The following is a 72,089-nucleotide window of genomic DNA, read 5'->3' as shown; positions in this document are numbered from 1 at the left end:
ATATCATAAGTACCCAAAGAACCGATCATACCCATTACTGTGCTAAGCTAACCTACTACCAAGCTGTCCTATTTCTCCAAGTTCTTTCTAAATTGCCTTCAAATTGCTACTTTTTCCTTGTTAGAACACTACTATCCTTAACTAAAACTTACCCCATGAACTCTAGCATAGAATCACGCTGCCCTAAGGCTTATAAGCCGCCGAATTCCCTTTTTATGTATCCCAAAGGTTCCACAACCAAAAATGCTTACTCCGAAGAGACTTTATGTGAACCGAACCTAAAACTGTTTCCTTCACCTTCTTGATACTGAAATGCATAATTCACAATGAAATAATATGCCATGAGTCTCAACACCGTTCAATGCAACTCCCAGTTTTCTAGCCATATTTATAAATCTTGAATCCATTGGAACCATTTTCGAGAGTCATCCACTCTACTCAAATCTCGAATTAACAGACCAAACGGACCGAAACGACCTGTGCCCCGTTAGTACACCAACACCCAAGGGAATAAAGAGTAACCTACACTCCTACGCAACCGAGCAAATTCCTGCTCCATGTACACTACATTCTCTGTAAATAACCACTCAATTATTTTATGGTCCTCCTATAACCATAGAGTGTAATACAACTTGTGTCCAGAAATTCCTTTACCCGATTCATCCTCGATCTCGACCTCTGTAAGTCATAACTAATTTACCGGTATACCCCGAACCAAAACTAATACGACCCATAACCGTGCAATCAACTCGTCGATAGCAGACTTCCCCACTTAGCCTTAAGTTGCAAATATATAAAATTAGAACCCGTAAGGATTTCTCCTTCTCAATTACCAAGGTCTCGCACCGTTAACTTGCCAGACTTCTCGAAGTCTTCTATTAAGCCTTTCATGAACATTCTGAATCTCCAGCCAAAATCATACACGCGACCTCCTACCGGGTAGCAAGTAATATTCCTCGCAAAAGCTTCATCAACATCACGCCACCGCTAGCTGCACACAGGAGATAACCCACATGTGGAGTTCCTTACCGGCCTCTTCCAATGACACTGCACTGAGTGCAACGACCACTAAATCCATAAATTCTCCTGAGTTCATGCTCGCCCACCATTTGTATAAGTCTGCACTTTCCCTATTGACATCAACTGTACATCAATAATACCTTCCGAACTCAAGTCATATTGCACCTGACACGATAATCAGATCTTCACGCCTCTATTAATTTCAAACACACTCCTTTCTGCCATATTCAATTTTCCTTTGTACACTAACCATCACTCCAAATAGAGTCTGCAGGCCGATTCACATACTAACATGATTCCAAACCATTCTACACTTTCTCAAGGCGCACGACTACCTTACTAGTGAATTCATATGCTAATCTGCCACTCTTACTTCGGTTAAATCATCTCCTTTAAGAAACTTCTCAACCTCTACTTCTTCTACTTGACCTGCTAGTACTTCAACTACCACGAAACACTTCCCGTCATGTATTCCCTCATACTTTGCTACCCAAATGCTGCATCAAATCGAAATGTATCTCTGTCGCACCTGAACCAATAAAATGTTATCGACTCTAAGTCTCATTGAAGATCATCTTTCTCGAGCCATCAACATCAAAAATACCTATTCGCAACCACAATTACTACACAATCACTTACTCTTCTTGAGTCCAAACTCATTGACAAGACATGAGAATTTAATTTTCCCCAAAATTTAACAACGTGAAAGATCCTTCAAAACCTTCACACTCGAGACCATACGTCACATCAAAACGAAAATTTAAGCGCCCAATGGCCTTCCTTTACATTTCAAGGGAACACTTCTCGTCACATTCAAATCGTCTAAACACATCCCGCAGTTATATCATACTCATCACAAAGCCATTCCACCGCTCATTGAGCCACGAATTCCACTCGTAGGGGCATTACCGGACATATGAGTCCAAATGTACAGGTTACAACTGAAGCTACCGAGCTAAAACTATGGTTTAAACCTGGCCTCAAGTCCTCCATACTAGCCCATCACCAAAACACATAATACACATCTCGAACCTCGTTCATAGAATCATAAGTCGGCGATGCACAACTGATACTAAGCGCTCATGTGCGCATACGAATGCGTGGAAGAAATTCAAAGAGTTATGTTTCAAGCTGAATCAATTTCGCACGATAGAATACAAGAAAGTGAAATTTTCCTAAGGGTTCTGCAGCCTCTCGAAGATAAGTACAGATGTCTCCGTACCGATCCGCAAGACTCTACTAAACTCGCTCATGACTCGTGAGACCTATGTGACCTAAGCTCTGATACCAATCTATCACGACCCAAACTAACCCCTATCGTGATGGCGCCTATCGTGGAACTAGGCAAGCCGACACATTTCCAAAACAACTGATATTTTCATTTCAAAGATAATTTCAATGTTATGTAACACAAAAACCTTCGTAAGGGAGTTCCAATCAAAATAAAAGTGCGGAAGGAAAATTTCGACATCGGGGTGTCACTAGTCATGAGCATCTACTATAATCTGTCTAACAATATCAAGGCTAACTCAGCCTGGAAGATAGCTAAATACAACTAGAGGAAGATAAGAGGGAGAAGAGCAGGGCTGCGATCGCCAGACAGCTACCTTGCTATCCCCGGAAAAATCTGCAATCAGAACAATCAACAACCGCTACCGTGTCTAACTACACCTGGATCTGCACACAAGGTGCAGGAAGTAACGTGAGGACGCCAACTCAGTAAGTAACAATAATAAATAAAGAATGGGCAGTAGTGATGAGCAATAAAGCATATAATGTTCATATCAGGAAATCCCAGTAAAATACCACATGCTTTCAAAATCAGGATTTTAATCAAAACATCTCGTTTAAACCTAGTTCCAGAAAAAAAATCATTTAAAGATATTTTTCAACAGTTTTCAAACAGAGGAAAAATGCAAACGTGAGCAAAAATGATGAAATCATAAACAGCCCCTCAGGCAAAACATCACTCATATACAGCCCATCGGGCAAACCTCATAGTCACTCGTGCCACTCGGGCATACCTCACAATCACTCTTTCCACTCGGGCATACCTCACAATCACTCATGCCTCCCAGTCACTCAACACTCGGCACTCGACACTCGTACTCAGTAGATACCTACGCTCATTAGGGATGTGTACAGACTCCGGAGGGGCTCCTTTAGCCCAAACGCTATATCAAGCCAAATCATGGAATAAATCACTCAGGCCCTCGGCCGATATCAAACATGCTGCGGCGTGCAGCCCGATCCCATAAATATCCTCACAAATCAGGCCCTCGGCCTCACTCAGTCATAAACCTCTCAAGCCACTCGGGCATTTCAGTAAAAATAGGGCATTCGGCACAAAACAACATTTATATGCATAAAAATAGAGTCATAAAACTGAGTTATGTAGTAAACAAGTATAACCATGACTGAGTATAGATTTTCAATCGAAAACAGTGAGAGGATAGTAAGAAAAGGACCCTAAGGGTCCAAACAACACTGGCACAAAGCCCAAACATGGCATTCAGCCCAATTTACAGAAACTCTTTCTAAAACATATAAGTATCATATAGTTTCAACAAAGTATGCAAATTTACAGTTGCTACGGGACGAACCAAGTCACAATCCCCAACAGTGCACGCCCGTCACCTAGCATGTGCGTCACTAAAAATAGTAGAATGATACAAAATCCGGGGTTTCGTACCCTTAGGACTAGATTTACAATCGTTACTTACCTCAAACCGGTCAAATCTCTACCCCGCAATGCTCTTGTCTCTGGACTCGGCCTCCAAATTCTCCAAATCTATTTATAATCAGTACAATACCATCAATATATGCTAATGGAATGAATTCCTCAAGAAAAACTATCAAATTAGACCAAAACCCCAAATTGACTCAAACCCGGCCCACATCTCAAAATCTGACAAAATTTACAAAACTAGAAAGCTCATTTACTCACGAGTCTAACCATACCAAATTCATCAAAATCCGACATCGTTTGGTCCTTCAAATCCTTAAATTAAACTCTTAAAAATTTCAAGCCCTAACCCCTCATTTTCACTAATTACAATGATTAAACAACGAAAAATCACCATGTATACAAGTATTAGGGCTCAAGCAACTTAGCTCACTGATAGCCCTTATATCACCTTTCGAAAATCACTCCAAAAGCTCCAAAAAATGACTTGAAAATGGTGGAAATGAACCAAAATTCGCGAAGTGCTATCTATACATTCTGCCCAGTTTTTCACACCTGCGTCCTATTCCACGCGCCTGCGTGACCGCACCTGCGGTAAAAAATCCTTGCACCTGCGAGAATCACTTAAACTCTCAGCCTCCGCACCTGCGCCCAGGTCTCGCAGGTGCGTTCAAATCCTTCGCGCCTGCGCTCCAGCCTTGGCCTCCCATTTTCCGCATCTGCGCTTCAAATTTCTCGTGCCTGCGGTAGCGCACCTACGCATTTACTTCTGCTTCTGCGAAGCCTGCCCAATGCCCTCTTTGCCGTATCTGCGAACTCCCCTTGCGCACCAGCGACCTCGCACCTACGACTCCTCCTTCCGCAGGTACGAAAATAGTAGTAGCAGCAGCTTCAGCTGCATTTTCCAACTTCGACAAATCCATTAACCACCCGGAATCACCCTGAGGCCCTCGAGACCTCAACCAAAAATACCAACAAGTTATATATCAACATACAAACTTAGTTGAACCTTCGAATCACTCAAAACAATATCAAACCACCAAATTACCCCCGGATTCAAGCCTAAGAACTTCTAAATTTCCAAATTTGTCAACCGATGCCGAAACCAACAAAACCATGTCCGAATGACCTCATATTTTGCACACACATCACAAATGACACTATGAACCCATTCCGACCCCGATATCAAATTTTCCAATGCCGACCAAAAATCGCCAAATTTCCAATTTCGCCAATTCAAGCCTAATTCTACCACAGACCTCTAAATCACATTTCGGATGCACTCCTAAGTCCAAAATCACCTAACGAAGCTAACAGAACCATCAGAATTTAAATCAGAGATTGTTTACACATAGGTCAACATGTAGTTGACTTTTCCAACTTAAGGTTCTAAATAAGAGACTAAGTGTCTCATTCCACTCCGAAATCACTACGGGCCCGAACCAACTAACCTGGTATATCATAATATAGATTAAGATCATAAAGGAAATAGAAATAGGGAAAACGGGGCTATAACTCCCGAAACGATCGGCTGGGTCGTTATATTTATACTTTATGGGTATATGAAAATCATGGAGATAATTGAGTTGTTATGTGTGAAGGATGTAGTGTGCCTGGAGTATGAATTTGATCGGTTATGTTAAGGCAATGTTACTTCTTTGAGTGTTATTGTACTAATGGAACATATGTCTTTTGGCCCGTTCGGGAGGTGCAAATTGGATTTGAGCGAGTGGGTGACTCTCGAGAAAGCTCTAGAGGGTTCGAGATTTATATATAGCAATTGAGAATTTCTCCGGACATGTGTATGGATAAAATCTGAGATTTTCATTTCATGGTGCCTGGACTTGCGGTAATTCTGTATGACTATGGATTATACATTCCATTATAAGAAAGGTAAAAGAATAATTTTAAATTCATATAAGGTATTTTCAGAGTGGGCATTTTGGTTGTGGTACTTATGGGGGTGCTTAAGAAGAATACAATGTCTTATGGGTCTTAAGGCGGTGCCATTTTATGTTGGGATGTCTTGTAGTGAGCTTTGGGTAAGGATCGTAGTGTTCTGACAAGGAGAAGTGTCAACTTGAGGGTAATTCAAAAGAAACTCGGAGAAAATAGGACAACTGGGTAGTAGGCTAGACCAGTATGGTAATGGTATGCTTGGTTCTTTTGGGTAATTATGATGCGGTGAGGCTCTACAGATGTTTTGGTGGCAATACTCTCGGATTTGTCAATTTGCATAGCTTGGTAGAGTTAGAGAGATTCAGCTCTAATAGCTCAATTATGTACAAATGGGTTTTGAAGATTTCTTGATGGTTTCTATCACGGTTCGAGGTGGATATTTCATACTGGCATAAGGAACATGTGGTGTATTGGGATTTTCTCCTAGATGAGATCAAATGGAGGGTTTCCGGATGACCGAGTATGTATTCTGCTTGTGACTCAGAGTTGATTATGAGGTTCTCATACTTTTCATATGATGTCATGATAACGGTGGTGTGTTGTGTGGGATTGAGGTTTGCATGTGCAAGGTCACGGTTAGTGTTGAAGGGAAGATCATAAATTCTTAGACGACATGAATGATTTCTGATGTTAAGATGGATGTTATAACTGCTTGGTAATTCCTAAGAAGGGTGGGCATTTCATAAGGCGCACTGCATGTTGACTTACAAATGCTTCATTGGTATTGCGGTACTCGCCTGGTTGATCGACTGCTGATACTCAGATTTTGTTATATGTCACGGAAGAATTATAGAAGTACTCCTCGTGGGAGGATCGTGTATGAAAGGTGTGTTAGACATTTGGGCGGTGGAGTTGGGAGCATATATGGTGATTCGTGTGTTCTATGAATTTGGAGATTGGGAGTTCTTAAAAGTAGATTATTTCGTGGTTGTGGACTGTGAATATGTGGCCAAAGCTAGCCAGGTGATAGTATATGTTACGGTTAGGTCAGTATGGACTTTCAGAGGAGTATGTATCTATTTGTGGGTGGCCAGAGTTGATTTGGGGTCCATTGGTAGGCCCAATGAGGATGTGTATTCTACATCGGGTCAGATTGGTTGACTCCGTGCTGCTATCATTGAGGGATGTGCCATTCTGTTAGAGTTGAGCTTATTCGTATTCTGATATGTTCTATGAGTTACTTCTCTATGCCACGTGGGGTTGTGATTCGTTGGTTGTATGCACACATATTGCGGTTCTATTTGGGCCCTACAGCGGAATTTGAGCGACCTGGATATTAGGGTATTGAATGAGTGATTGCGCATTGGTTATGTTCTTTCCGGACTGTGGTATTGTGTCATTGGTTCCTCTATGGTTATGGTCATGCACCTTGGGTACTTTATGTCGAATTGCGGTGGCTTGGGGTATTTCATTTTGGATTGGGTCAGGGGTTGCAACGGCGTTATGTTAAGATATGATCCTTAGTGTTAGATTCATGTATTATGGTTCTACGGTGTGTGATGGGTCCTTAGCATTTCGTTGTGGCAGTACTTGTTGAGCTTGTGGGACGATTCTCTCATTCAAGTCATTTTCTATGTTTGAGTACACTTGAATTGTTGCGTATTGATGCACATATTGCACATTTTGTGGACCTAGATAGTGTTGGTGTGGCATGTCAGTAGAGTAGCTTATATTTGATAATATGAGGTCGTCGAATCTAGGATGGGTGCTTACAGCATGTATGGAGGATAATATTGGGAGTCAGCTTAAAAATTGGCTATAGTTCTTGTCAAAGGAGGGAGAGTTCCTTGACTTGTTGATCTGATAAGTGATTATTAGTTTCCGTGTGTTTCTTTCATCATTGGCAGTGTATGAAGGTTTTAGAACGAGGTTTTGTTTGATATGAGGTTCATTTACGGTATTGGGTGTGTTTTGAGCAGTTGTTGTAGTCAAAAGTTTTGTTGTGAGCATCAGAGTTATGTGGTACATCATGTGATTACATCTTGGGTTATGATTATGGATCGATACAACTTATTCACACTTATACAGTGTGTAGGTGCGAGATTCAGATCTTATAAGAAAATTCGGATATTGGAAAGTGGATTCTGTGGTTTAAGGGCTAAGGTTGAAGTAATGATCTTCAGTATGTTGTGTTGTCAGGCCTATATTAAATAGGGTGACGTGGGATTACCCCTGATTATGTGTATGGTAAGGTTACACGATGGTTTGATGTCCTGGGAACAACTCTTGGCACGTTCGAGGACGAACGTATGTTTAAGTGGGGGCGGATGTAACAACCCACCGGTCGTTTTGAGTATTTGCCCTTTGCTCGGTAGTTTGAGGGCATGAGTAGCTCCGAATGATGTATTATGACTTATGTGAATCGTCAGTTTTGGTTTTCAAGTTATTCGGAATCTATTTGGAAGAATGAATTTCATGGTTTAAACTTTAAGTTGGAAGAGTTGACCAAGTTTGACTTTTATGAATTTAACCTCGGAATGGAGCTTTGATGGTTCCGTTAGGTCCGGATGGTTATTTTGGACTTGGGTGTATGCTCGGATTTTTATTTGGATATGTCTAGAAGGATACGACGCTAATCGGTGAAAGTTGAAAATTTAAAGGTTTGGAAAGTTTATAAGCTTGATCGGGAGTTGACATTGAGGATATCAGATTCAGATTATGGTTCTGGGAATTGGAATAGCTTCGTTATGTCATTTGGGACTTGTGTGCAAAATTTGGGTTCATTCCGGGTTGATTTGATATGTTTCGGTGCGAGTTTTGGAAGTTGAAAGTTCAAAGTACATTCTAGTTCGATTTGAGGTGCGATTCGTCCTTTTGATGTTGTTATGCGTGATTTGAGGCCTCCAGTAGGTCCGTATTATGTTATGGGACTTGTTGGTATGTTCGTACGTGGTCCCGAGAGGCTCAGGTGAATTTCGGATGAGGTTTAGATTTGTTTGGATCATTTTTGGCTAAAGTTGCTGGTGGCAGATCTGGTGTGATCGCATCTGCGGCTGAGTTGCACATGTGCGATGGTCACAGAAGTGAGGTGCGAGCTGGTGAGGAAGACCGTAGAAGCGGAAGTAAGGGCGCATCTGCGTGTCCGCAAATGCGTAATTTTGAGTCGCATAAGCGGCGTGTGGCGCAGAAGTGGGGAAAGCTCCACAGGTGCAGAAGTCTGGTCTTCAGAGCGCTTCGCAGAAGCGATAAATGTCCGCAGAAGCGGAGGTCGCAGATGCGATAATGTGACCGCATATGCGAAAATGCTGGGCAGAAGCTATATATCGAGGGTTTGGTCGTTTTGTTCATATTTTGAGATGCGGGACTCAGATTTGAGACGATTTTGGAGGAAAATTCCATCACAAGGATTGTGGTAAGTGTTCTACACTCGATTTTTATTATATTTCGTGATTTCATCTTCATTTTGGTAATTGGATTATGGGCTTTAAAGAGAAAATTGGGGATTTTAGCCTAAAGTTTTATAGAGTGAGTTTTTGAGTTTTGAACACCGATTCGGAGTCGGATTTGAGTGAAACTAGTATATTTGGACTCGTAATTGAATGGATTGTTAGATTTTGTGAGTTTCATCGGGTTCCGAGGCACAGGCCCGGGTTGGGATTTTGGGTCGATTTTTGGTGTTGATTAAGATTCGACCTTTATCATTTGGAATTATTTCCTTTGGCTTTATTTGATGTATCTAAACTTCTTTTAGCTAGTTTCGAGCCGTTCGGAGGTCGGTACGCACGGAATGTCATTGCGGAGCATCGTTTGGCTTGCTCGGTATTGGATTTGGCTTGTTCGAGGTAAGTAACACTTCTAAACTTGGTGTTGAGGGTATGAAACCCAGAGTTTGTATTATGTGTTTGCTATTAAGGTGACACACATGCTAGGTGACAGGCGTGTGGGTGTGCACCGTGTGAATCGTAACTCCGTTATTTCTGTGGTACTGTGTAGTTACCTAAGCTTATCTGTAGCCATGAAATCTCTACGTACTAGAGCTATTGAGTTGTGATCCATGTTAGAAATCATGTCTAGGCTACATGCTTATTCTGTTGGGACCCACTAAGGTCATTACTGCTGTTGAGTTATTTTCTTACATTATAATTTCATACTCAGTCAGGTTCATTCATTGCATATCATATCTCAATTTCTGTTATTTATTCATACATCATATCATCATTTTGGGCTAGTTTCATGACATTGTGAGCCCGAGAGACTGGAGAGATTGATGACTTAGTGAGGCCGAGGGCCTGATTTTGAGATATTGATACTATAGCACGTGAGATGTCCGTGCGGATCCAGATATTGATACTATAACACGTCAGTTGTCCGTGCAACACGTGTGTTGTCCGTGCAGATCCAAATATTGATACTATAGCACGTGAGTTATCCGTACAGCACGTGAGTAGTTCGTGCGGATTATAGCGCTTGGGCTGAAGGAGCCCCTCTGGAGTCTGTACACCCCCCCAGTGAGTTCATATACCTATTGAGTGCGAGTACAAGTGCCGAGTGATTGGGAGGACTGAGTGGATTGATACTCTGAGAGTACGCATATAGTTGTTCACTATGTTGTACTGCATTGACATGCACACTTGATATACAAGCATAAAGACGCATTATTTTCCTCATGATGTATGGTATCACGTCATTCATGACTTCTCATATACATTGACATGTAGGTATAAAGATGTATTTTTCCTCGTGCCATTTGATAATGAAACCTTTACCTATTGAAAAGTTTTAGAAGGAAAATCACGATTTTACAAACTTACTCATATTTTGGTATTTTCGGTAAAAGATTTGGGTTTTTCACTGTTATACTTGAAAAACATGTCTATATTTTGGAACTGTGAATGAGTTGAACATTTTATTTCTGAATTATTTCCTGTACCACTTTTACTATATTGTTATGGGACGTTATTGGCTATTGGTGTTGGACTTTGACATGTGTTCCAGCTCGTCACTACTTTCAACCTAAGGTTAAGTTTGTTACTTATTAGATACATGGGGTCAGTTGTACTCATACTACACTTCGGCACCTTGCGTGCAGATATTGGATGCTGATGTTGTTGTGATCGACGGGAGCGGGATTTAAAGACGTACCTGCATTCCGGTTGTAGTTGCCTCTTGTTCATGGTAGCCTTAGATTTATAAAAAAAATATGTATATTTCGAACAAATGATGTATTTATTTCATACCAGCTTTGTAAATTATAAATCTTAGAAGCTCATGATTTGTACTATCAGTCATTGGAAAATATATACGATGCAGATATTTTATTTTATTTATTTGTCTCATTAAAACTCATTTAAATTGGATAGTTGTTAATTGGCTTACCTGACAGGTTGTGTTAGATGTTATCACGACTAGGTAGATTTTGGGTCGTGACATCTCGAAATCGGTGTTTGACTAAAAATTTAAGCATAAATTATCAACATTTAAACGATTTTTACTATAATGGATCATTAACCTTCTATTTTTTTAACGACAAACAAAAAATTTAAGCTTTAAATATTGATGAGCTATGGTGTTCAAATAAAAAAGGATGACATTTGATTAAGACCGCAAACAATAGGGATATTTCGCCAAGACCAGTCCTTTTGGGGGACATGTCGTGTAATTTTTTGACTAGTTTGGGTACCTATGGATGATTTACACAAATAGGATATTTTTGTGAAAGTATTTAAATTTTTTCCCGCTTTTGACATTTGAGCAAAAATAATTGTTTTAAGTATAATGAAATAAATTTAGACTAAAATACCCTTAAGCTGAGTTATCTTCTTACACGCAGGTACGGTGCCTTTTTCTTCGGAATCTTCTCTCTCCTTCAAGCGCAGAACCCCTCTTCGATGAAGCACCAATATCAATCAATAGAGAAACTGCATTTACTAGTTGAACTCTCGTAATTTATGAAGTTACTGAAGAAAGTATTTTCTCTTCTTCATTTTTCCAACTAATTTCCTCGTTTTCTGAAATTATTTTGTTTAGAAGTATTTTTTTTTGAATTCATAATTAATAGTATTAGCATTTTATTTTAAGTGGGTATTGAAACTTTTGAAATAAAAGGCAAAAATGCATTCATATATGGTACTCTTAAAAGGTTTTTTTGGAGAAACAAAGGAAGAAAATGAAGATGATGAATCAAGTAGTAAAGACTACTCCTGTTTATAAAATACTTGCATGTGGATACTTATTTGTTAAATTATTCACAAATTCGATTTGATTCGCATGATTTTATGATTATTCAATTCTTTCATTCAACCTACTTGTTGAGTTATTCACAAATTCAACCTCATGATTTTGTGATTGTTCAATTGTCCCATTCGACCTATTTGTTAAATTGTTCACAAACTCTACCCGATTGGTATGACGTAATGATTATTTAATAATTCACCAAACTACACCATATTGTCATGTCTTTACGTTATTTATATTCGATTAATTTGTTAAATTATTCACAATAAAATTCTATCGGATTAGCATGACTTTGTGATTGATCAATTTTTTACCAAACTCTACCATATTGTCATGAATTTATGTTATTTGCATTCTCTTATTTATTAAATTATTCACAAATTCTACCTGATTGGTATAACTTTGTGATTATTCAAATGTTCACCAAACTATACATATTGACATGATTTTGTGTTATCTGCATTTGACTTATTTGTTAAATTATTCACAAATTTTATCCGATTGGTATGACTTTGTGAGAATTCAATTGTCACCAAAATTTACCATATTGGTATGATTTTGTATTTTCCACATTTGAAATATTTGTTAAATTATTTACAAATTTCACCGTTGGCATAATTTACTTATGTTGCTCAAAAATATTCTTAGAATTTCCATTTCTAATTTGATCAAATCATCTTAAATCTGCTCCAAAATAATTTTTATTTTGAAACAAATTACATTAAATATAGCGTATCAATTACACGCAATCCCCCTACATTTAAGATTCTCTTCCATTTCCAAAGGATTACAAAAATATTTTCTCTCTTTCTTTAAGAATTATCCAAAATTATTCTTACCCACCGTAGGCATTTTTCCTTACCCATTGTTACCCAAAATCTTGCTTACCCAAAATCTCGCTTAAGAATTCTCCCTTACCCACTGTTACCCAAAATCTTGCTTACCCAAAAACTCGCTTACTTACTGTTATCCCCCCCAACATTGCAGATTCTTTCCTCTTCCAAAACTTTTGATATCCGATTTGTCTCTTTCATTTATCTAAAATCTCTTTCTTATTATACAATGCAAATGAAATTCAAAATTTTGCTCTAGAATCAAGTTGTGGGTAAGTTTTGAATCTTGTTTTCTTTCTTTATTTTGTCTAATTTTTAAGCTTCACTCTGCATTAACAATGGCTCTTTTCTAATTTCTCTGTATTTTGTTCTTCTTCATGTTTTTTTATCCATTTAAAAAATATCTCTTTAATATTCTTTTTTATTCCACCTTTTTAAGAACTAACAAACAACAACAACAACAACCCAGTATAATTCTACTAGTGGGGTCTGGGGAGGGTAGTGTGTACACAGACCTTACCCCTACTCTGGGGTAGAGAGGATGTTTCCGATAGACCCTCGACTCCCTCCCTCCAAGAACTCCCCACCTTGCTCTTGGGGTGACTCGAACTCACAACCTCTTAGTTGGAAGTGGAGGTTGCTTACTACTAGAGCAACCCCTCTTGTCTTTTTCAGAACTAGCAATGGGTAAGAAATCTTTGCATGAATCTTTGAGAAAACATTCTGGAAAATCTGTTGTTGATACACCGACAGGTAACACAGCAGTTCGAAGATCACCCCGGAAATATTGTGAAAAAGTTATGGGTGAAACACCTATTTTTGACTTAGGTATATTTTCACAAGAAGATAAAATCAAAAACTCGAATTATAGGCATGCAATACCTGTAGTGATTGATGAAGGTACGGTTTCAAAGAGGAATGGTAGGGCACTTCGAGATGATGATTTTGAAGAGGAAGTGTTGGTATTAAAAGCAAGAAAGAGGAGTAAAGTTAATGACGATGCTAAATCAAAAAAATAATAATAAGGATGATCCGGATTTCGGCTCTCATAAAGATGAATCTAATCACAAGGTACTATACGACTTTAAAAATATTTCATTTATGTTGTCTTATGTGGGTTTCTTAGGTAATTTAGTTCCTTTGTATGCTTTTTGTATACTGATTGTATGAGTTTTCTAGAGAAATTATATTTATATATTTTTTAATTATTATTGTTGTACATATTTTGTATGTTTAGTGTATTACAAATGAAGTTGATTGTGTATGATAGTGATTATTTGACAAAAATGACTTTTTCTTTTTTTGTATTTTCCTGTATGTTTTTTGTATGTACGCTATTTTTTGAATGTATCCGTCTTTGTAGTGTAGTGCTATTGTTTGTTTGATAATAATATATTTATATATTATTTGTATGTTAGATTATATGTTTTGTATTGTGTTTTATATGTTTATATCAGATTATTTATTTATTTTTGTATGTTTTTTGTATACTGATTGCATGAGTTCACCAGAAAAATTAATTTTATATTATTTTTTTATTATTGGTGTAGTACATATTTTGTATGTTTAGTGTATTACAAATGAATTTAGTTTTATTAATTTCATATGTTTATGCAATTTTAGAAATAATACTATCGATTAAAAAATACTTTTTTGTATATACTTGTGTCATGTTTTTCTTTGTTGATATGTGGATCGATGTATTTTTTTTTCAAAGATTTATCCTTAATTACTATTTTGTTTGTTAATTCAGAGACAAAAGTTCTTTGTCAAGGAGGGTGCGAAATTTGGTGTGACTCATTGGCAATCATACACAGATCTTGAAGTATTGGAACACATCAAGGAAAATTTGCAAAGTGAACAATTAAACTTGTTTAGGGAGTCATGTTTTGAATGCTTTCTCGATTTGCCCCCTAATATATACGTACACAACATCAAATGATTAATGTATTGATGAAAAGGGAGTTGAATGACTACTGTACTGACATTTTCTCTGTAGAGATTAACGGTTCAGAAGTTGAATTTTGGTTTGCGTGAATTTGGTATAGTTAATGGTCTAACATGTGTTGCGTTTGAGGGAGATTTTGGGTTTGATCCATAGGTAAGACCAAACTTAATGGACAGTTACTTCCCAAACAAGGACAAAGTAGAGAAGAAGCTTCTTCGAAATTGCTTCTTGACCAAGTCCTGGAAATGTGATGAATATGCATTCAAGCTTGCGATCTTGTACTTTATAGAGTTCTTATTTTTTTCCAATGAGAAGGACGATACTGCCGTTGACTTCTTCAGGTTTCATATAGTAGACAGTGGGCAGTTCAACTATTACCATTAGGGATAGATGTTTATAAGGCATTGCTTCATTCGGTACGTCATGTGCTTAGTACAAATGTGAATTACTATAGACTTGGTGGACTGCCTCTTGCGCTTCAAATTTGGATATACGAGTGTTGTTCTATGGTTGAAAAACAAATTGCCGTTCGTCTTCCCGACAATAAAATACTTCGTATTCTCGGATGGACAAAGGTCAAATCCCAACTTTGGCAGAAAACCATAGAGAATCTTATGTTCACTCCAAGTTGGATCAAGGTAAAAAAACTGATTGATTTTTTTGGTATGTAATAGTTAAATTCTTAATATATACAATACATATACATCTGTCAAGTCAAAATTGTATAATACAATATTATGGCATACAAAAATAACGTAATTATCATACAATTATAATACATATTGAGTACACTATATGTATATATGTAAAATTGAATTTTTGATAGCACACTACTATGACATATAAAACTTATACGATTGTCATACAGTTATTATACAAAGTGGATTATGTTATTGTACCTTTTTTTGCAGTTTTCAAATATTGCTGCAACAACTAAAGAGTTGGAACTCATAAATTTACAGGAAAAAAGGGATTATGAAATGGAAGAACGAGGAGACAGTGCACTGCATCATTGCAATCTCCCGTTTATACCTGAAAATTCTGGAGTTGTAAAGAATAAGCCCAACCAAGCTATATTGTGGGAAGTACAACGGTTGAGAACTGCAATTGCAAAGGTTCACAGTGATTTAGATGCATTCAACACAAAGGTAGTAATTGTTTAGAAATGTATTACAATAACTTTTATCGATGTTTAATAATTTGTGATATTATGCTTGTTTCTCAGGTTGCAGGCGACTTTGTATCGATGAAGGAATTTTTCACGCAATCAATTAACAAACTCTTGGATGAGATTAGGACATCTTCATCACGTCCAATCCGAAAAAGTTGATGTTGCTATTTCACCAATGTATACAGTTATCAGACCATCCAGTAATGATCGTCACCACCACAGCAGATACGACAATGCTTGTTTCCCAGACCACAAAGAAGATGAGGTTGAGTACGCAACAGTCAATGGCAATATAAAACAACAAGGTTATTATACAATTTCATTAACTAAGTACCCTCTTTCAGTTCAATAAATATACAATATCATACATGTATCATACAATTCCTTAACTATGATACACTTTTTAGTTTTATAACTTTTATTTGTACATATAAAGATGCTGACGCCAATGTTGCACAAGTCGATGAGCCAAGCGGTGACATTATTTCTACAATTCAATATGCTCCACCCCTAAAGTCGGCTGGAAATGTAAAAAATACAGGTAATAGTACCATGATTATTGATTACACTAATTCATATGTTTAATATATTATAAATACAAATGTCATACAAGAATTTGTATTATTCATATACTGCCATGGTATATTAATTTATATTTTTATTTATTTTGTTTTAGCTTTTACTCTATCCGTTTTTCCAATATCCAGATGCTGGGCACTCTATTGTGGATGTGGACAATTCGGGATTTGATGCCTAAGTTGAAAAAATAGCAGTTACTCTTGATGATTTTGAGTTGCCTGCGACCCTTTCTCAAATTGTTCTAGTCGAAAAACAATTTGAAGAGCATTTAATCCATGCGAAAAAAGGAAGATTGAAGATTCCTGGAAAGCATGCAAAGTCCCCATATACACAGGATTTCGACTCCGGTTGTAGCAGCTCCGTATTTTCCCAATCAACCATCCATTCACATTTAGAGAATGGTTGTACGATGGGACACATAAGAGATCATCTAGGTTTCAATTCATATATGATTGCTTATTCATACCCAACTGTATCTCAAGTTTTACAAGCTTATTTTATAACTTGTATAGGCAAAAATTTCCTTATCCGGTGGACGTGAAAAAGCTTAAGAGGCCATTTGATTTGAGAGTTAAATGAGTAGACAAGAAAGAATGGTTTTACAATTTGGCACACGCAGGGCAAGTTGAATGACACGGTGCGTTGATGTTTCTTGATCACTATTAGCTTTTGTATAATAAATGTATACAACTATTATTTCAGTTGTGTTGCATAGTAAATAACTAAACCATTCTTACTTGTTTTTTGAAATTTTATCTTATGTTCTGCGCATCGATGTTATTCTATACTATCTAAGGAAGAGATATAAGTATGGCCCATCCAATCAAGTTCACAACTACTGATTGTTGTTTCAAGACAAGGGTCGATCTTGGCTATCGGTTACTTGCCAATGTTGCTTGGTCAGAAGTTGATTATGTGATAATACCCATTAATGTCAAGGATAAATTCCATTAGGTGTTGGGTGTATTCGACATATGCAAAAGGACCCTAATATACCAAAAACTTGTTGGTTTCCAAGTACATGCAAGTATACGTGACCGTCAAATAATAAAGTGACTCGATAGTCGGATGTCGAACCCACAGAGATTTAGATTAATCGTTAACTAAGCAAACTAAAATCAATTAACTGTCCAAAATAATTAAAAATATTATTTATCTACTAAACTACTCTTGCAAATATTGAACAAGTAATTAGCTAATTTATCAGGGACTTAAACGTGTGTTTTGGATTTTACTCAAATGAGATGAAGATTCCAGGGTTATGGTCGGTTTATCAATCCTATTAAGTTCAATAACCGCATTTGTTAATCCAGATTATCAATGGTTGCTAATTGACCGTATCATTTATATGAGTAGCATGTTCCCACAATACTACTCGTCTATCCATAACATATCAATCCTATATTCCTATGGTATTGAGTCTATCATGAACGAATATAATATGATTTTTAACTAAGCAAGACTGTAAGGTATATTCCTATCCTAACCGCAAAATCGTTCCTCGAGCCACGGGTTCAGAAACAAGCTCTCTCTAATTCTACTCTAATCTAAACATAACTTTCCTAAGCATAGCATAGATATTAAATAGAACTCAACTGCTGGCCAAACAATTAAGCAATTATGCACAGAATTAGAGAAACAACCAAATATGATAACTCAAATTAACGGTGATGTAATTAACAATCTTCAATATTCATGACAACCACAACCCTAGAAACTAAGTTTAGCTCCACATAAACATGGTAGCAAAACATGAAATCATCCAAAGAAACGTAAAGATTACTAAATTTGATGGAAGAAAGATAGAATCTAATAAATTCCGGCCTCCACGAAGGCTCTGTACTCTCCCTTGGTCCAAAATATGTCCCTCCCCCTCCCTCCCCTCAAAAATAGGTTTATAACCCCTTTTATACATGTTGGGGACGTGTAAGGTTGAAATCCCCAAGTCCCAGCCGAATGAGGACAAAATTCGCCCTTTGGCATTTCGCTTGGCGCCTGGAGCCAACTTGGACAACAATATTTTTCCACTTCTGTAAATGGCATTTTGGTTGTGCCTAGCACCAAACTTATACTTCCTCCAAATTCTTTTATTTTGATGTTGATTTGCATGCAAACTTTCCAAATCACTTTCAATTGACTCATACACTTATAAATAACATTATTAAGTTATAAATATTCACACAAAAATTAATAAGATCGAGGTATAATGCAAGACAAATTACATGCAAAAACATGAATTTTTAGCCAAACATCAGTGTATGACTCATTTATTGTAGCTGGGAATAATAATGCAGTTCATCAGCTTATTAACAAGTTTTCGGTTGTTATACCTGTATAGATCAAAATATGGCCTAAAATATTTAGGGCAATATAGCACTAAGGTATGGATCAGTCGAGGTCGACCAGGAAGCAACGAGGTTTGTGGTCGAGATGTCAACAACGGGCGAGATCGAACACCATTAGTAGAGTTGTAACGTCTAGTTTTTAAAATGGGATATTAAAGAGAATATTCTAGTGAATATTCTCTGCACTTGTAATATTAGGGTGTGTTAGGGGTATGTCTCATATATATAGAAAAAGAGACAGTGAAGTAGGGCATGCAATATTCATTTGATAAGAACAGACTTTTGATAAAAGATTCTCTCTCTCTCTCTCTCTCTCTCTCTCTCTCTCTCTCTCTCATAAAGATACAAACACTACATTTTTATCAAGACTCTTGTAGATATTATTTGATACTTTTCCATCAGATCCGAGAATAATTCGAATATTCTAGAATTTTTCTGTCACTCATCATTGTCAAGAGGAAAAATCATCTAGTTCATCCTTTATTGGGTGAGCCACTTCTCCTATTTATTTAAATGCCATTTAGTGTTATTTATTGCTTGTTCTTCATCCATTATTGCTCGTACCCTTTGGAATAGATAATGCATGTTATTGTCAACCTACCTCCATATCTGTCCATCAGTCACATTTTTGGAATTCACATCTAGAGAAATTATTATTAACTAAGTTTAACACATTATTATATAAACTCAACTGCTTTAGCCGAAAGTTATACTTTTTAGTTTAATAATTTGGCGCCGTCTGTGGGGATTTCCTAGTTAAATTTTTAGTTTCTTCTAGATCTGCAACTAACACAGATCGCTAACGTAAAAAAGAAGAAGCAAGAACAAGATCTCCTTTCTTTGTATGCACAAACCCACTAAGGTAGGTAACAGAGAAGAAATGACGAGAATAATAAGTGACCTCCCAACCAACCTCATGAACATCATTAATTAGAGGTGAAAAAAAGCGAACGAAGATGCAACGCCCATTGCCTCCCCTAGGCTAGATAGGTCACCCCCTCCTCACTACAGCATCACAAAATCTCTTGGTAAGGGAGACTCCACATATGTGGTGGAAGAGACGCCCCAGCTATAAAAAAGCTCCTCGAAGCATGGCTAGCCGACGCGCTAACTGGCATCCTCAACAAGTCTGCTTGAGACGCGACTGTGGAAATTGCAAGGATTTGCACTGTGCAACGGGCGAATGAACAGTGTGACCAACTCCCTCCACCTCCAACAACATGTATTACTCACAACGTCATTGATAATGTAGGTGATAACGCTCTTGAAACCATTTTTAAAATGATGGAAGAAATGGAGAACGAGAATAAGGTACTCCGAGATCAAATAAAAGAACACTAGGAAATGGTCGATAAAATACTGGGCGCCCCCAAACTGTTACCAAAGAGAGACACCGGTCGATTTGTTGAGCAGCCATACAGTGACGATGCAGCCCCATATGCCATACTGAAGACCTTCAAAATGACACCCTGCATAAAAATATATGATGGCACGATTGACCCTGAAGATCATGTGACTCACTACGTCACCGCCGTGTAAGGAAATGATCTCTCCAAAGAAAAAGTATTCTCCATTTTGTTGAAGATATTTGACGAAACCCTCACAGGAGGAGCGTTGACATAGTATTCACAACTACCTGCGTGCTCCATTTAAAATTTCGAAGAGATGGCCGACAAGTTCGTAACAGCCCATGTTGGGGCCAAGAAAGCCGAGGCAAGAGTGAACGACATATTTTCTATTAAGCAATCTCTAGGAGAGGGACTGATGGATTTCATCGCCCGTTTCAACCGAGTAAGGATAACCCTATTGAATGTGTCAGAAAGGATAGCAGTCGCAGCCTTCCAGAATGGGATGAGTAGGGATGGTTCGAGGGCGACTAGAAAGCTATTGAGTCAACTGATGATGTATCCCCCAACCAGGGACCATCCACATGATCATCGGCGATGGCGGAAAAGATGCTTCCATCAACAGCATAAAGTTCATCACTACCCATAAGCTCAAACAGTCGATCACTCGTGAGCGGTATGACGAACTCGAAGAAAGTATCATCTTCGATAAGTAAGATACCAATGGTTTGGTTTTCCCTCACTATGATGGCCTTGTTATTACTTTATGAATTTTAGATATTGATGTGAGACACATTATGGTAGACAATGCGAGTGGAGTGTGCATTATCCATCCTCGAGTACTTACACAAATGAAACTCAAAGATAAGATAGCACCGCGTTGCATCACGCTAACTGGTTTTAACAATGCAACTGAGTGAACATCAGGTGAAATCATGCTCCCCATTCTGGCTGGTGGAGTCACTTTGGAGACCACGTTCCACATCATGGACCAAGAAACAACATACAACGCCATAGTAGGGCGACTATGGATATACACCATGAGTGCCATCCCCTCCAGCTTATACCAGGTCCTCAAATTCCCGACTCCCTAGGGGATATTCAGCATACGAGGGGAATAACGCACATCCCAAGAATGCTACCGCATAGCCCTAGACTACACGACTACTCAACAAGCAAAGGACCAAGAAAAAGAGGCATAACAATCAACAGGGTCGAGGTCGTTATGTAATGATAGCGAAGACGTCATCAGAGACACCGATATGGTCGAAGCTACGGATCGACCATAGAAGACCTTAACCCTGTTCAATTAGACACTAACGATCACAACAAGAAAGCTTACATCGGCTGCATACTTTAGGAACCAGGTAATTTCCATCAATTCTTAACTACTAACGCAGATTTGATTGCTTTCAGCCATGTAGATATGCCGGGTATCCCAAAGGAAATTGCCACGCATTAACTAAACGTTGACCCATTCTACCCCTCGATGAGGCAGGTCATGCGTAAGTTCAACTCTGCGATTTATGATGCGAAACGAGAAGAAGTGGAAAAACTATTGGAAAATGGCTCCATCAGGGAGTTGAAGTATCTCCAATGGGCCGCCAACATGGTGATGGTGAAAAAGAAGAATAGGAAATGGTGGATGTGTTTGGATTTCACTGCTTTGAACAAAGCATGCCCCAAGGATTTGTTTCCATTACCCCATATCGACCAACTCATCGACTCAATGGATGTGCATGAATTACTGAGCTTCTTGGACACCTATTCAGGCTACAATCAAATCCTCATGGAAGAAGAAGATCAGGAGAAAACTACATTCATCACCCACCAGGGGAAGTACTGCTACAGGGTTATGCCCTTCGAGCTGAAAAATACAGGGGCAATTTACCAAAGGTTGGTGGCGAGGATGTTCAAAGACCAGCTCGGAAAAATAATGGAAGTCTACATAGACGACATATTAGTCAAGTCCAAAAGGAAGGAAGATCACATTGACTATCTAAGAGAGACCTTTGACATACTCAGACGATACATAATGAAACTAAACCTCAAAAATATGCGTTCGGTGTGGCCTCGAGAAAATTTATGGGTTTCGTGGTATCATAGAAAGGAATCGAGGTCAATCCTGATCAAACCAAAGCTATCGAGGGGATACCAGAACACTTGACCACCAAACAATTGGTTCAGAGGTAGACAGGCTGAATCACTGCCCTTCCAAGATTTATCTCATGATCACCAAATAGGTGTCACAGATTCTTTGGCGTACTCAAAAAGGATAACGGCTTCCAATGGACTTCTGAGTGCGTCCAAGCCCTAAAGGAGTTGAAAGAGTACCTATCATCACCACCACTGCTTTCAAAGCCGGAGCCAGGGGAACGTCTCCTCGTTTACCTCGCTGTATATGAAGTAGCTGTAAGCGCAGTCCTGGTTCGAGAAAATAAAGTTACTTAGTCGCTTATCTATTACATTAGTAAAATATTAGTCGATGCCGATATGAGGTACCCCCACCTCAAAAAATTAGCCCTGGCCTTAGTCATAGCTTTGCAAAAGCTTAGACCATATTTCCAGTGCTACCCCATCTCGATCGTCACGACTTTCCCCCAAAGGAGCATTTTGTATAAACCCGAGCTATCAGGAAGGTTGGCCAAATGAGTCATCGAACTAAGCGAGCACGATATAACATATCAACCGCTAACATCGATAAAGTCTCAAGTACTCGATGACTTTGTCACTGACTTCAACGCAAAAGTAATTCTTGAAGTTGAAAGAAAAGCCGCTTACGCTTTTCCCCAAACACAGGACCTCTGGGTCCTGTACATAGATGGTGCGTCTAATGCATCAGGGTCTGGACTGGGACTCGTACTCAAAGTCCCAACCGGTGAAGTGATTCACCAGTCCATAAGGTGCCCAAATATGACTAACAGCGAGGCTGAGTATGAGACCATAATTGCAAGTTTAAGCCTTTCATTCAAGTATGAGGAGAAACGCTTAAGACTATGCTGCGATTTCCAACTCGTAGTCAACCAAGTCACATGGACTTTCCAAATCAAGGAACAAAGGTTACAGAAATATCAGTCCAAAATCTTCAAGTTGCTGCCCGAGTTCGATGAATGTCAACTCAACCAGATCCCACGAGCACAGAACGCTGAGGCGGACAACCTCACCAAACTAGCCGCAACCACCAAAAACATTGGAACCGGAGACAGAAGTGTAGTCCAACTTCTCAACTCGTCTATAGACCAAATTGAGGTAAGAACCATAAACCTGACTTGGGAATGGAGCAACCGTATTGTTACATACTTGCAGGACGGCATACTCCCAGGTGATAATAACGAGGCCAAGAAACTAAGAATGCAAGCAGCCAGGTACAAAATCATCCACAACGACTTGTATAAGAGAACATACGACAACCCTCTAGCAAAATGCTTAGGCCCAAATCAGATGTGTCGCGTCCTTGAAGAGGTCCAGAAAGGCCATTGTAGAGCTCATTCTGGCAATCGGGCTTTGGTTAGATGCCTCATACGAGCAGGGCATTACTCGCCCACCATGAAAGGTTAGGCCACTGACTTCGTGAAGCAATGCGAGAAATGCCAAAAGTATGCCTAATGATTCACCAAGAGGCGAACACCTCCACTCGATCACCTTACCTTGACCGTTCACAAATGGGGGATGGATATCATGGCCCCCCTCCCAGCAGGGCGAGGTAACGTACGATTCCTTCTGGTTTTAACTGACTATTTCTCTAAGTGGTTGGAAGCAGGAGCGTTTGCCCAAATACGTGAATAAGATATGATCACCTTTTAATGGAAAAATATCATATGCCAGTTCGGCCTCCCCAAAGAGATTAGCTGCGATAACGGACCTCAATTCATGGGGAAGAAGGTCGTTGAAGTTTTTGAGAAGTGGCGTATCAAAAGAATACTTTCGACGCCATACCACCCCTCGGGAAATGGGCTAGCGGATTCCTCCAACAAGTAGATACTAGACATCATGAAGAAGAAACTCGAAGATGCCAATGGACTATGGCCGAAAATATTACCAGACGTATTATGGTGCTATAGAACAACGCCAAAGACAAGCACAAGAGAGACACCCTACTATTTAGTCTATGGGACTGATGTAGTAATACCAGTCGAGGTCGGAGAACCCAGTCTAAGATAATCCCACGAGAGCGGACCAAGGAACGATGATAGCAGAAGGTAGGAACTCGACGAAGTCGAAGAACAAAGAGACATGGCCTACATAAGAATGATTGCCCAAAAACAACAAGCAGAACACTATTACAGCAAAAAGGCAAAGGTCATGCCGCTCAAAGTCAAGGACTACGTTCTTAAAGCTAAAACACAAGAAAGCAAAGACCCACGGGAAGGCAAACTAGGAACAAATTGGAACGGCTCGTACAAAATCACAGCAACAACGAACAAAGGATCATTCAAACTAGAAACAATGGAAGGAAAGCTACTACTAAACAACTAGAATATTACCCACCTCAAGTACTTCAATTTCTAAGAGATAAAGCATCCCCCAAGTTGTACTCTTTTTTCCCTCACTTGAGTTTTGTCCAAATTGGGTTTTCTCAAGGAGGTTTTTAACGAGGCGATGAAGGGGACACTTCAAGTCGAAGTACGCAAAGATGGAGGCATATAACGGTCAATTCATTGCTCGACTTTTCATGCCTTCTCTAGGTCAACCAATGAAGGGACTAGATGGACCGGGATTGGCATTGAAACACCAACAAATGACCGAAAATTTGTAAATTTCTCCAATTGTATGAACAAAGAAACAATGCATGAAGTTTATTTTCTATTTCTCCAAATGTACATCCAAGGCAACAATGCTTAAAGTTTACGATGTCGACAAACTCCGCACCTAGAAGCATATCATTCTAAACGTAGGTTATGTTCGACCTTGTTTGAATTAACACCTACCGGCCCTCGGCCATAATTAAAATGTAGGTTATGTTCGAACACGTTCGAACTAACACCTACCGGCCTTCGGCCATAATTAAACGTAGGTTATGTTCAACCTTGTTCGAACTAACACCTTCTGGCCCTCGTCAATAATTAATCGTAGGTTATGTTCGACCTCGTTCGAACTAACACCTACCAGCCCTCAGCTACAATTAAATGTAGGTTATGTTCAACCTTGTTTGAACTAAAACCTTCTAGCCCTCAGCCATAATTAAACATAGATTCGACCTTGTTCGAACTAAATCCTACCGGCCCTCGGCCATAATTAAATGTAGGTTATGTTAAACCTTGTTCGAAGTAACACCTACTGGCCCTCATTCATAATTAAACATAGGTTATGTTCGAGATTGTTTGACCTAACACATACCGGCCCTCGGCCACACATAAATGTAGGTTACGTTCACCTTGTTTGAACTAACACCTACCGGCCCTCGGCCATAATTAAACGTAAGTTATGTTCGACCTTGTTCGAACTAACACCTATTGTCCCTCGTCAATAGTTAAACATGCATTATGTTCGACCTTATTTGAACTAACACCTACTGATCCTCAGCGATAATTAAACTTAGGATATGTTCGATCTTACTCGAACTAAGTGATTACGGCTAGAAAATCAAGGCAACCACGCGACAAAATCAATAAAAATAATACAAGTACAAACTAGAGGAAGAAAATCAGATGCAAATAACAAAATTGGCATTTCATACTTAGAACATCTTTACAAAATCTCATGAAGACGCCACCAACTACACACAAAGATATACAGAAAAAACCAAAAAGAAAACTACTGGCCACCACCTTCATCGCCTACAACATCCTCGCCGACCTGGCCTTTAACTACGTCACCCTCTCCACCTTTAACAGCCTCGCCATCGCCACCTTCGCCCTCAGGATATGAAGTATCATACCAAGAGTTTTGCTCAAATCGGTCTACATCTTCATCCCTCTCTTTCTCGCCGGCTTCTGGCGTAATAGGATCATACCCACAAGCAACTTGAGCTTCACGAGCCTTGACATGAGCATCTTCAAGGGCGGCCCCAGAAATAAATACCGCCGCGTGCAAATCTCGGAACACATCCAACTGGTCCTCAACATGAATCCACTCCTCGCATAATTCTAGAGGAACATTAGGAAAGTTTGAAGTATGAGAAGAGGGCACTCACACCAGTAATTGGGCCTTCTCGGCCTCAAGGGCAACAACTCGGTCGTAGTTAGAATTCTTATTCTCTAACTCTCTGATCCTCTCATCAAGAAGCTCATCTTGTAACTTTACTATTTCCAAGTCGTTTTGTCGCTCAGAATGGAGGGTCCGGATCACTACCTCAAGGGCCTCCATCTTCCTCAAAGCCCCCAACCGAGCTAACTCCGCCCTATCCAACTCGTTCTGCTTCTCGGTGATCTCGCCATGAAGAACCTCCATCTGCAGGCAACACCCATCCAATTACATGCACAACTCGATCACCTGCTTCTGGAGGTTTTCGCACTGAACCTCCACGACCATACTAACCTCAAGCTCTTCTTCTTTATTTCTCAACGTCCCCTCAAGGACACTGCATTTATCGATAACCTTCACCAGCTCATCATCTTTTTTGCTTTAACTTGTCCTAAAAGGTACAGAAATTTCCGCCGTCACCAAAACACCTACGGATTCCCCGATACTTGCCACGGTACTCAAAGTATTTGCACTAAAGTTTCCTAAAGATAGCCTCACACCTATCCTCCCTTCAAGCGCTTTTGATTTCCAAGATCACGGTCTGTAATAAAAAAAAAGAGAGTTAAACATGAGAATGCCTATGCCGACGAGAACAAAACACTTAAACGAAGACCAAAAATATGAAAACAACAGACAAGAAAATGAAGCCTTGAAAACATTACCATGAGAGCGAGGTCGGCGATGCTCCTCGATAAGGTGGCATCGTCCCATTAGCCGGCGAAGAAGCACCGTTAGTCGATCACGAAGTCAATGGCCCATCTTGTCGTAAAGTATCAGAATCCTTTGCAGAAGGCCCTTCGACTTCCGTCGTCACCAAAAGGAAGGGATAAGCCCTCTACAACCTCAGCCGATATCGGGACCTTAGACACCAACTTGTCGTCATCTTCAAGTATTATAGTCACTGTATCGTGGATGGTAAATCCATCCATCATAGAATCTATAGCCCAAGCAACCCCGTCACCAACATCCACTGACCTTCTCTTGCGGGGTACCAAATCCCCATCGCTTGGAGATAATTCCTCCTCCTGGTCTACAAGACGGAATAAAGGTGAAGCAGGAAGATCTGCTCTCAAAATATTTGCAGGAAGAGAAGAAATAGATGTTGAGGCAGCAGTAGACGGGCCCAAAGACTGAGCGTACCTAGGCGCGGTCGAGGAGGGAACTGAAACGGAAGAGCGAGTAGGCCTAGCCACGGTCGGAGGGGTGATAAATTCCAAAGAGGAGGCAACTTTCCTCTTACGAAATGTAGGAGGGGAAGCTCTCAGCCTCTTCGAAGATCCTCGGGCAAGAAAAGAAAGAATTTAAAAAGATTATCACTATCAGTAAAAGAAAACTATAAGAAATAGGCGACTAAGAGGCAAAAAAAAAAAACAGACGAGCTCACCGGTCAAGGAAGGAGCAGGCCCAAACCTCTTAAAAATAACCGACCACTCGCGAATCCCCACGATGTGAGGGAGAACCCGGCCAATCCAATCAGAAATGTTCCCGACCAAAGGAGGAGGCATTGTCTTGGCTGCATAAGAATGGAAAAAATTTTCAAAACCCACGACAAGAACAAGCAAAACTAATGTTTCAACGAAGAAGGGTTAGACGCGTACGAGTATAATTCCACGTATCGGGGAAGCCGTTTATGTTGGCTACAACGTCCTCGGTTCTGATGAAGAAACATTTGTGCCAAAACTACCGGCTTGCCTTATCATCCATCTTCACCACCGGGCACTTTCCCCCTCGATGAAGAAGGTTTAACATTGCCCCCTATAGAAACTAGGGGAGACGAGATGCATCAAATGTTGAAGGGTGATCTCGACCCCGAACTATTCCGCGAACTTAGTAAACATCCCAATGAGCTTGTATATATATGGTGCAAGCTGAGTCGGACAAACGCCGTACAAATAGCAGAATTCCTATGCCAAGGGGAGAAGGAGAAGAGTGTAGCCAACATGAAAAGGGTAGGCATATAACTCACAATACCCAGGACGGTGGACGTGTACCACGTCCTGCCCTGCGGGGACCAACTCGATGTGAGAGGGAATGTGATATTTACTCGTAAGCTCTAATAAATCAGCCTATTTCATCGTCGTCTCAGAGATCTCGGGCTCAGCCTCAGCCTCAAGTGCCTTTGTAAAGTCAGACTTGACTTTATCACCACGAGGAATTACCTCTTCCACCATGGGAAAGTTCTCATCTTCCACGGACATAGAGATGTCCTCCGTGCGAGGAAGCGAGACTATCGCCTGGGGAACCAGGTCATTTCCCTCACTGGGACCAGAAGATACTTTAACCATTGTTTTGAAGAAATAGAGGGTATTCATATAACGAAAAGTTAAACGCAAAGAGGATATCTAGAGTAGGGAAGGAGGATACACAACAATGCAATAAGAAGAAAGATGTGCAAGGTTTCGATATGGAAAATTTGTAAAACACGAGTGTGTGCCCTCACATCCTTATTTATAAGAATTCGAGAATCAAAACCAAGAAATTGTGCCATCATTACCTAGCACAGATATCGAAGCGGCATATCCAATAACAGATACACGTAAAACAATGCAAAGTATCGAGAAAATGCACCATAATAACGCATAATGTCATGACGTCACTTTGATCTAGAAATGATACAACCTTAAAAGTTTCGGCTCACGAAAGTCCATGTCTCCATCTCGTTCCATCTACTCGACCATGACAAACAGAATCCGAATTAGGACAAAATTCATCCTTTGGCGTCTCGCTTGGCACCTGACGCCAACCTGGATATCAAACTTTTTCCACTTCTGTCAATGGCATTTTTGTTGATGCCTGGCACCAACCTGGGCACCAAACTTATACTTCCTCCAAATTCTTCCATTTTGACGTCAATTTGCATCCAAACTTTCCAAATCACTTTCGATTTACTCCTACACTTACGAATAACATTATTAAGCTCGAGTCACAAATATTCACACAAATATTTATAAGATCGAGGTATAATGCAAGGCAAATTACATGCAAAAATATGGATTTTTAGCCAAACATTAGTGTATGACTCATTTATTGCAGCTGGGAATAATAATGCAGTTCATCAACTTATTAACAAGTTTTCAGTTGTTATACCTATATAGATCAAAATATTTCCTAAATTATTTAGGGCAATATATCACTATGGTATGGATCAGTCGAGGTAGACCAGAAAACGACGAGGTTTGTAGTCGAAATATCAACAATGGGCGATACCGAACACCATTAGTAGAGTTGTAATGACTAATTTTCAAAATGTGATATTAAAGAGAATATTTTAGTGGATATTCTTTGCACTTATACTATTAGGGAGTGTTAAGGGTATGTCTCATATATATAGAAAAAGAGACAGTGATGCCTTTAGGGCATGCAACATTCATTTGATAAGAATAGACTTTTGATAAAAGATTCTCTCGCTCTTATAAAGATAGAAACACTACTTTTTCATCAAGATTCTTGTTGATATTATTTGACACTTTTACATCAGATCCGAGAATAATTCGAATATTCTAGGATTTGTCTGTCACTCATCATTGTCATGAGGGACAATCATCTAGTTCATCCTTTATTGGGTGAACCACTTCTCCTATTTATTTAAATGCTATTTATTATTATTTATTGCCAGTTCTTCTTCCATTATTGCTCATATCTTTCGAAATAGTTAATGCATGTTATTGTCATCCTACCTCCAGATCTGTCTAACGTTAGTCACTTTTTCGGAATTCACATCTAGAGAAATTATTATTAACTAAGTTTAACCCATTATTATATAAACTCAATTATTTTAGCCGAAAGTTATACTTTTTGGTCGAATAATACTTCTTTTCCTCCAATACTTAGACTTCTACGGGAAGCGGACTGACATAAAATTCAAAACCACTCCAGCCTATATTGAAAAAAGTATTTCAGAACCATTGAAAGTTCAGTGGTTACTTACCGAGGTTCCTCAACAGAAGTTTGGCTCATTGTATGTATATTTAAAATATTAGTTTCAATAATAATGGTATTCTTTTTCTGTGTTTCATACAAGTTTGTACATTTTAGCATGTGTTTATCTGCTACTTTAATGCTTGCATGGACTGCGGGGTTTATGTTGCAGTATTTGTAGAGTATGTCAGTATTTGGGAGTTTTCAATTCCAAGTATCAATTTTAATGTCGAAAAGCATCATAAACGCTTTGGAGCTCTCCTTTGGGATTACGCACGAAGGAAACAAGAATTGGGGGCTATTAGTGATAGTGAGGTCACCGAAAGGATTGCAAGGAGGAGTGATGGTCTACCAAAGAAACAAAGATTCAGAGTTCGCAACAAATAGGTTACAAGAAATTTGGAGAAGATGTCTTTTGGGAACTTGGATTGTATGCCATAGCTTGGATTTGTAAAAGCCCTTTAATGCACTGATTAGTTGACAAAAACCTACTTACTTAAGCATCAAGCGAAATTAATCCACTTACCATACGAAAAATTAACTAGGAATACATACATTTCTTTGCATGTTAATATTATATTTGTATATTTTTCAAAAGTAATTACCTTTTTCACATGACCTTTTCACCCTGAATTGGAATTTGTTCATAAATGCATAATGCTTCATCACTCTGACAATCATACATTTGTCTTGATAAATCTGATCGACATCAATACTTTTAGGTAGTGTGTTTGCTATTATTAAACACTCACAACCACCATTGTCATCACATGGATCCACCTCAAGCAAATTTACTTTCTCAGAAACACTGTTGGATGTATCACCATTGTAAGGTAATTGTATCAGGCTGTGCATTTTTGAAGGACGCTGTAATGATATTCTCGTTTGTTGTATTTCAGTCCAGTGCGAATTCCTTCAGTGTTATATATAATGGATACATTCTGAACTTCTTGTAGTTCCTTTTCGTCTCTATATACACTCATAGCCTCATATCATTGTGAATTTTCATGGGAGGGCACCTGTCATTGACTCTATATTTGAGATCCATTATTTTAACAGAGGTATCTATAGATAATTGCTGAGTAATATAATGACTGAAATTAACTCATCGTAGCTTGACTCTCTGTTGATTACAACTCCGTCGACATTGAAATTGACATATCGGCCAGTAATATCCCATCGTCCTGAGTATTTAAGCATGATTTCCATAGTCGCCATTTGAATCTCTATCATGCTTGAATTAGACTCGATATCGAACTTAAATATTGTATCACAGTGACAATAATGTTTCTTCTCCAGACGAATTTTGTTTGTCAAATGTAGCAGAATACTGATTCAATCGATTCTATTTAGATTTTATGCTGCTCCGTTTATGGTAGCAAAAAGAAGAGATGAAAATTATGGGCGGATATTAAGGGATTTTGAGGTGGATGCATCCCTGATACTTCGCTTTTAATTGAACGTGTTTGTTACGGGAGTATTAAAAACCTACAGGCTTGGAAAGGTAATATACTAATTGTATAATTTTTTTTAAAGAAAGTAGGGTATTTGGGAAAAACTACTAAATCTAGTGAAAATTGGTAATAAAGTCTTTATTATAGTATTACTAGCAAACAATCCCAATTAATTAAAAAAGGTTCTAGCTTGGATTTAATGATGGGAGATGATTACTATCTATATGCTACATAAAATTGTAGTATATTTATCAAAATAAGGAACTTTTGTAGTTTTCCAGGTTATAGTTTCATTATTTTGGAGTTTTTTTGCTTAGAGGATTTAATTTTTTATTTTATTTTTTTCTCAGGGACTAGGAGATACCCTCCCTAGGGGGTGAGCTTCTAAGCCTGAGTAAAGACATCATAATTTTATTTGTTAGTTTTGCGTTAGATAGATGAATGAGTAATATTTAGTTGTGGCTTTGTAAATAGTTACTTTGGTTATAATATTTTTTGTTATCGATGAAAGTGATAAAGGAAAAGTTAGATGACTCTAAGGTAGAGTATATTCCAGCAGAAATACATAAGTTCCTCCTTAAACTTGTCCAGAAAACTAGATTGCACACTATAACTTTACGGATATTTATTTACCCCTTATTCTTGTTCGAAGTAAATTTAATACCTCCCCCTTCAACGTATATAACCAGTTTCATGATAAGAAGTGTTTTGAAAACTCTCTCTAATTTTGCCACGTCAGATATTATTTAATTTTACTTATTTTCACTCTTTTTTCTTTTCTTTTTTATTCCTTTTATCTTCTTGCTTTCACTAATTTTTCTTTTCATATCCCTTTCCCAAGTCCCCGTCAAACCAACCAAAATTATTTCTAAAGTTTTAGTGGCTAAAAATAACTTTAAAAATGACAGGTAAAACGCTTTTGGTGGCAGAGAAATCGAAAATGGTGCTTAGCAAAGGCTGGTGGTGAAGTTTGATTTTTCTGGCAAACAACTTGTTATGGCTTAACTGTAACGACCCGACCAGTCGTTTTGTGTATTGTTATCCCATTCCCATTTTTATTACTTGTCTTATGTTTATTTGTGGTTTTGTAACTTTTTGGGGTGGTTGGTTTAGTTTCGGGGATGTTTCGGAGTGGCTTGGGACACCTAGTCCCAAGGTTAGAAGCTTAAGTTAGAAGAGTTGACCGGAGTTTGACTTTTATGTAAACGAATCCAGAATATGAGTTTATTGTTCCTATAGCTTCGTATAGTAATTTTGGACTTAGGCATATGTCCGAATATTGATTTGGAGGTCCGTAGGTTGGTTTGAGACTTTTTGGCAAAAAAGTTAAAAAGTTAAAGGTTTGAAAGGTTGAAAGGTTTAACTGAGAGTTAATTTTGTTGATATCGGGTTAAGATTTTAGTTCTTGGAGTTAGTATAGGTTCGTTATGTCATTTGGACTAGTGTGCAAAATTTGATATCATTCGGAGTTAGTTTGGTATGATTCGGCATTAGTTTTAGAAGATGGAAGTTTATTAATTTCATTAGGCTTGAATTGGGGTGCGATTCGTGGTTTTGATGTTGTATGATGTGATTTGAGATTTTAAGTAAGTTCGTATTGTGTTTTAGGACTTGTTTGTATATTTGGACAGGGTCTCGGTGGCCTCAGTGAGATTCAGATGGTTAACAAATCATTTTTGACTTGGTGATGATTGCTGAAGGCTTATGGCTTCTGGTGTAAACTCATCTGCGGTGGACTGGGCCACAGATGCAGAGCTACAGGTGCAAATGAATGGTCGTAGAAGAGAAGGGGGAAGCTCTAGGGAGAGTCCGTAGATGCAGACAGTGGACCGTAGGTGCGGAAAGGTGAGTGCAAGTGCTGGAGGTGAGCTAGGCAGGGGAGTCCGCAGAAGCGGACGAAGGTGCGCAAATGTAATGACCCGACCATTCATTTTTTAGAATTTTCATTCCGTTTGATGGTTCGAGGGCATGAGTAGCTTCGTATGATGTATTATGACTTGCGTGTATCATGGGCTTGGGTTTTCGAGTGATTTAAATTGATTTGGAAGAATAATTCTCATTTAAAAGCTTTAAATTGGAAGGGTTGACCAAGTTTGACTTTTGTGTAATTGACCTCGGATCAGAGTTTTGATAGTTCCGGCAGGTCCGAATGGTGACTTGAGCATATAATCAGATTTGCATTTTGATGTTTCTAGAAGGTTTTGGCGCTAATTGTCAATCAAAAGGTTTGGAATGTTCATAAGTTTGACCGGGAGTTGACTATAATGATATCATATTCAGAATATTGTTCCGGGAGTTGGAATAGGTTTGATATGTCATTTCAAACTTGTATGCAAAATTTGGGTTTATTCCAGAATGGTTAGGCTTGAATTGGATGCTTGGTTCAAAGTTTATGAATTTAAGAGATTGATCTTGATCGGCGATTCGTGGTTTTGATGTTATTATTTGTGATTTGAGGCCTCGAGTAGGTCCGTATTATGTTTTGGGACTTGTTGGTATATTCGGACGAGGTCCCGAGAGGTTCGGGTGAGTTTTGGAGTGGTTTCGGACAATTTCTAGGTCTTTTTTAGTTGCTGGTTTTTGGCTACAGGGGTGAGAATCGCTATCTTGGACCTTTGGGTCATGATCGCGAAGAGCAAATTGTTGTTTGGGCCTTGTGAATCGCGACCGCGGAAGTCTTTCTCGCGATCGCGTAGAAGAATTTTTGATGTCACAAGACTAACTTTGGAAGCTTATATCTTGCCATATATAAAGAATTTGGAGATGATCCAAAAATAAAAGTTATAGCCCTTTGTATTTATTTTTTGAGAACTAAGCCGTTTTTCATTTGGAGTTTTGTACAAAACGATATGGCCATTATACTAAAGGCTATCTGGAAGAGTGAGGCAAGCTTGTTGGAATTTGTTCATTGCGATCGCAGGGACATGGCCGCGATCGCAAAAGGTACAAACTGTGCTAGAATTGTTTTTGAATTACTATCGCGAGATTGATGACCGCGACGAAGGACCCATGGCAGTGTATTAAAATATCAAATTTCGAAATTTTGAGTTCATTTTCTTCACTTTTTGAGTTGGGGAGCTCGGATTTGGGCGATTTTGGGGGCAATTTTCACCACATGGACTGGGGGTAAGTATTTTATAACTGGTTTTGATTATAATCCGTGATTCCATCTTTGATTTTGGCATTTGATTGATGATTTCAAAATAAAAATTCGGGGTTTTTGTCTAAACTTTCCTAAAGTGAATTTTTGAGTTTTGCACATTGATTCGGAGTCGGATTTGAGTGAAATTAATATGGTTGGACTTGTATTCGAATGGGTTGTCAGAATTTATGAGTTTTGTCGGGTTCTGAGGGGCGGGCCCGGGTTTGACCTTTTGGTTGACTTTGAGTAATTGATTAAATATTCAATTTTTATCGTTTGAGATTGTTTCCTTTGGCATTATTTGACATTTTTGAGTTGCTTTTGGCTAGTTTCGAGTTGTTCTAAGATTTATTTGTGCGGGATGGCGCTTATAGAGTATCTTTTGGCTTGTTCAGTATTTGATTTGGCTTACTTGAGGTAAGTATCTTATATAAACTTGGCCGAGACACTAGTTACCTGTGTTATTTTTTATAGCTACGTGCTATAGGTGCGCACATGTGTGGGGATTGAGCCCATGTGCGATCACCGATGTATTTATCCATGCTTGGGGTAGTGCTTAGGCTATGATATGCCTTAAATTGACTGTTAAGCTTTAAGCTGTGATGTTTCTCATATTTGTAGCCATGTTGTGAACTACTTGATCCATGTTTGAGGTTACATAGAGACTACTTCCCTGAATGCACTTGATATTTGCTATTTTCGTGAGAAAATTGCCGATTTGAGCTATGATAGAACACTTTGCACATGCATATATTTTAGCATGTTACTTATACCAGTCCAGGAGCATGAAAGCTAATATTCGTTGATTATATACATGTATTTTGTATATTTTCTTCTGTGTAATATGATTTGGACTGGATGCGTGTCACCGTGCCAGGAGGATTGTGTTATTATGTCGGTGACCATGTTAGGCGGATTGTGTTCTTATGCATGTGACCACACCAGGCGGGATGTGTTATTATGCCCGTGACCACGCCGAGCGGATTGTGATTATTGGCACGTGAGTTGTCCGTGCGGATCCAGATACTGATATTATGGCACGTGAGTTGTCCGTGTAGCATGTGAGTTGTATGTGCAACATGTAAGTTATCTGTGCCGTTGATATTGAGCATGTGAGCATGCTAGGCGGTTTATGATGTTAAGCATGTGACCACACCGGGTTGATAGCTCGTAGAATTAGTCGTGCTTGCGTGTAGATACAGATCCATCCTCTAGGGGTCACCCTCTCATATTTCTCTCTTGATGGTGTACACGCGAATTGTGAGATACCGACAAGTTTCTGGTTGATGTGAGCTCTGGAGAGCTGGTTATATTATTTGGATCGGGTTGCACGCAGCAACAGGCCTTATTAGCTTATTGTTATTTGGATCAGGTTGCGAGCCGCAACGGACTGATATTTGATTATTGCATTTCATCTTTTCTTGCAATTTCCTTGGTTGTTTACCTTATTTACTTGCATATCTCCCTTATATGTTGGACTGTTGACTGAGTAGAACACATTAAAATAATGAATTGTGAGCACCAAGGTGGTTTTACTTGTGTTTCTTGATTTGATCATATATCTGTTTTATACCTGCAGAATTTAAGAACTTGTACAAGCGACTGGTGAGTATCATTTATAATTCTTGCTGCTGTTATCTCACCGAGGTTAGTTGTTTACACCCCATGTGTTCATACGTGAAAGTACGCCATAAGTAAATTGATGAAATCTCATAAATGAGATGTTACATCACGCATTTTCGTACGTTTATATTTCGTCGTAAGATTAATCAACGTAGGCTCGGGAATGAGATTATTTTGAGATTATAAGTATTACGCTATTTCAAACAGTGATAAGTAAATTCGTGAAGGTGAGAGGGTAAGCGAATCGAAGAAAGTGAATTTTGTCAAAGTTTGACATTTTGAGATACAATATGGTCAAAGCTACAATACCTCGTATTTATGGACTAGTTCCATACAAGTTAACACATGACCATGATAGTGAGGGGTATTAGGTGTGTTAAAAATGAGTAGTATTTTAAATAATTTGAGATAATTATTAATTATGTGAATAATTGGATAATTATAGATTTTTAAGTGGGAGATTAATTATTTTTTTAAGCAACTATACCACTCGGCAGCACTTGCCTAGTGGCTAATATACAAATAAAATTCCAAAGTAGGTCCAAAGCTTACAAGATGTCCAAACCAAAATATAAGTTGCATCAAGCTACTAGCTATAAAAAAGATAGAAAATCTAAAATCTAATGAACTAGCTATTACAACATAATAAGTTGAATGCTTCCTTCTCCTATCAGTGTATGTGAATCCAATTGTCATTGGAAAATACCAAGAAACACCTATCAAGCTCTCACCAGGCGCCACGGTATACTGTCCATAGGCTAAAATGAATTCCAAATATCTCCACCACATAATTGAAGCCAGCATAGTCTTCCAAGTGTAGCTACTATATGATCTCCATATGCAGTGGACTGATTTTGTCCCAGTATTAATCATGTGCAAGGCAAAAGCCAGGCATGAGCTGGCTTTAGCCAGACTTTGCAAGGCAAAAGCCAGACATGAGCTGGCTTTAGGCCGGCTTTGCAAGGAAAAAGTGAGGAATGAGCTGACTTTAAGCAGGCTTTGCAAGGCAAAGGCCAAGCTTTGAAACTGTGCCTTTTTGTGATCTTGTAAGCTCAGATCCTTCCCTACTAGAACCTTTAATGTAGACATCATTCTAAACATTGCTAAACCATCCTCAGATTGAGCATGAAAGCATGTTAATACCACTGAGAAATAATTCCACAATCTCCAGAAATACCATATGATGGGTTCAGCATTTTCCTTAGCATTTGGACATATCAGAAGTGGGATAAATTATACCATCCCCCCTGCTTATCGCATTTTTCCTGTACAATATCAAAGAACCCCCAGTATGAGCATGGGACCATGCTAATACCATTGGAAAGTACCTTAATAGCATACTGAATGAGACAAAGAAACATGCAGGTTTGTGCAGAGTCCAATCCTGTGAAGCCATCAGTCTGGGGTTCTTCTCTTTGATTTTGCCTAGTGGGAGAATAATTTATAATTAAATTTTGTGGATAATTATTTAGTAAAGATTTGGATAATTGTTGGGGGGACAATAATCCACGTGGGATCATGAAGGTTTGGCAGCAAATTGCCAACAATATCATGCCTAAGGAGGTGGTGGCACTACTTACATCTATATCTCATTTTTGGGTGGAATAATGCTATTAAGGAAGCCTTTCTAAATTCACAAAGTGAAAGAGTTTTATGACTTTGTGAAATTTCAGCAAACATACGGATGAAGCATCAACAAAAAGGCATACACAAGATTATGATCAAATTTACATAGTGAGATAGATTGGCAATGTGATTTTACTTCAACAAAATTTCATACGAAGTTATATTGCGTAATAGCAACGAGATTTGTAATTCTAAGACAACACGGTGCAATCTGTCTCAAGAATATCATACGGATTTTCCCCTACTTTGATCCGCCGTTACATGTTTTGCCGCAATTAACGTGTGTTAGAGGAATTGTCAAGAGAATCGGTTCAGGTATGTTAAGGCTAAACCTTTCTTTTATTTTGGCATGATCCAGTAACTACATGTGTTTGATAACGAGGCATAAAGAGAAGTTCATACTCCCAAATTTATATTCATTATCCTAGTCTCATAAGTTATAGTATTCTACCTTATCGAGACTTCATATTCAATTGAGTATTGTCTTCTTCCAGTCAAGAGAGCAGAGAGTCTATATATACAGTATTCAATATTTTCACTACCGTCGAGCTATAATCGATGGGCAGATCCCTATTGGGAAACCTCTGATCAGATGGTAAGTTATATACTGAGCCTACTATGGCCGAACGCCTATGAGAGATCCCAGCATGGCCGAGATACAGAGCCTAGTATGGCCGATCGCCTATGAGCGAGCCTACTACGGAGAGCAGTTATATATACATCGAGCTTTATAAGGCCGGACAACTATTTTACTTACTATATTGAGAGAGTTGAGTCAGTATCTGTAGGTGAGCATATCTTCAGATTATCTTTGACTCCCAGTTACTTTCAGTTATTATATTATCAGTTCAGTTTCAGCTTTCAGTATATTGCCTTACCTACTCGGTATATTATTTCGTACTGACGTCCCTTTTATGGGGGCGCTTCATTTCATGCGTGCAGGTTCACACAGGCAGACGAGTAAACCTCCTCATTAGGTGTTTCCTGAGTTTAACTTGATCGGTACGCTCCATGCCCTTCGGAGTTGCCAGGTCTAGAGCTTTATGTACATCTTGTGTACATATGTATATATGATATGAGTAGGATATGGCCATGTTCCGATCACAATATATCCATCAGTAGAGTCTTGTAGACATATCCTATCAGTTAGTGCAGTATGTTAGGCTTGTAGGCCTTTTATGTATATTTTGTTTGTTTGCCGGCTGTAGTAGTTATGACGGCCTTGTCGGCCCAGCATTATATTGATGTTTAGTCAGCATTCTCAATTGTCTTGCAATGTGGTCCATGGCCAAAGTATGACATTATATGTTCAGAGTCCAATAGTCGCAAGTTGGTACGCAGGGATAGGTGAGGCACTGGGTGCCGGTCTCGCCCCTTAGGTTAGGGGCATGGCAAAAAGTGGTATCATAGCAGTTTTGTCCTAGGGAGTCTACAAGCCATGTCTAGTAGAGTCTTGTTTATGGGTGTGTCGTGCACCACACTTATAAGCAGGAGGCTACAAGGTATTTAGGACCGTCACTCTTTCTTCTTACTCTAGATCGTGTGGTAGAGCTCAGTTGTAAGAACTCAATTTCCTAAACTCTATCTTACTCATAATACGATGATACCTACATCCAGAAAGACAGTTGGTAAGAGATTGAATGTGGCTATGGAAGAGTTGAGCCAGAGGAAAACTCGATTTTTCATGATGCTTATGATGAGTAAATGTAAGATCTTCAGTAGATCATATGTGTACTAAGACGTTTATGCCTCTTGATAAGGAGCCTTAAAGCAAGAATATCTATCCACCCCTATGGTTAAAGGAAAGGAGAGATATAGAAGATAGTTATGAGTTTGAACAAGTAAAAGAAGCAAGATGAAGAATGATACAAGGCGCCCAGTTAATGAAGATTATCGGTATTTATAATTCAGGTATAGGAATATAAGCCTTTTGAGTTACCTTCAACAATAACAGAGGTATGTACAATTGGCCACACCTATCTCATTTATGCCCTGTGGGGGCTAACGAAAGTAGTATAAGAGAAGGATGAGATATCAGTATCCAGTTGGGTTAGAGTAATCCAAAATATTAGATGGATTGTTAGCGTTAGCTAACATTTTCGAAGGATTACAAACGTGGTAATAATTCTCCTTGTGAGATGCCCAGATGGTGCATTCTAGAATAGTACAACTAGATAAGAATACTACAATGTTCAATTTTTTTTACAATGACATGCACTGGAATCCTGGAAGGGATAAATATTACCTTAGTATGGCTCCAGTCCCTAGTAGAGAGAGAATGTTAGGCAACCTGAAGAGCTAGTGGGTGGAGGAAGGGGAGCTAAAAGCAAAAGAATGTCTTGTTGAAGTTTTCAGAATAAAGTGAAAAAAAAAAGAAATATTAGCAGGGAAATAAGAAGAGAGTTAATGAAGCATTATGAGTAAGATGTGATACATGGATGACAATGGTAGATCAAAACAAATGATGATACTACAGAGTCTATAGTCAAGTGAAGAAAAATACGACATGTGACATGCCTTGAGACAACAAAAGAGTATAGGCCATAAAGTCATATCCTCATTTCAAGAAATAAGTTCGTGACTCCAACGCGACTACCAGAAGGAAAAGTTAGACCCCAGAGTAATAGAAATCAATACGGGGTGGTGAACAAGATAAACTAAACATGAATTAGGGACTGAGTGATTTGATAATAGCCGGCATCATGAGAATTCCAGAGATTGTGTTCCGGTGAGAATAGAATGGATGACAAAAGAATAACCTTTAAAGGTCATTCAGGAAGACGCTTCCCTAAAGAAAACAATGTGAGCAAAGTTAAGCTTAAGGGACTATGTGTGGCAGTTACACTAAGTGTCACCCTCGCGAGCAAGGAATTTTGTTATCCTTGGTACAGAAGGATTACAGCAAGGTGAGTAAGGGTCATCGATGATATGAAAAGACGCCAAAAATGAAGAGGTAAAACATCTATAGGCAGATTGTCGTAGCTCTAATTCTTAGTACTTCCCTAAGGGGGGAATATGGAGTGACGTGATATTAAGTCAGAATTAAGTGGTTCTAGTAACAATAGAATGGTAAAGAAAGAATGAGATAAAAATGAAAAAGGGATGAAATTGCACTTATTTAAATCCTACAGATATGCTACGATTCCAAAACATTATGCAAACACGATGTCAAGGAAAGGACGTAAGGGTTCCTACCTGGGATGTTATTGATAAATAAGGAGCTAGTGCGAGAGGTAAGTTAAGAAAAAGGAAATAACCCAATAAAGAGTACACAGAATATTGATATGAGACTGGGACAACGAGTGGTTAGTAGTTGATTCAGGAAGAGCCTAGTTATGGCTAGATAAGAGGATACATACAAATTAATAGATCGTGTAAGATAAACAGAGTGAACCCCAACATGGGGAATTGAGCCTCGCAGTTATGACATTATAATACTTGAGATATATTCATATAGGATTTGGGGAAGTTAAAAAGGTACCGTATGAGTGTTACGGAAATAAAAGAGAGTGTCACTGTGAAGACAGTCAAAATATTAGTTCAGAAATAACCCTACAAGCACAAGGGCGTGAAGGTACTAACTACGGATAAGTATAGGCAAGGAAGGACATCAAAAGGTCCGTCGAGTATACAATGTAATAAGCTCACAACTTTACAAGAGTTAGAGGGTCCTCCCTAAGTACTACAATGAATGACTAGCTAAAGAAAATAAGGAAGAAGGCTTCAACCTAAACTCAATGACCAAAAGAGGAAATAGTCTTATAACAACAGTCTCAAAACAACATTGTATGCACTCCATAAGAAAGTGGCACCTACCGTGGCTAATGAACGGGAAGTAAAATCAAAAGTAATACTTGAGATCGTATGAGTTGCACGAAAATTCCGTCATGCGTGGGAACTAAGAAAAGCTAAGTAGGCACGCAACAAGCGGCAGAACGACCAGATAAAGTAATAGCTTACGTTTAAAGAAAGCTGAGTAGGAACAAAAGGAATTATTCGACAATGATCCAAAGTAAGCTCCACTTAAGAGTTCGAAGTATTATCCATGCAACATATATGTTGACAATCACACAACCGTAGAAGACCCTGGTATAAGTTAAAAGAGAGAATTGAGCCCAGAGCATAAACAAATGATTACATTGTTACAAGATTGTATCCTGGGTATTCCATAGCGTCCATGAAGGGCAAAAGTAATAACTAATACCATGAGCCGCAGATCAGAAGATAGCTTAAGCCTACATAAAGGTTGATCGGAGGAAAGAGGAACCTAAGAAGATACATCAACTAAGTAAATCAGGAGTTTGATTATTGGACCCAGAAAATTATGGATATTGTGATTGAGAACATTGCAAAGTCACTCTTAATATCAGAGGTCCAGTTAGAAGAATACTAGCCTCATAAGAAGTCAGTATAAAGCTCTCATCGAATCATGTAAAGAGGTGCAAGTATTATAATAGAAGTTCAAGTTGTGGATATGAATTATACCTATATGGAAGGGAGGTCATGAAGGAGATAGAAGATGTGATGCGAGACTTTAAGGTAAGTAAGGTAAAGGTGAACAACGTATGAAATACTCAAATACAGAAGGTTGTGAATAGTCCATACTTCTGATAGAAGGCTAGAAGCACAGGGATTCAATATCCGGGAATGATAACGGCATCGTCAGTGGCATATCTTGCAGCTTATGGTTTCTAGGTATCAAGTGGTCTAGTTAAGAGAGTAAAAGAAGAGTTAGAGACGATGTGATGTCACGCTTGATGTTTCAGAATAACACAAGAAAATCTATGGTGCAAGGAAGTTGAAGGAAGGTTGTGAGTAGTATAAATGGATATGTACGGGTCACAAGCTAAAGTATGGTAAAGCGACAAGATTGTACGAAGACAGGAGTAAGGATAAGAAAGGGCGAGTGAGAAGGTGACGAGAATGGATAAGCCCTCGGGATTAAGCCCACGAAAATGAGAGAGAGCTGATGGGTTCTCTAAGTTATAGAAAGCTCAGTATAGCCTAAATGAACTCAAAGCAGTCCAAGACTAGCAACATTTAGAAGAGATAGAATGATGCCCTAGTAGTAAAATAAGGTTGTAATTGTGATAGATAAAGGATGACGTTTGAGACTTCGATTGAGTAATTAATTGAAGAACAAAAGGGGGGGGGGATTTCATAAATTGTGCAGGATTAAAATATCCACGTAAAATAAATCACATTGGGATGCTGTGAAATAGGGTTATGGAAGTATAGTGTCTCCCCCAGGTGGATCAGTATAATCACTTCAGATATCCCCCGATGAGACGTAAGTCCTAGTGACAATGTATTACGTAAGAGATTTTAAGTTATCAATAGTAGATTGCAGATCAACATTGAGGTGAATCAACAATGGATGGATAAAAGTTACAAAGTATGAGATGATATTAGGCAATCATTCTTAAGATGAATGGTAATGAAGAAGCTGTAAAGAACTTAGATTTATATAGGATAAGAAACGAGAGTAACCTGGAGTTTGGTAGCAGGTCTCAGTAACGATAAATCGAAGTAAGAGTTATGGTATGACCTACCTAGATGCAGTACAGTAACACGACTTGATAACCAGGGATATGAAATAAGATATAGCAATAGTCGTAAGTTCGACAAAGTACCGAGCAAGAACTTCAGTACACCTATAGATGCCTAGAGGGACATCTTGTCAAGTTCTGTATATTTTCCCAAAGTGAGGCTTAGGGATTGGCTAAAAGCTGAAGGGAAGAGTCGCATTGGCGCACATACAAGGAAAAGAGTCGTACATGCTGCATAATAGAAGGTAGTAAGAGTAATGAGATTGGAAGAATTCCGACCATAGGCCATGGTGTGAGAAAGAGACCTACAGGTGGAAATACCCAGGACTTTGAATTTATTCACAAAACAATTACTTAGATGGCCGGGAGAGTATTAAAGTATTCACTAGAGCCATAGATTATGAATATGATTAGTGCATCAATCAACATTCGAGGACGAATGTTCCAAAGGGGGGAATGATGTTACACCCCATGTTTACATACGTGAAAGTACGCCATAAGTAAATTGATGAAAGCTCAAAAATGAGATATTACATCCCGCATTTTCGTACATTAATGTTTCGTCGTAAGATTAATCGACGTAGGCTTGGGAATGAGATTATTTTGATATTATAAGTATTAAGCTATTTCAAACAAGTGATAAGTAAATTCATGAAGGTTAGAGGGTAAGCGAATCGAAGAAAGTGAAATTCGTCAAAGTTTAACATTTTGAGATAAAATATGGTCCAAGCTACAATACCCCATATTTATGTACTAGTGCCATACAAGGTAACAAATGATTATGATAATGAGGGGTATAAGGTGTGTTAAAAATGAGTAGTATTTTAAATAATTTGAGACAATTCTTAATTATGTAAATAATTGGGTAAATATGAATTTTTATGTGGGAGATTAACTTGTAATTGAATTTTGTGGATAATTATTCAAGTAAAGATTTGGATTATTGTTCGGGGGGGGGGGGGCAATGATCCACATGGGATCATGAAGGTTTGGCAGAGAATTTCCAACAATATCATGCCTAAGGAGGTGGTGGCACTACTTACATCTATATCTCATTTTTGGGTGGAAAAATGCTATTAAAGAAGCCTTTCCAGATTCACAAAGTGAAAGAGTCTTATGACTTTGTGAAATTTCAGCAAACATACGGATGAAGCATCATCAAAAAGGCATACACAAGATTATGATCAAATTTACAAAGTGAGATAGATTGGCAACGTGATTTTGCTTCAACAAAATTTCATACGAAGTTATATTGCGTAATAGCAACGAGATTTGTAATTCTAAGACAACACGGTGCAATCTGTCTCAAGAATATCATACGAATTTTTCCCTACTTTGATCCGCCGTTACATGTTTCGCCGCAATTAACGTGTGTTAGAGGAATTGTCAAGAGAATCGATTAAGGTATGTTAAGGCTAAACCTTTCTTTCATTTTGGCATGATCCAGTAACTACATGTGTTTGATAAGGAGGCATAAAGAGACGTTCATACTCCCAAATTTATATTCATTATCCTAGTCTCATAAGTTACAGTATTCTCCCTTATCGGGACTTCATATTCAATTGAGTATTGTCTTCTTCCATCCAAGAGAGCAGAGAGTATATATATAGTATTACAATATTTTCACTACCGTCGAGCTATAATCGATGGGTAGGCCCCTATTGGGAAAGCTCTGATCAGATGGTAAGTTATATACCGAGCCTACTATGGCCGAGCGCGTATGAGAGATCCCAGCATGGCCGAGATACAGAGCCTAGTATGGCCGATCGCCTATGAGCGAGCCTACTACGGAGAGCAGTTATATATACATCGAGCTTTATAAGGCCGGACAACTATTTTACTTACTATATTGAGAGAGTTGAGTTAGTATCAGCAGGTGAGCATATCTTTAGATTATCTTTGACTCCCAGTTACTTTCAGTTATTATATTATCAGTTTAGTTTCAGCTTTCAGTATATTGCCTTACATACTCAGTAAATTATTTCGTACGGACGTCTCTTTTATGGGGGCGCTGCATTTCATGCGTGCAGGTTTAGACAGACAGACGGGTAGACCTCCTCATTAGGTGTTGCCCGAGTTCAGCTTGATCGGTAAGCTCCATGCCCTTCAGAGTTGCCGGGTCTAAAGCTTTATGTATATTTTGTGTATATATGTATATATAATATGAGTAGGTCAGGGCCCTGTTCCGATCATAATATATCTATTAGTAGAGGTTTTTAGACATATACTGTAAGTTAGTGCAGTATGTTGGGCTTGTAGGCCTTTTATGTATATTTTGTTGGTTTGCCAGCTGTAGTAATTATGACGGCCTTGTCGGCCCAGCATTATATTGATGTTTAGTTAGCATTCACAATTGTCTTGCAATATGGCCCATGGCCAAAGTATGACATTATATGTTCAAAGTCCCTTAGTTGCAAGTTGGTACGCAAGGATAGGTGAGGCACAGGGTGCCGGTCTCGCCCTCAGGGTTCGGGGCGTGACATTAGTTATGATACTTACTGAGTACATGAGGTCGGTTGTACTCATACTACACTTCTGCACTTTGAGTGCAGATCTTAGAGTTGATGTTGTAGTACATGGGTACCCGTTGTCCGGACATGGCTACCACTTGTTCTTGGTAATCTTAGACTTGAGTTATGTTTATGTCTATTCAATCAGATGTTGTACTACTTCATACCAATTTTTTAGATCTAAGTCTTAGTGGCTCGTGACTTGTACCACTAGTCCTTAATATGTTGACTGTTAGATGTCTTACCTAGCGGGTTGGGTTAGGTGCCATCACGACTAGTGAATTTTGGGTCATGACAACAGATGCGCATCCGCAGGTGCGAGGCCCTAACCACAAAAGAGGTAGGTCGGGACTTAAGTGCAATGCGTAGATGCACCTTTTATATTGCATAAGCAGTCCCACAGAAGCGGACTTTTGGAGCGCAGAAGCAGGCTCGCTGGGTAGGATATTAAATCGAAGGATTTTGGTGTTAGCTCATTTTTGGAGATTTGGATCTTGGCAAAGAGCAATTTTAAGAGGGGTTTTGCTACAATTGAAGAGATAAGTGAAGTTTAATAATGTTTACTAATGATTATTGATTACTCGTTGATTATTACACCTAGTTTATGTGAATCTGTAGTGAAAATGGGGATTTAGGACCATGGTATTGGAGAGTGAGATTTGATGATTTGAGGGTCGATTTGTGGATGGAATTGGATGAAATTAGTATGGTGAGACTCGTAATTGAATGGGTGTTCAGAATTTATGAATTTTGTTGAGTTTCGAGGTATAGGTCCGAGGTTGACTTTGCGTATTTTATTCAAGATTTTAGCTTTATCTTTTGGAATTGTTTCCTATCGCTATTATTGATGATATTAAGTTATTTTGGCTAGATTCGAGCCGTCCGAAGATTGATACACGCTGAAAGGGCTTTTTAGAGGAGTGATTTGCCTTGATTGAGGTAAGTATCTTACCTAAACTTGGTTGAGGCACTAGTTGCTTGAATTATTTTTGATAGCTACGTGCTATGAGTGGCATATATGTGTGGGGTTGAGCTCATATGCGTGCATCATGGTACTATTTTCGTGCTCGGGGTTGTGCTTATGTGATGACATGCCTTGAATTGACTGGTAAGTTTAAAGTTGTGATGATTCTCTTATTTGTTCTCCTCTGTGAGCTATTTGTACCACATTTGAGATTTGGTTGAGGTTATTCTCTTGATCGAACCTGATAAATTGTTATTTCGTAATGAAATTGTCTGTTCTAGTTCTGATAGCACACATTTTACATGCCTAAACTATAGCATGTTATTTATACCAGTCTAGGAGTATAAAACTTGATAATCGTTGATCATGTACATGTATTCTCGTATATTGCTTTTTGTGTGTTATGATATGGACGGGTAGCATGTGACCATGTCGGGTGGATTGTGACTGTTAGAACGTGAGTTGTCTGTGGGATTGATATTATTGGCACGTGATTTATCTGTGCGGATCCAGATATTGATATTATTAGCACATGAGTTGTCTGTGCATCATGTGAGTTGTCCGTGCGGTTGATGTTATTAGCACGTGAGTTGTCCGTGTAGCGCGTGAGTTGTCCATGCAGTGTGTGGATACAGATCCATCACCCTAGGGTAACCTCTCATGTTTCTCTCTTGATGGTGTACACGCAGATTCGAGGAAAACTGATCAGTGGTTTGGTATGGATATGGAATTATTAAGGATAGTCTAGCCAGTGTTTGTTTTGGATTTTTCCTTTCATATTTACTTGCAATTTTCATGATTAATTACCAAATTTATTTGTATATCATCTTTATATGATATATCATTTACTGAACAAAGAACTTGAGTAATTGCACACACAAAAAGGGTTCTTTCTGTGCTTTATGACTGGAGGACATTATTGTTCTATACTCGTTAAATTGATGAAATTGTACATGTTATAGCAAGTATTATTTATAATTCTTGCTTCTTTTATCTGACCGAGGTTAGTTTGATACTTGCTGATTACATTGAGTCGGTTGTACTCATGCTACACTCTGCACTTAATTGTGCAGATCTAGGTGTTGGACCAGTCATCAGTAGCGGAGTTTCTTGTTGAGTTGAGTATGGAGAGAAAGGGTAGAGATGAATTCCCACCTGCATTCTTGGCATCACTTTTCTTATATACTATTCTTTTTAGTAAATAAAGTATTGTAGAGATCATGACTTTGTATTTACTAATTTCTAGGGGATTCATCATGTATTAGCGGTATTGTGATATATTAAGGTTTCAGACTCATGTTATTTCTGTCTTTTATGTTTTTATGGTTTATTATTGTTATGTCCGGGTTGCCTAGTAAGTGTGTTAGGCGCCATCACGATGGGTTAGGATTTTCGGGTCGTGACAAATGGGTATTAGAGTCTTAGGTTCATAGGTATTATGAGTCATGAGCAAGTTTAGTAGAGTCTTGTGGATCGGTACAGAGACGTTTATACTTATCTTCGAGAGGCTACCGAACTATTAAGAAACTTCACCTTATTGCATTCTTGTCGTGTGGATTTGTTATTCCGAAGTTTTAATTTTTACTATTATATCTTACAGATTATGAGGACATGTGGGACCAGATCAGGCGAACAACCATCAGTACCACCAGTTAGGGTTACAAAAGGTTAGGGCCGTAGTGGAAGCCGGGGTATGGTTCGTACTACAGCCAGAGCAACACCTGTGGAGCCACCAGTTGCTCCAGCTGAGGAGCAGGTACCAGATGTTGTTGAGCCGGTGAGACCAGCTTAAGCACCAGAAGTGACCATTGTTATCCCAGGCATGTAGGACGCTTTAGCCCAGATTTCACTGTGTACACGAGCTTGGCTCAGGAAGTTTCAGTTCCAGCCACACCAGCCACTTCACAGGCTAAGGGAGGTGCCCGGGCTCCTACCGCCCGTACACCAGAGCAACTAGCTAAGGATCACCAGACACCAGGTGTATTTCCAGTTCAGGCAGTTGCTGTTGCTCGGTACGAGGTTGGTAAACTTATGTGTGATGAGGAGCAGAATAGATTAGAGTGGTTTGGGAGGCTTAAACCTCTAGAGTTTAGTGGAGCAGAGTCAGAGGATGCTCAGTAATTTCTAGATAGGTGTTAGTGAATATTTTGCCCAATGGGTATTTTGGACACCAGTGGGGTTGCAACTACTATTCATTTGACAACGACAACTTACAGATGGTGGCAGACTTATGAGTTGAGTAGGACAACCGACGCAATGCCACTTAAATAGAAAGATTTCTCAGTTATCTTCTTAGAGAAGTTTTTCCCACAGACTCGCAGAGAGAAGTTGCATAGGCTGTTTGAGCAGCTACGCCTGGAGGGTATGATAGTGACTCAAATGAGATAATGTTTGCAAATTTGCCTTGTCATGCAATATGGTTGGTTCTCACTGATAGGGAGAAGATTAAGAGATTCATTGATGGCCTCAACTATGGCTTATGTTTTAGTATGTCTCAAGAGGTTGTGGCGGACGCATAGAGCCGGTTCACACGCAAGAGCCTTAGGAGCGGGAGGCAAAGAGGCCTTGTAGTTCAGGTGGTTTCAGCAGTGCCTCATCTAGAGGCCAGTCTCATTACAGCAAATGTCATCCTTTGAGACCTGTTCAGGCATCTCGCCATGTTCCTCGTGGTTCTTTAGTTAGCCACGATTCCTATAATGCACGCCCAACTCAGTCATCATTCAGTGCATTACTGGCACAAAGTTCTTACCATACTTCATCAGCATAGGTTTCCATGGGCAGCTATTCAGATTATTAGGGTTGGCAGCTCCGTTAGAGGAGAGGTTATTTTGAGAGCGAAAACTTGAGTCATCTCAAGATAGACTGCATGAGACTATTGGGCAGGGTTCCATAACAGATCTCTCACCCTATGATTCCAGCATTAGCAGTTGCACTACCTACCCAACCAGTTAGGGGTAGGGCTCAGTCAGCACGAGGTCGCCATAGAGGGGGAGGTCGTTCAGGTGGTGCTCAGGCCCGTTGCTACGCATTTCCAGCCAGGCCTGAGGCAGTTTCTTTCTATGTCGTGATAATATGTATTGTTTTAGTGTGCCACAGGGAGTCTTCGATATTATTTTACCCTGGTTCAACTTATTCATATGTGTCATCATACTTCGCTCGATATTTGGATATGCCCCGTGATTGTTTAGTTATGCATATTCATGTATCTACACTGGTAGGTGATTCTATTATTGTTGACCGTGTGTATCGGTCATGTGTGGTGACTATTGGGGGATTAGAGATGAGAGTTAATCTTTTACTGCTTACCATGATTGATTTTTGATGTGATTTTAGGCATGGATTGGTTGTCACCATGTCACACTATTCTTGATTCTCATGCTAAGACCATGACGTTGGCGATGCCGCCTATGGTTGAGTGGACATGTTCACTAGATTATATATCCAGTAGAGTGATTTCATATTTGAAGGCTCAACGGATGGTTGAGAAGGGATATCTGGCCTATTTGGCCTTCGTGAGGAATGTGAGTGCCGATGCTCCTACCATTGAGTTAGTTCTGATTGTGAGAGACTTCCCAGATGTATTTCCTATAGACCTGACGGGCATGCGACCCGATAGGTACATTGGTTTTAGTATTGATATGGTGATGGGCACTCAACCCATCTCTATTCCACCGTATCACATGGCACCAGTGGAATTGAAAGAGTTAAAAGAACAACTTTATGAGTTACTTGATAAGGGCTTCATCAGGCCTAGTGTGTCGCCTTGGGGTGCACTGATTCTATTTGTGAAGAAGAAGGATAGCACTATGAGGATATATATCGAAAAAAGGCAGTTGAACTAGGGTACAATTAAGAACAAGTACCCACTATCGCACATTGATGACTCATTTGACATGCTTTAGGGTGCTAGAGTGTTTTTGAAGATTGATTTGAGACCGGGTTTCAACAGTTGAAGATTCGAGATTCTGATATTTTGATGACGACCTTCAGGACCTGCTATGGTCACTACAAGTTTCTGGTGATATGTTTTGGGTTGGGCAATACCCCAACAACCTTTATGCACTTGATGAATAATGTGTTCCAGTCGTATCTTGATTCTTTCATCATAGTATTCATTGATAATATATTGGTGTACTCACGCAGCCAGGAGGATCATGAGCAACATCTGAGGATTGTACTCCAGACCTTTGAGGGAGCAAAAGCTATATGCTAGATTCTCCAAGTGTGAGCTCTAGGTTGATGTAGTGGCGTTCTTTTGCCACGTGGTGTCTAGTGAGGGGATCAAGGTAGATCTGAAGAATATTAAGGCAGTTTGGAATTGACTTAGATCGTCTTCAGCTACATAGATTCGGAGCTTCTTGGGTTTGGCAGGTTATTATCGTCGTTTTGTGGACTGTTGCACATTTGACTTAGATTAAGCCAAAAGGGTGCTCCTTTCAGATAGCCCGATGAGTGTGAGGCGAGCTTTCAGAAGCTCAAGACTGCATTGACTATAACCCTAGTGTTGGTCTTACCTACAGGTTCATGATCTTACACCGTGCATTGCATTGTGTCGTGTATTGGGCTTGGCGCAGTGTTGATACAAGACAGTAAGGTGATTGACTACACGTCTAAGTAGGTGAAGGTTCATGAGAAGAATTACCTTGTATATGACTTAGAGTTGGCATCTATTATTCACACATTGAAGATTTGGATGCACTATCTATACGGTGTTCATTGTAAGGTCTATGATATCACTATATTATATCATCCGGGGAAGGCCAATGTAATGGCCGATTTATTGAGTAGGAAGACTGAGAGTCTGGGAAGTTTGGTATATCTACAAGTAGCATAAATGCCACTAGCCATAGATGTTCACGCTTTGGCCAACCAATTTGTGAGATTGGATATTTCGGAGCCCAGCCGGGTATTGCTTGCGTTGTAGCCCAATCATCGTTATTGTAGCATATTAAGTCTCGCCAGTTTGATGATCCTCACTTGTTGTTATTAAAGGACACAGTGCAGCGGGGTGGTGCCAAGAAGGTTGTGATTGGTGATGATGGGGTTATGCGACTTCAAGGCTGGATTTGTGTTCCAAATATGGATGGGTTTAGAGATTTGATACTTGAGAAGGTTCATAGTTTGCGCTATTCCATTCACCCTGGTGTTACGAAGACGTACCATGACTTAAAACAACACTATTGGTGGCAGAGAATGAATAAAGACATCGCTGCTTATGTCTCTCGATGTTTGAATTGTCAATAGGTGAAGTTTGAGCATCAGAAATCCGGAGAGTTGATTTAGAGATTGGAGATGCCGGAATGGAAGTGAGAGCACATCACTATGGATTTTGGGGTAGGCTTACCACAGACCTTGAAGAAATATGATGCAATATCAGTTTTTGTGGACCGGTTTACTAAATACGCACACTTCATTCTAGTAGTGACTTCTTATTCTTCAGAGCGGTTGGCTCAGAGCTACATCCGGGAGATTATCCGCTTTCATGGCGTGCCCATTTCCATCATTTCTGACCAAGGCACGCAATTCACACTGCAGTTTTGGAAAGCAGTACAACGAGAATTGGGCACTCGGGTTGAGTTATGTACAACATTCCATTCGCAGTATGATAGGCAGTCCGAGCGCACCATTCAGATCTTGGAGGATATGTTACGTAATCGTGTCTACCATTCTGGTTTGGTCGCTATTGAGGTTTATGAGGCTAGGGTGGACTTTTTGTTACTTAATACAGTAGGTTTTGATGTGATTTTTGGATGATTTGGCCACGACTTGTGATTTGGGTGTTCTACTGGTATGGGAAGTTTGTTATATGTTGTGGTTTTATTCTACGGATTGAGTTAGTAGAAGGTTTTTATTTGTTAGAATATTTATCTTACTTGTGATTCCGAGTTGAGAATGGGAACCTTTTGTTCTTTGTGTACATTTATGTTCGGACTGGGATATGTGTCGCGGTGTGGTTATGTTAGGGTAAGATTCGTTGTGGTTGTTGTGTGTGTCTTGCTTCTTCCTCATGGAATGGACTCACAATATGGTACCGATGGGGAGTTATACTTGTTGGACGTGTATGCTAGTTCTCTCATGTGTTTATCTTTCCATATTGAGTCATATTCGTGTTGTGCTTGTTGGGTTTAGATTGTAATATATGTACCCAAGTGGCATTTGGTGTGGCTTATTTGTCGGGTGAGTAGTTATGAGTTTCACATGTTTCTTACACCCTTAGCGGTGTTGTGAAGGTCTGGATAAGGTTCTAGTCGTTATGAGGCTATTTACCGATACCAGGTTTGGTATTGGGCAGCTATTGCGGTCAGAGTTATTGTTATGGGCATATAGGTGATGTGTTATGTCGTGTGGCAATATCTTGTGGATATATACATGAGCTGTTACAGCTGGTTGAGGATTATATAGTATGTTTATGTGAGAATCAGGCCCTTGGTGGATGTTGAAATTTTGTTCTACGGCTTATAGCTATAGGTGAAAGCAACATTGTTCAGTCGAGATGGAGTTGTCGGGCTTATGCGGATTGGGGTGACGTGAGATCACCCGTATGTATTTGTATGGTAAGTTTATACAGTGATTTGATGTCTTTGGAATGACCTTTGGCACGTACGAGGATGAACGTCTGTTTAAGAGGGGGAGAATGTAATGACCCGACCCATCGTTTTGAGCTTTAGCGTCCCATTTGGTGATTTGAGGACTTGAGTAGCTCCCCATTATGTATTATGACTTGCGTGTATGGTTGGTTTCAATTTTTGAGTAATTCGGGATAGATTTGGAAGAATGATTCTAATTTAGAAGTTTTAAGTTGAACAAGATGACCATGTTTGACTTTTGCGTATTTGATCATGAATCGGAGTTTTGATAGTTCCATTAGGTTCGTATGGTGATTTTGGACTTAGGTGTATACCCAGAATTGGATTCGAAAGTTCCTAGTTTGATTTGGTACTTGTTGGCAAACGTTGGGAATTTAGAGGTTTAAAATTTTCCTAAGTATGGTCATGGTTTGGCTTTTTTCCTATCGGGTTCGGATTTTTATTTTAGGACTTGGAATAGGTCCATTTTGTCATTTGTGATGTGTCTGAAAAGTTTGGCGTCATTCCGAGTTGATTTGATAGGAATCATACGCGTGGTTGTGTTTTTCAGAAGTTCTTAAGTTTCATTGTAATTTACATGTGTTTTGGTGTTCTATTCATGATTCCTGATGTTGTATTGGTGTTTTGATTGTACGAGCATGTTCGTATGATGTTTATGTACTTGTGTGGATGCTTGGTGTGGAGCCCTGGTGGCTCAGGTAAGTTTTGGACACGTTTTGGGGTGTTTGAGAGAGGTTCAGATTTTTTGCTGGTGTTCAGGTCTCGCATTTGCAAGGTCTTGGTGGCATTTGCGGCCATCGCTTTTGCCAGATCATTCTCGCTTTTGCGATTATGGGTTGTTGGGGAAGGGACCTCGCATTTGCGAGGAATATATCGCTTTTGCGAATTATGGAGGTTTTCTTTTGTGAGATAAAGGCTGCATTTGCTAAGATGTAGTGTTCTCTGGCAGGCTTCGCATTTGCAAAGCCAGCTCGCAAATGCGATAGAGGCCTGAGTTTGGGAAAGGTCGCTTTTGCGACCAACTACCCGCTTTTGCGAAAAGCCAGAGTTCGCATTTGCGACATTTTTGTCGCTTTTGCGATGAGTTCAGATATGTTCAAGCTTAGCTTTTGCGAAGGCTTCTCCACTTTTGCGTGGGTTCACATTTGCGAACCCTAGGTCACAAATTTGACATGTGCAGCTTGTTTATAGCTCGGTATTACGGGACTTAGCTTCATTTATCACTTTTTGAGCCCTAGACTCAATGATAGGCGATTTTGTTGAGAGAGTTTCATGCCAAACTATCGGGTAAGTAATTTTTGATCCATTTTAATTATATTACATGATTGTTTATGGGATTTAACATCTAAATCATGATATTTGTAGGGAAATTTTGAGAATTTTTGTCTATTTTTTGAAAAATAAAAATTTGAGATTTGATAGTCGAATTGGACTCGAATTTGAAAACAAAACACATATATGGACTCGTGGAGTTATGGGCAGTCGAGAGTACACTTGGACTCGGGTTTTTACCGGGCGAGCCCAGGGTTGACTTTTGTTGACTTTGGGGAATTGTGAAAAGATCTTAACTTTATTAATTGAAAGTAGTTTCTCTTGCATTGTTTGATGATATTAAGTTATTTTTGGCTAGAATGGAGCCGAGCGGAGGTGAATTTTAGAGTAAAGGCATATTATTTAGAGTATTGATTCAGGGATTTTGAAGTAAGTATCTTGCCTAACTTTGTGTGGGAACTACTCTGTAGGGATTAGTTTAATTTCACTATTTGAATTACGCGGAAGACGTGTACATGAGGGGACGAGTGTGTACATGACCTTATATGTGGAAATTGACCGATTTAGACTCTTAGATTTCTTATATGCATTTAATTGACGTTGTCATATCATGTTATGTCTTCCATTGTCAAGTTTACTCTTATATGCTTTAATTGAAGTTGTTACCTCTTTATTTGTCATGTACCCTTTTTTATTATTGAGTTATTCTTATTTGAAGTTTTCATTACATGTTACCTCTTTTATTGTTGAGTTATTCATATTTGAAGTTATTATTACGTGTTATCTCTTTCGCTGTCAAGTTTATTCTTCCGTTTCATTGTGTTGTTGTAATTCTTGTATTGATTTTACTTTCCGTACTCTTGTGTTATTGTTGTTGTTGTTTTGTGCTCATTGTTTTTGAGAGGTGGACTATGTATTGTTGCGGTGTTGGTATTGTTGTTATGACAATGTTGTGGCATATGGGCATGTGTGGTGCGAGTTGTTATGTTGTGTTGTTGTGTTTTTGGCACATGTGGGCCTGTTGAGATGATTGTCGGGGTCTTTGCACGAGATTCTGTCGTGCTATTATTGTTATTGACATTGCACATTTTGATATGTCAAACGAGATATATATATATATATATATATATATATATATATATATATATATATCGGGCTTACACATGTGGTGAGACAAAGTGGGCTAATTATTGATGTGCGTGTGGCGAGATAAGGTGGACATTTACTATATTGTTGCGCACACGGAGAGACAAGGGGTGCTATGTCAGGGATGATGTCACGACCCAAAATCCCACCTTAGGAATCGTGATGGTACCTAGTCTCTAATACTAGGTAAGCCTAACACATGAGAAGATCTAACAGAGATAACCAACTTAACTATATAAAACTTAAACTAATAAATAAAATAACGTAACTAAATCTGAACAAATATTATAAAATTCCCATAATTCGGTAGTACAGAGTCATAAGCTCTACCCACGTACACTAGAATTTCTAAATGCAATATTATTCTGAAATGAAGACAAACATCAGTAAAGATAATATACGAAGGTGACTGCGAGACCTACGAACGTCAAGCACGTATACCTTGAAGTCTCCAGCCGCGCAGACACAACTCTCAATAACCAACAAGATCAGAAGTGCCTAGATATGCAAAAAAATAGCAGATGCGTAGCATGAGTACACCACATCGGTACCCAGTAAGTATCAAGACTAACCTCAGTAGAATAGTCACGAGGTAAGTTGAGACACTCACCAGACATAAAACATGTGCAACATATTAACATAAAGCTAGCAATGGAAAGACCGTCAATGTAAGGCTTACATCGTAAAGATTGTTAATATAAAACCAATAGAGGAATAATAGAAACACAATTAGCAACATGAAGTAAACGGGTAATGAAGTAGCAACATAATCAGAACATAGATGAAATATGAATGAACTCAAATTAGGAAAACTGATGATAATTCAAGTAATCAAATTGTTCCCAACGCATGACTTACAACAAGATTTACCCCGAGACCCCACACCTCGTAACCACACATCGTAAGCCACAATTCTGAATCTTAAATGCATGGCATCTCGTGCTCACATTATCAATCGCCTTCGCATGACAAGGTCCACGTGCTACCATGTACATTGTATCATATCATATGCCAAATAAAATATTTGAGAGGTTTATTTAAATACAATAAGGCATAATAATAATCTAGAATAAAGTAATGCGTCAAATGAGATAATAAGTTTATTTTAGAAAATAAATAAAGTAATAAAGTACAATTTATATAAAAATAGAGTATCAAATGAGTTTAGTTTAGAAATCAATAAGGTAAAGTAATATAGCATCTTTAAATTAAGAAGAATATCAGATAAGTTAACGAATTAAATATATAATTTATTAAAGTAAAGCGTGATAACAATTTCACGTAAAGTAAAACATCAAATAAGGTAATGAGTTTAATTTGAGAACACACTTAAAGTAAAATGTGATAACAAGTTATAATATCAAAGCACCGAGTGAGATAATGAGTTCTATCTTATGAGTCATATAAAATAAAGTTTTTAATTTTTTTTTTTTAAAATCAGTATGTTACCGACAACTCAATAGAGTATGTGATAATGACTCCACGCAAGAAAATTCATCTAGAAACTCAATTCACCAAGTAACACAGAGGCACAAGTTGGTACATTATAACAATACAATAAATCACATAGAATGCATGACTCACATAACAAGTCACAATCGTTCCCACACAAAAAATAACAACAAATAACTAGATACAATCAAAATGCAAGTGAGATGATTTAAGGAAATTCCATAACTGTTCAAATCAACAAGCCTTTCAAATGTAGAATGTACAAAAATTTCACACTGAGGTACCACACCTCATATTCACATTTCACAAATCACAATCTTTCCTTATATCGCTGCGTGAGCCTTACATTTAGATTATTCAATTTTTTTTTTCCGAAATAGCTACACACGCTTTAGCCCCCTATGTCGCTGCGTGGCTTCAAGTAATTCCCTTACTAGAAAGACGTATATAAATCCCACCTTATGTCACTGCAAGCACATCCCTATCCTTATAACACCACATATACATCAGTATCACAACACAATAACATCTCGCACCACACGTGCCCATATATGTGATAACCTGACCGGTCGTTTTGAGAATTTGCACTTCGCTTGGTAGTTTGAGGGTATGAATAGATCCGTATGATGTATTATGACTTGTGTGAATCGTCGGTTTTGATTTTCATGTTATTCGGAATTGATTTGGAAGAACGATTCTCAACTATGAAGCTTTAAGTTGGAAGAGTTGACCAAGTTTGACTTTTTTGAATTTGACCTCAAATTAAACGGAGTTTTGATGATTCCAATAGATCCGTATGGTGATTTGGACTTAGGAGCTTGTTCGGAAAATTATTTGAAAGTCCGTAGTTAAATTAGGCTTGAAATAGCTAAAATAGAAATTTAAGTTTGAAAGTTTGACTAGGGAGTTGACTTTTGATATCGGGGTTGAAATCCATTTCTGAAAATTTTCATAGGTTCGTTATGTCATTTATGACTTGTGTGCAAAATTTGAGGTCAATCGGACTTGATTTGATAGGTTTCAACATCGAATGTAGAAGTTAGAATTTCTTAGTTTCTTTAAGCCTCAATTGGGGTATGATTCGTGATTTTAGCATTGTTTGATGTGATTTGAGGTTTCGACTAAGACTTGTTGGTTTGATTGAATGGGATCCCGAGGGGCTCGGTGTGTTTTGGATCATTAGTTGAGAAATTAGTTAAGGATTTGGAGTTTGACCATGGTCAATATTGGGTCAAGATGACCTCTTTTTGGTATTTTGAGTGTGCGAGAAGGTTCGTAGCGTATTTTATGATTGAAATGCATATATGGTTTGTGTGCGGGAGGTTCCGAATGAGTTTTGGCTGCTAAAATGAAAATTCTTTCGTTGCTGATTTTCTGGTGTAAAATAATTAGGAAAATGTCTTTTTTTATTCCTTAAATTTCTAGACTTCATTTAAATCTTCAAAACATCATATCTCCCTAATTTTAAGGCCAAATTGGGTAATTCAAAAGCCTAACTTGACTGAAATTTCACAAGAAATCCATTGGAGGCATAAAAAGAGAGTTTTGGGATTATTTGGTACACAAAACGAGGCAGAACCACTGGGCAAAAAATATTTAATATCGAGGGTTTATCATTTTCCATTTTTGACGAATTGGAGCACGGGAAGAGGCGATTTTCGGGAGAGTTTTAAGGAAAATAACTAGGTAAGTGTTCTTAACTTAATATTTTTCAAATTACCCGAATTCATGCTTGTTTTTAATATTTAATTGGTGAATTAAGTTGGAAAATTTAGAAAATCCTCTTGGTTTAAGTTGAGGATTTGAGGGTCGAGTTTATGTCGGAAATTGGTAAAATTGGTATGGTTTGACTCATGGTTGAATGGACATTCATATTTTGTAACTCTTGTCGGGTTCCGAGACATGGGCCCCATGGGCTATTCTTTAGTGTAATTTCGGACTTTTTGAAAAAAATAGTATTTTGATATGGAATTAATTCCTATAATTTGATATAGCGCTTGGGCTGAAGGAGCCTCTCCGGAGTCTGTACAGACACTTAATGAGCGCAGGTACCTACTGAGTGACGAGCGATTTGGAGGATTGAGTGCCTGTGAGGACTGAGTGAATTGATACTATGAGAGTATGCATATGGTTTATCACTGAGCTGCATCGCATTTGACATGCACACTTGATTTACATGCATAGAGATGCATTTTTCCTCATGTTGTACGGTATCACGTCATTCATGACTTCTCATATACATTGTGATATAGGCATAGAGATATATTTTCCTCATGCCATTTAAAAATGAAGCATTTACCTGTTGAAAGTTTTTGGGAAAAATCAGAGTTTTCAAACTTACTCATAAATCGGTGATTTCGGTAAATGATTTGAGTTTTCACTGATATATTTAAAAAGTAGGTCTATTTTTCTGGAACTGTGAACGAGCTGAGCAGTTTATCTCTATGTTACTTATTTTATTACTTCCACTATGTTGTTATGAACTGTTGTTAGTTATTGTTGTTGGACCCTGACTTGTGTTTCAGCTCGTCACTACTTTCATCCTAAGGTTAGGTTTTGTCACGACCCAAAACCTAACCGTCATGATGGCGCCTATTGTGATACTAGGCAAGCCGACCTTTCCAAAATACTTTCAAAATTCATCAATATTTCATAAAAAGGATAATTCAAAACTTTTTCACACTCGAAATGTTTTACAAAAGCCGGAGTTGAATTCAAAATAAAATGCGGAAAGATAGCCCCGAACATCGGGGTGTCACCAAGTCATGAGCATCTAGATATCCAGTCTAATAAAAATGGTGTCTAAGTATCAATACAGGATAGAAAAAAGCATAGAAGGAAAGATAAGGTCTGCGGACGCCGGCAGCTACCTCGTAGTCTCCGGTACTCGATCGTGCACGAACTCAACGACCTTCGTGATCAAACACACCTGGATCTGCACATGAAGTGCAGAGTGTAGCATGAGTACAACCAACTCGGTAAGTAAAAGAAATAAATAAGGAACTGAGAAGGTAGTGACGAGCTATACAAATACAATTCATTTCAATAATTCCAGCAAAGAATAGACATGCTTCCAAATCCAGCAGTTCAAATCAAATCTATTTTTTACAGTTACAGTGCAGGTAAATCCGGATATAGAATCTTTCAGAAATTTCACGACAATGACAAATAGAAACTAAGTGCATCAACAAATGAAAAACCAAGTACAGCCTCTCAGGGAAACAGTCGCTCAACTTGTCACAACAGCTCAATCACTCGGCTCTCAACCCTCAGAACTCACACTCAATAGGTACCTGCGCTCACTGGGGGTGTGCAGACTCCGGAAGGGTTCCTTCAACCCAAGTGCTATATCCGCACGAACAATTCACGTGCGGCACGGACAACTCACGTTCTATAGTATCAATATGTGGAACCGCACGGATAACTCACGTGCCATAGTATCAATATGTGAAACCACACAGACAACTCATGTGTCATAGTATCAATACCTCACAGACAGGCCCTAGGCCTCACTCAGTCATCAACCTCTCTAATCTCTCGGGCTCTCAGAAATCATAAAGATCGGCCCAAACAAAGATAACATAGTATATCAACAAGAATCAAGAAGAGGCTGATATATGATATGCAAGTAAAACCATAACTGAGTACAAGAAAACAATCAGAAAGTAATTCAACAAGTATGCGACCTATGCGGGTCCCAACAGTACCATCACATAGCCTAAGCATGATTTTTAACATGATTTGCGGTCAAATTTCTATAACACAGAGAGAACATGTAATTAACAATAGTCTATTCGACTTTACAGTCACACGGGAAGGACCAAGTCACAATCCTTCATGGTGCACGCCCACACGCCCGTCACCAAGAATGTGTGTCACCTCCAAAATAGTCACATCATACCAAAATCCAGGATTTCATACCCTCAGGACCAGATTTAAAATGGTTACTTACCTCAACCCGCGCAAAATCCTACTCTGCAATGCCTTTGCCCCTCGAATCAATCTCTAAATACTTCGAATCTAGCCATAAGTAGTACTATGTAATTAATATAATCTAAAAGAATCAATTCCACAAGAAAAGCACGAAATTATAAGCCAAAAATCCGAAATCGGTCTGAACCGGGCCCTCGAGCCCACATCTCGAAATCCGACAAAAGTCACAAAACCTGAAACCCCATTCACTCACGAGCCTAGCCATACCAAAATTACTCAAATCTGATAATAAAATCCCATTCAAAACCTCGAAAGTTTAACTCAAGAGTTCTTCCTCTTTTCCCCAATTTCTCACCCCAAATCACATATTAGATGATAAAATTAAATATGCAATCATGGGATTTAACCAAAACCAAGTAGGAATCACTTACCCCAATCAACTCCCCAAAAATCCCTTCAGGAATCGCCCAATTCCGTGTTTTCTAGTTCAAAATATATAAAGTGAGTTCAAACCCTTATTTTTGAAATTAATACTGTCTGCCCAGATTTCCTTCTTCGCGAACGCGGCTGTCCTCTCGCGTTCGCGTAGGCCAACTCAGACTGCCTCCTAGTTTACTCTTCGCGAACGCGATCAACGCTTCACGAACGCAAATCCATACAAGCTCAACTCATCGTGAACACGGCCCATACTTCGCGAACGCGAAGACCAAAGACCTGGGGTCACCACTTGCCTCACTTCTCTTCGCGAACTTGACACCACTGAAGCATTCGCGATGCACACACAGACCACACCTTCGCGTTCGCGTCCTCTTCTTTGCGAACGCGAAGAACAAAATCTTCCCAGTTCATATTAACCCTTCGCGATCGCGAGTCTCCTCTCGCAAACGCGTATGAGGAAACCAGAAAATATACACCAGCAGATATCAGCCGTCAACCAAAGTCCAAAAATGATCCGTTAACCACACAAAACTCACCCGAGGCCCACGGGACCTCAACCAAACATACCATCAAGTCCCAAAACACTATACGAACTTAGTCGAATCCTCAAACCACCTCAAATAACATCAAAGACACGAATCACTCTCCAATCCAAACTTAATGAACTTCGAAATTTCTAAATTCTACAAACGACGCCGAAACCTACCAAACCGCGTTCGGTTGACCTCATATTTTGGACATAAGTCATATTCAATATTACAGACCTACTCCAACTTCCGGAAACAGAATCCGACCTTGATATTAAAAAGTCAACCCCCCAGGTCAAACTTTTCAAAAATTTGACTTTCGCCTTTTCAAGCCTAAATTAGCTACACACGTCAAATTCACAGGTGAAAACGCTCCTAAGTCCAAAATCACCCAACAGAGCTAACGGAATAGATAGAACTCCATTCCGGAATCGTCTTCACACCATTCCGACTACGGTCAAAATCTTAAGACTTAAGCTTCCGTTTTAGGGACTAAGTGTCCCAAAATACTACGAAACCAAAATAAGACCTCCCAACAAGCCACATAAGCAAAAACAGATACGGGGAATGCAGTAAATTGGGGATCGGGGCCAATACGCTCAAAATGACTGGCCGGGTCATTACATCCTCCCCCACTTAAACATATGTTCATCCTCGAACGTGCCAAGAGTTGTTTCCAAGCCACCAAAGCACTATTCCATCTTACCACGCACGTACCCGGGGGTGATCCCACATCACCCTATCTCATATAGGTCTGATAAGACCATATAACTGAAATTTCTTAATTCTACCTAGCCCACAAGCCTTATAATCCATTTTCCAACATCCGGAATTTCTTATAAGGTCAGAATCCCGCAACCTACACATTGTATAAGTCTGAACAAGGTGTACCAAAAGTCGTAACCATAACTCAAATACTACATAGCTCAAATGCTCGAACCAATGATTTCTAATCACCGTAGCTGCTCGAGACAACCCCATGCCGGTAATAAACCTCATATCAAACAAGACTCCATTCTAAAACCTTTGTACACCACCGATGACGAAATAAACACGCAGAGACTCTGCCGCAATGCGCGACCACATCCAAACACTGATCCATATGAAATATTTCAGCCATCATGCTCAATATCAATAACCACGTGCAATCAGGCATCAATCACTCGAAGTACATTACCATAACCATGGATAAGCAAATGATACAATGCCACACAAACCCGACAGAACATAACCAATGCGCAACCACTCATGCATCACCTAAATATCCATCTCGTGCAATTTTCGCTAGACGGCCCCAATAGAACTGCACCACGGGTGTATACAACCAGCGAATCACAACCCCTCGTAGCATAGAAGAGTAACTCACCGAACATATCAAAACACGAATAATCTCAACAACAACCGAATGGCACATCCCTCAACAATAGCAGTATGGAGCCAACCAATCCGACCCAGTGTAGAATACACATCCTAATTGGGCCTACCAATGGACCCCCAAATCAACTTCGGGCACCCACACATGTCCCTCTAAAAGCCCACAATGACTGAATCATAACACATCCTATCGTCTAGCTAGCTTCAGCCATGACTTCACAGTCTACAACCATGGAAAACAACCTGCTCTTGAGAACTCCCAGTCTCCAAATTCATATAACACACGAATCCCATATCTGATCCCAACTCCACTACCAGAATGTCTAACACGTCTCTCATACAGGGTCATCCCACGAGGAATACTCCTAAATTTCTTCTATGCCACATAGCAAAATTGAAAATCAGTACCCATGAGAGTACCACGATACCAATGAACATCCGTAAATCAAAACACAATGCCCCTTTCAACTGCGCACCCCTCTCAGGGATTCCCGAACAACTATAACATTCATCTAAATATACAACATTGACTATTCCATCCAGAATTCGTGAACTTGCCTTCAAGAAAGAACTGTTACCTTGTACATGTAAATCTTACTCCTGCACAACACACCACATCCATCATACCATCATGTGGCAAGCACAAGAATCTCACTATAAACTTTGACTCACCAGCAATTTACATACCCGGTTAGTTAGAAACCTTTCTCTTGCTTCCTTGCAGGAGGAAATTACAATACACAACACGTTCCCCACACTGGTAGAAATATCCGGTTCAAACCATGGTAGAAACCATCAAGAACACTTTGAAATCCATTTGCACCTAATCAAGCTATCAGAACTAATTTCCACAAACTCGCCCAAGCCACGCAGGTCACTAAAGCCCAAGAATATTGCCACCAAAACATCTGTAACGTCTCCACGTCATTATTACCCAAAAGATTTTAGCATGCCATTACCATACTGGTCTAGCCTACTACCCATTTGTCCTATTTATTTCGGGTTTCTTCTGAATTAACCTTAATTTGATACTTTTCCTTGTCAGAACTCCACGATCTTTACCCAAAGCTCAATATAAGACACCCTAACATAACATCACACCACCATAAGGCCCGTAAGCCATTGTACTCTTCTTAAGTACCTCCATAAATACCGCAACTGTAATGCTCACTCTGAAAATACCTTATGTGAATTTTAAAATTATTCTTCTTACCTTTCTTATACTAAAATGGAGAATCCATAATCATACAGATTACCGCAAATCCCGGCACCATTAAATGTAATCTCAGATTCTAAATTGCACCGCCCAAACAGGCTGAAAGAAACGTGATTCATTAGCACAACAACGCTCGAATGGGTAACCCTACCTTAACATCATCGATCAAATTCACACTCCGTGTGCACTATATCCTTCAAAATAACAATTTAATCATTTCATGATTTATTTTTTCATAAAGTGCAATATAACCCGCATTCAAAAAAATTTCCTACTCAAGTCATCCCCGATATCCACCTCTGCAAGTCATAACCAATCAACAGATATGCCTCAGCCCAAAAACTAATACCGTACAAAATTGTGCAATCAAATCATAGATAGCAGACTCCCCCACTTGGCTCAAAGCCATATAACAAAATATCTGATAACTCACTATACCCAAGATAACATCTAAATTGACCATACTAAGAAATAATAGATCTACTCTAGTCTCCAGACTCCCAATAGTCACTACACATGACTGATATACACGGTCCCCAATGACAGTATTGCCTGCTGGAGTGGATACACGAACATATAAAACTTGAGACTTACTGGGCATATCCAGATAATGAGCGAAATACGAAGACTTATATGAATAAGTGGAACCAGGGTCAAATAATACAAAGGCATCTCCATGGAAAACTGAGACAATACCTGTAATCATAACATCTAAAGTAATGGCATCTGGTCTGGCAGGAAGAGCATAGAAACGGTCCTGGCCACCCCCGATCGGCCTCCCCCACTAGTAGACTGAGCCCCACCTCGAGCTGGCTGGACGGGTGGTGGAGCTGCTGGTGCTGGTGCCATCGGCCGAGTCCTCTGCTGTGGAACCCACTCAACAACCTAGGGCAATCTCTCTTAATCTGTCAGAAATCTCCGCACTCGAAACAACCCCTCCTCTGACTGAATTGTTGCTCCTGATGCCTCGAAGAACAACCCATAGACACCTGAGCTGATGAGGCAGGGTGAGAACTCTACGCTGGTAGTGCATTGAATGACGACTGGCCCTGCTGATAGCTATGTGACCCATGGCCAGATGATGTACCACGGTGAACTGGGCGAGCCATCTAAGCATTTCTAAAAGGACGATCCCTATCGTGGTGGAACTTCCCTCCATAAGGAACACTGCTGAAGCCACCATATCCACGAGGCCTCTTGGCCTCCCTCTCGACCCGCTCCTGGCTACGAACCATCTAAATCTGACGGGCAATATCGACAACCTCATCAAAAGTAGCACCAGACACACTCTCTCTAGTCATAAGCAATCGCAGCTGAAAAGTGAGGCCATCTATGAACCTCCTGATCATCTCTCTATCTGTGGGAACCAACCAGATAGCATGACGGGCCAACTCAAAAAATTTCATCTCATATTGCAGCACGGACATATCATCCTAACGAAGCTGCTCAAACTATTTGTGCAACTCCTCTCTGCGGGACTGAGGCACGAACCTCTCCAGAAAGAGAACAGAGAACTGATGCCAGGTAAGGGGTGTGGCGCCGGTCAGCCTACACCTCTCGTAAGCCTCCGACCAATTGATGGTAGCCCTAGAGAACTGAAAAGTAGTGAACGAGACCCCACTGGTCTCCAGAATACCTGTCGTATAGAGTATCCTCTGACACCTATCCAAGAAACCATGTGCATCCTCTCCCTCTGCGCCACTGAAAGATGGAGGCTGGAGCCTCCCAAACCTCTCCAATCTATGCTGCTCATCCTCAGGCATAGCAGGAACTACATAATCCTGAGCGGCGCCAATCGGCTAGGCTGGTGGTGCCTTCAGTGTCTGGAATTCATGTACCACCTGCTCTGGTGTCAGGGCGGCGGGAGTCTGAGCGCCTCCCCCATCTTGAGAAGTGGTTGTTGCTGCCGAAATAGAGACCGCATGAGCAAGACTGGCACACGCGGTTAGAATCTGAGCTAAGGCCTCCTGAAGGCCTGGAATCACAATGGGCACGGGTGGTGCCTGAGCTGGTCCCACAAGCTCATCCACAATTAGAGCCTACTCCTGAACTGGGGAAACTTGTGGGTCTGCAGGTGCTGCCCTAGCTGCGGTGCGAGCTGCACCTATGCCCCTACCGTGACCTCATCCTTTACCGTGACCTCGTCCTCTCGCGGCCCTGACTGGTGGTACTGGTGGTTGTCCATCCTGCCCTGTAGTACGCATCCTCACCATCTGTGAGAGAATCAGAATAAGAGAAATTTGGCTACCAGAATCAAAAGATTCACACGACAAGAATTCAAGAATGTGAAGTTTCCTAATGGTTCAGCAGCCTCTCGAAGATAAGTACAGACATCTCTGTACCGATCCACAAGACTCTACTAAACCTGCTCATGACTCGTGAGACCTATGTAACCTAGGCTCTGATACCAACTTATCACGACCTAAAACCTAACCCGTCGTGATGGCGCCTATCGTGATACTAGGCAAACCAACCTTTCCAATACACTTTCAAAATTCTTCAGTATTTCATAAAAAGGATAATTCAAAGCTTTTTCACACTAGAAAGTTTTTACAAAAGCCAGAGTTGAATTCTAAAAAAAATGCGGAAAGATAGCCCCAAACATTGGGGTGTCACCAAGTCATGAGCATCTAGATATCCAGTCTAATAAAAATGGTGTCTAAGTATCAATACAGGAGAGAAAGAAAGCATAGAAGGAGATACAAGATGTGCGGACACCGGCAGCTACCTCGTAGTCTCCGGTACTCGATTGCGTACGAACTCAACGACCTCCGTGATCAAACACACCTGGATTTTCAATAATTCTAGCAAAGAATAGACATCCTTTCAAATCCGGCAGTTCAAATCAAATCAGTTTTTTACAGTTACAGTGCAGGTAAATCCGGATATACAATCTTTTAGAAATTTCACGACAATGACAGATAGCAACCAAGTGTATCAACAAATGAAAAGGCAAGTATAACCTCTCAGGGCAACAGTCACTCAACCCATCACAACAGCTCAATCACTTGCCTCTTAACCCTCAGTACTCATACTCAATAGGTACCTGGGCTCACTGGGGGTGTGTAGACTCCGGAGGGGCTCCTTAAGCCCAATAGCTATATCCGCACGGACAACTCACGTGCTATAGTATCAATATGTGGAACCGTACGGACAACTCACGAGCCATAGTATCAATATGTGGAACCGCACGGACAACTCACGTGCCATAGTATCAATACCTCACAGACAGGCCCTCGACCTCACTTAGTCATTAACCTCTTTAATCTCTCAAACTCTCGGAAATCACAAACATTGGCCCAAACAAAGATAACATAGTGTATCAACAAGAATCAAGAAGAGGATGAGATATGATACGCAATTAAAACTATGACTGAGTACAAGACAACAATCAGCAAGTAATTCAACAAGTATGCGAACTCTGCGGGTCCCAACAGTACCATCATATAGCCTAAGCATGATTTCTAAAATGATTTGTAGTCAAATTTCAATAACACAGAGAGAACAAGTAATTAACAATAGTATATTCGTCTTTACAGTATCACGGGAAGGACCAAGCCACAAACCCCCACGGTGCACTCCCACACGCTCGTCACCAAGCATGTGCGCCACCTCCGAAATAGTCACATCACACCACAATCAGAGGTTTCATACCCTTAGGACCAGATTTAAAACTGTTACTTAACTCAACCTGCGCAAAATCCTATTCCGCAATGCCTTTGCCCCTCGAATCAATCTCCAAATGCCCCGAATCTAGCCACAAGCAGTAAGATGTAATTAATATAAGCTAAAAGAATCAATTCCATAAGAAAAACACGAAATTATAAGCCAAAAATCCGAAATAGGTCCGAACTCGGCCCCGGGCCCACGTCTCAAAATCCGACAAAAGTCACAAAACCAAAAGCCCATTCATTCACGAGCCTAGCTATACCAAAATTACTCAAATCCGATAACAAATGCCCATTCAAAACCTCAAAATTCTAACTCAAGAGTTCTTCCTCTTTTCCCCTAATTTCTCACCCCAAATCACAAATTAGATGATAAAATTAAAGATAAAATTATGGTATTTAACCAAAACCAAGTAGGAATCACATACCCCAATCAACTCCACAAAAATCCCTTCAGGAATCACCCAATTTTGTGTTCTCTAGCTCAAAATATGTAAAATGGGTTCAAACCCTCATTTTTTAAATTAATAATGTCTGCCCAGATTTCCTTCTTCGCGAATGCGACCGTCCTCTCACGTTCGTGTAGTCCAACTCAGACTACCTCCCAGTTTACTCTTCACGAACACGATTAGTGCTTCGCGAATGCGAAGCTTTACAAGCTCAACTCATCGCGAATGCGGCCAATATCTCGCGAACACGTAGACCAAAGACTTGGGGTCCCCTGCAGCCTCACTTCTCTTTGCGAACACGACACCACTCACATGTTCGCGATGCACATGCAGACCACACCGTCGCGTTCATGTCCTCTTCTTCGCGAACGTAAAGAACAAATTCTTCCTAGCTCACATTAACCCTTCGCGAATGCGAGCCTCCTCTTGTGAACGCATAAGAGGAACCCATAAAATATACACCAGCAGATATCAACCATCAACCAAAGTCCAAAAATGATCTGTTAACCATAGGAAACTCACGCAAGGCCCCCGGGACCTCAACCAAACATACCATCAAGTCCCAAAACACTATACGAACTTAGTCATATCCTCAAATCACCTCAAATAACATCAAAGACATGAATCACTCTCCAATCCAAACTTAATGAACTTCAAAATTTCCAAAATTTTCAAACGACGCCGAAACCTACCAAATCGCGTCCAATTGACCTCAAATTTTTTATACAAGTCATATTCAACATTTAGACCTACTCCAACTTCCGTAATCGGAATCCGGCCCCGATATCAAAAAGTCACCCCCCGGTCAAACTTTCCAAAAATTTGCCTTTTGCCATTTCAAGCCTAAATTAGCTACATACCTCGAATTCACAGTCCGGACATGCTCCTAAGTCCAAAATCACCCAACGGAGCTAACGGAACCACTGGAACTCCATTCTGGAGTCGTCTTCACACCATTCTGACAACGGTCAGAATCCTAAAACTTAAGCTTTCATTTTAGGGACTAAGTGTCCCAAAACACTTTGAAACAAAAAAGACCTCCCGACATGTCACATAAGCAGAAACAGATACGGGAAATGCAGTAAATAGGGGATCGAGGCCAATACGCTCAAAAGGACCGGTCGGGTCGTTACAGGTTTGTTACTTATTAAGTACATGAGGTCGGTTGTACTCATACTACACTTGTGCACCTTGCGTGCAGATATTAGATGTTGATATTGTTGTGATTGACGGGAGCTGGATTTGAAGATGGACATGTGTTCCGGTCGTAGCTGCCTCTTGTCCATGGTAGACTTAGATTTATAGAAATATGTTTATGTACATTTCGAACAGGTGATGTATTTATTTCATACCAGCTTTGTAAATTTTAATCTTAGAAACTCATGATTTGTACTACCAGTCCTTGGGGAGTGTATTAGAGTGAGTTAAATATTAATTGAATCGGATATTTATAAATTGGCTTACCTAACGGGTTGGGTTAGGTGCCATCATGGCTAGTTGGTTTTTTGGGTCGTGACAATATATACCACAACTTGCCAAAATCAATAATATCAATGTTACCATAAAACATATCCCACAGATCAACCACAATGTATACAAGAATCTCAAAATAAACAATTAAATAGGAAATACTCAACAAGGAAATATATCTCATTAATCAACAACCTTAACCTCAATGTGCTAATAGCTTTCACGACTTCAACTTCTATAACTCAAAATGAAGGTATTCCCACGAAATGACAATTTTCAATTCAAATGTATAATATAAGCTTAACAATGAAAAAGATAATATGAAATAGTAAGTACGTCTAAATTCATGAGACTAACTCAACACGAAGAGACTTCATATAATAATAATTCAACAATAAAGAAGGTAACATGACAATAAGAAAGGTAACATCTTAAATTAAGGCATATAAGAGAAAATTTGGCAATAAGAGATAGAGCATGTACTAACAATGTCAAATAAGGCATGTAAGAGTAAACTAAACAATGGAAGATATAACATAACATGACAATTTCTATTAAATACATGAAAGAAGATTAATGTAAGGCCCCGCAAATATTTCGCCTAATACCCGGGGTTTCATAATGCCGGGGTAGACTTATGCGTTGTTGAAGAAATCTTTTAGAAATATAGGGCCTTTATGCGGCCCATTCTACAGTCACAGAACTGGTATGTGGACCAAATATCGGTCGCAGACTAGAGCAGAGAACTGGGCAAATATTTCGGACCATTATGTGGTCTTTTATGCGGCCGCCTAAACGTTTTGCGGGCCACATAACCCATCGCAAACCCAACATGAAAATTTCCTGAGGGAAGTTCTGCGGCGCATTATGCGATCGCAGACTAGTCGCAGAGTGGGGCAGACTTGCCCAGTTCCAGAGGGCCATTATGCGGCCCATTTTGCGGACCGCAAAAGCATTATACGGTCTCATATGCGACTGCAGATCTGCGTCGGGGCTTTATTTTTTCTAATTTTTAGACCCGACCTCATTCTTATTAAAACAGCCTTCGTTATCATTTTAGAAGGTTAAAAATATACATTCTAGAGAGAGGGAGTGCCAAAGAGTGATATGGGAAGTTCCTGAGCTCATCATCCATCAATCCTTGCTCAAAGTTGAAGAAATTGCAAGAAGAATTCATTAGGTCTTCATCTTAGAGGTAAGTTTCTACTCCATAACCCTCAATTTCGCGATTCTAATTGAAAATAGGTAATAAACAAGCAATTATTAGGTGTGGGAGTTGTTTATTTTTATATGCATGTACCATCAAGGGTAGTACTTTGGGTAGTGGGGTGAAAGAATCCACCATAGGAGGACCTTGAAACTGTAATGCACACCTAGTGTTTGATAAAATGCTCAAGTGAGCTGGAACTGTGACCTCCTTCCTAATTTGTGTTCCATTTTGCTATATCTCTAAATAGATCAAAGTGGCTAAGATTTTCGGAACATTGTAGTAATTTAAAAAGCTATGGGCAAGGTATGTTGGCTAAA

The sequence above is a fragment of the Nicotiana tabacum genome, chromosome 13 (genome assembly GCF_000715075.1).
Source record: "Nicotiana tabacum cultivar K326 chromosome 13, ASM71507v2, whole genome shotgun sequence".
Taxonomy (NCBI): Eukaryota; Viridiplantae; Streptophyta; class Magnoliopsida; order Solanales; family Solanaceae; genus Nicotiana; species Nicotiana tabacum.
Note: the sequence above shows the minus strand (reverse complement) of the source record.